The sequence below is a fragment of the Oryctolagus cuniculus genome, chromosome 4, assembly GCF_051225735.1.
Source record: "Oryctolagus cuniculus isolate XC-2025 breed Fujian yellow rabbit chromosome 4, ASM5122573v1, whole genome shotgun sequence".
NCBI lineage: Eukaryota > Metazoa > Chordata > Mammalia > Lagomorpha > Leporidae > Oryctolagus > Oryctolagus cuniculus.
The window spans coordinates 76,915,963-76,976,910 of record NC_142870.1 but is presented as its reverse complement, the minus strand read 5'-3'; the positions used below and the strand labels follow the sequence as shown (position 1 = coordinate 76,976,910).

The window sequence follows — 60,948 nt, the reverse complement described above, 5'->3', positions numbered from 1 at the left end:
GGTCCAGTCCTGGCCATTGGGGTATTTGGGATCTCTCTCTTTCTAACTTTCAAATAAATAAAATAATTTGCTGAAGGAAAAAAAATTTCAAACAAAACCCACATTCTGTTTGCTCATGATTCTGTGGGTCAGCACTTTGGGCTTGGTTTAGCTGGTGGTTCTTCTGCTAGTTTCACCTGGGACCACAAATGTGTCTGTAGGCATTGGCTAGATTGGTTAGTGTGGGGCTTGTGGGGCTGTCGCCTGCACCTGTGGACACTAAAAGAGTTCATTTGCCTGGTGATTTCAAGCTGCAAGTGGCAGACAAGTTCTGTGGCAGAAGTACTTTCCAAGCCTCAGTGGCATGTCTCTTAGCGTCATGTTTGCTGTTGGGTAAAGTAAGATTCAAAATGGTAAGAAAAATACTCCATCTCTTGAGAGGAGCAGGCAAGTCACATTGAAAAAGGGACACGTTAGGGACCGGCGCTATGGCGTAGCGGGGAAAGCCACTGCCTGCACTGCTGGCATCCCATATGGGATTCAAGTCCCAGCTGCTCCACTTCCAATCCAGCTCCCTACTAATGCGCCTGGGAAAGCAGCAAAAAATAGTCCAAGGCCTTGGGCCCCTGCACCCATGTGGGAGACCAGGAAGAAGCTCCTGGCTCCTGGCTTCAGATCGGCTCAGCTCTGGCCATTGCAGCCATCTGGGGAGTGAACCAGCAGATGGAAGATCTTTCTCTCTATTTCTCCCTCTATCTGTCTGTAACTCTACCTAATTAATTAATTAGTAATAAATACCCTGAATGGGACTTTTCAGGGGCTCAGAAAAAAAAAGACATATAAGGACAAGGGAATTTAGGCTTTTTTTTTTTTTTTTTTTGCACTTTACCACAGTTTGTTCCTCCTTCCATTCCTTCATACCCTCCCTCCTTTCTTCTTTATCCTGGTTGCCAACATTTAAATATTGGAGTTTTATCTAATCTTGAAAATGTACTTAGTGTGCTTTATTCATTTAAATTTCTTTCCTGATGTGTTTCATCCAAGTTTGTAACAGCGAAGCCTAGTTTTCTAAGATTGTTTTTGTGGAATTCAATGAGGTAATGTCTGTGGAAAAGTCTGGCACAAGTAGGCATTCAATATATGCTTTCCTCCTTCCTGAGTACCGCTCGCCACAAAGGCGCTACTTTGCAGCCTGGGGAGAGCAGTCAAGATGAAGGACAAGGGAGTCCTGGAGAAGGCAGCTGCAAAGCGATTCCTTGCGCTCAGGCACTGAGGAACGCCAAACATATCCTAAGACATTAAGAAGAGCCCCAGGAAACACCTCCTTCTACTTTAAGTGATCTGCTTCAAGCTCTGAAGGGTTCCCCAGTTCAGGCATGTGCGGGATGCCTACACAAGGCTGTCTGAGCCTGGTCCCTACTCCAGGCAGCTCTGGGTAAATACCTGGGCTGGACTTCATTTCTTCACTGCTCACCAGTGGGAGTGAGACTCTGCCCTGTTCCTTCCTTGCCTGAGTCAGAACTGAGCAGAGAATCTTCTGGACCACCCCGCAGGCACCAAGCAGCACCGTTCCTTTCCAGATTGCTGTAAATTCTCTGCCCTTGTGAGAAGCCTCCTCCTTTTAACTGGAACAAGTAATTGACTGGTCTTTACCTTAGCTTAAGATGGACCAGCCTTCTGCTAACTTCTAGAAACAGCCTGTGCTTAATGAAAAGCCAGAAGGAGTTGTGTAAGATGTTTGGAGATAAGCTTGCTGGACTTTCTCCCTAGTACCTCAGTGAGGCAATTCTGGCCACCAATGTGACCTGCTCACCAGTGAGGCACACTGAAGCGGTGGGGTGGTTTGTTGGAGAAACAGCGTTTCAGTTCCACAGCCTCTCTGGGCCTGGGTTTCCTTGAGTTCTCACACCCTCGACAGAAGGAAAATGGCGGAACTGAAGGTAAGAAACTATCTGGCAGGTTCTCTGGGGGGGTTTTCAGCCGAATTTGTGGAAGCTTCCGAGAACTCCAGAGTGTCAGATTTGGGAAGGACATAGAAGGACCATGGTCCAAACCTGTATGTTTCGAGGTTTCTGTTGTCTATGAGCATGACTCAAGTTGGCGGACAAGGGAGAAGTGATAAAGGAAAGTGATGACACTCTTATAGATCATCATTTGGCTTTTTTGGATTCAAATATTATCTTGGGAATGTGTAGCTATCCAAAGGGCTCCTCTCCACCGTGGACACACCCGTTTCTCAGTATGTCTGTTTCCCATCCCCTACTCCCGACATCATCCTGTTGCTGCAGCCTCCTGGACTGATCCCAGCCCACCAATTAGAGATGGTTAATCTCTTCAGTTAATTTGAGGTACAGAATCAGTCCTTAGCCAGTAGAACTTCCACTAGAAAATATCTCCTTTTTATTTAATGTGCAATTGAAAAGTATGTGTGGGTGATATATGTGCTATTTGGTGCTGGCATTTTAACAGTGAATTCACATTAAAAATATATCTGAGTTATAGACACTCTCAATTCTACTTAACAAACAATAAAAAGGAAAGCTCAAAGAAACTAAATGATTTGCCCAATATCACTGCTGAAAGGGGTTGTCTGAATCAGAAGTTCAAAAAGGAGCCTTTAGTGGCTCCTACTAGGCTGGTTCCTTAAGGCCACGCAAAAGGAGTGTGTCTCCACCATGCCTAATGTGTCTCTACACCATGCCTAATACCAAACTCTCATTTGCATCAGCACCTCACATATGCATGCAAAACAACAGAACGGCCCAGAACCTTGGTTCAAGCCAGGTGGGCCAGACCTCCAGGCTTTTTCCCAGATGCCCTTCAACTGGTGTCAAGTTTGAAGACTCAAACATCTCCTTGATTGATAGGAATCCTGTAAACACTCAATACTGGAGTAAAAGAGTTTGTTTCTGTGTCTTTAGGCCTGAGAATTATCTCTCATTCTTTCATTGAGAAAATACTCTGTGCTCAGCCCAGATGCCATAGATGGATGTAGGACAGGAACGGAGTCTGAGCTACATAGACACCAGAGCAGCTTTCAAGGAGGCTGCTCTTCAGCTGAGTCTTAAGCCGCGAATTGGTTAAATGAAGAAGGCTGGCACGAGAAGAAACAGCACGTACAAAGCAGAAGGTCCTGTGTGTTCTGGGACCCAGAATGTTTCAGGCAAATTTGAGTTGCTAGCAGGACAGCCCAGCCAGAGATCCCATCCCCAGGACATGGCTGGATGTATCTGGCTGTGTCCCCAGGTAGGGAAGGGTGGCAGGGGAGGAGACACAGGGTCATCATGTCCAGAACGGTAGCTGAAGTCGAGGCAGAGGGAGAGTACACAGGAACTTGTTTGCTAATGAAAATCCTATGAGGAAGTTCAGCAGGAATTGGAAACATTCCAACTGCTTATAAATAAATTATATCTAAAATCCTTATCCTGCTGTAATTTTTGAGCAAATTATTATGCAGAGCATCAGCTCACCAGTGTGTAAATTGCATGCTGGTCTTTGTTCTCAGTTTCAAAGACAGTCTTCCCAGGCTGCTGTTTAATCTCTGCAAGGAAAGGTTAGTTCTAGAGGTCACAAATCTAAACGCAGAAAGTCACAGTGCATCATACTCAATCTAGTCAATAAGCATTACATAATTTTTTTTAAAGTTTTTCACTTTTTATTTCTACATTTTATTGGATATATCAACACAAAGCCTCAAGCCTCAAATCATATTTACATAAAAGTATAACCATGGGAAGAAGATTTGAAAGATAAAATAACACAATTAAATTTTAAATAAACCACCCTATATTCTTGGGTAAGTTGTTTTGATTCTCCTCCGCTTGGTTTCCTCTTTTCTAAAATGAAGAGCTGTTTTTTTTTAAAAGATTTATTTTATTTATTTGAAAGACTTTCAGAGAGAGGGAGAAAGAGAGAGAGAGAGAGAGAGAGAGAGAGAGGTCTTCATCTGCTGGTTTACTCCCCAGATGGCCACAACAGCCAGGGATGGGCCAGGCTGAAGTCAGGAGCTCTTCCGGATCTTCCATGTGGGTGCAGGGGCCCAAGCACTTGGGCCATCTTCCACTGCTTTCCCAGGCCAGAGAGCTGGATCGCAGGTGGAACAGCCAGGACTCAAACCGGTGCCCATATGGGATGCTGGCACAGCAGGCCAGGGCTTTCACCCACTGTGCCACAGCACCAGCCCTAAGAGCTGGCCCCACCACCAACTACTTGACTTTGAGTCTATATTTAACTAGCTTCTGGAATGATTCCATTAAGCAGAAATAGGACCACTGTTTTACATAATTAGTTTCATGTTGGTACTGTAACAAATTGCCACATATTTAGTGGCTTAAAACAAAGCAGATTTATACTCTATTGTTTCTAGAGCTCAGAAATCTGAAATCAAGCCGGCGCCGCAGCTCAATAGGCTAATCCTCTGCCTGCGGCGCCGGCACACCGGGTTCTAGTCCCAGTCGGGGCGCCAGATTCTGTCCCGGTTGCCCCTCTTCCAAGCCAGCTCTCTGCTGTGGCCCGGGGATGCAATGGAGGATGGCCCAAGTGCTTGGGACCTGCACCCCATGGGAGACCAGGAGAAGCACCTGGCTCCTGGCTTCAGATCAATGCGGTGCGCCAGCTGCAGCGCACCGGCCGTGGCAGCCATTGGAGGGTGAACCAACGGAAAATGAAGACCTTTCTCTCTGTCTCTCTCTCACACTGTCCACTCTGCCTGTCAAAAAAAGAAGAAGAAGAAAAAAAAAAAAAAAGGAAATCTGAAATCAAGGAGTAGGCATTTAGCCCAGTAGTTAGGCTACCCACATCACACCAATCAGAGCACCCAAGTTCAATTCCTGGTTCTGGTTCCTGACTCTAGCTTCCTGCCAGTGCAGGCCCTGAAAGATAGTAGTAATGGCTCAAGCAATTGTCTCCCCACTGTGGAGAGCAACTCGGACTAGACTGTTACTGGAATTAAGACTTATTCTATGCATCTGCTCTCCCACAATATGGCGCTGAGAAGGGAGTAACAACTTCTTGTTTTTGTTGTTGTGTTTTTTTTGTTGTTGTTGTTTTTGTTTTGTTTTGTTTTGTTTTTACAGGCAGAGTGGACAGTGAGAGAGAGAGAGAGAGAAAGAGGTCTTCCTTTGCCTTTGGTTCACCCTCCAATGGCCACCGCAGCCGGCGCGCTGCGCTGATCCAATGGCAGGAGCCAGGTACTTATCCTGGTCTCCCACGGGGTGCAGGGCCCAAGCACTTGAGCCATCCTCTACTGCACTCTCTGGCCAGGGAGTAACAACTTCTATGCAGCTGCCTCTCGCCAATTTGATTGACTGAGCTGCAGGAGCTGATCTTGCTCTTGATTGGAGGAGAGCAGCGTACTCGGCGTGTGGGTAGCAGAGTTGGGATTGGTGGAAGAGGACTATAAAGGAGGAGAGAGACAACATGCACCAGGAACATCTATCTGAAGGAATACCTGTGCAGCCCCCGAGAGAGCTGGCCGGCGGTGTGCCGCTCCCCCGCGGAAGTGGGGAAAGTGGCAGGGGGAACCGCCCTTCCACGGAGGTGGAAGGGTCGGTAGCCAACCCGGGAAGAACCAGCAGCAGACCCGGGAAGGGCCGAGCAGACAAAAGAACAGCGCAGGGTCCTGTGTTGCTCCTCCATGAAGAGGGGGAGCGACACCCCACCACCTGTGTAGGAGAGATAGATGGAGTTCCCAGCTCTGAGCTTCTGCCTAGCCCTGTCCCAACCATTGTGGGCAATTCAGGCATGAACTGGCGAATAGGAGTGCTCTCTCTCCTCTCTCTCTCTCTCTCTCTCTCTCTCTCTCTCTCTCCTCTCCCCCCTCCCCCATTCGTTGCCTCTGAAATAATTTTTTAAAAATCTGAAATCAGTTTTGCTGGGCTAATGACAAGAGTTCAGCATGGCTGGTTATTTCTGAAAACTCAGTGGGAAAATCTGTGTCCCTGGCTTCTAGAGCAGACACCCATTTTCCTTGCTGGAGGCCCCTTCCTTCATCTTCAGGATATCGTTCAAATCTGTTTTGTAATGGAACATCAGCGATTCCTGTTTTGTAATCAGCTCTCCCACCACTTCTGCCTTAAAAGGCCACTTGTATATATGCTGAGAGGGCGCCTGAGTAATCTGGATATCTCTCCCCATCCCAAGACTCTTAATTTAATCACACCTGCAAAAGTCTCCTTTGTTCTCAGGTGACAGAGATTCCAGGGATTAAAGCATAGATTTTTCTTACAGCCATTATGCAGCCTACTGTAATAACCTTCAAGCTCCCCTAACTCTGTATTTTAGGTTTTCATCACTGTTAACTAGAAATACTGGATTCTTTCCACAAGCAAAAAAAGATAGAAATGGATCCATCTCTACCCCGACTTCTCTCTCTTTGCTTCACACTCAGTAAGAGAAAGTAGGTATGCCATCTGCCCGCCCCATCAGGTGTTACCCAGAATCAGGCAGGAGAAAGCACCTCATAACACTACTCTGACAAGTGAATGATATCCCAGGGACCATGTGAGAATGAAAAAGCTGTGTCCTGGTGAGCTGCCAAAGAACCGACAGTACTGAAGTCCTAGGGAGCTCGGGAATGTATTCTTTCATTTAAAAGAATGCATATAATTCTCTTGGAAAAATGAAATGTTTTTGTTGGATCAAATTATTCATAAATGTGAACTGCAGAAAACATATACACTTGCTTAACGTTAGATCTTTCTTTGATTTTATTTCTGTATAAGGCATATTTTTTACATAATCACCAAACCAGCTGGAGTTGAGTGCTTGGATTTTCATAGCTGAGGAAAGCAGAGTTCAGACCCTGTCCTTGAGCTCAAAGCCTCCAGAAAGCAGTAGCCGAATCCCGCTTCCCCAGTGCCTTCGCCCCCGGCGGTGAGGGACATAGCGATTCAAAGCTCTGATAAGCTCATCTGTAATTTTTCCCTCGGAGTTAGAAAAACAAAATGATCTGAGAGTGACTCGGCATTTTCCAGCCCGTCCTCTGCAGCCGCGCTCTGCAGCTAAGATGGAGAAACGGATCCAGAACCCACACCTTCGCGGCGCTTGAGTGGCTCCCTTCCAAATCGCCAGCTGTTCCTTCTCCTTTCTTGTCTATTTTTTAAAGCACAGTCTGAATCAAATGCTTCAGAATCACGTATATGAACTCTCTTTTCCCTTGTTCCAAACACAAATATAACCCTGACCTTTGTTCTGAGGCCAGCACCTGCAAAGAAAAGGGAAGGTTAATGAGTAAATCCTCCTGCGCCTGCCAGAGGGCTCAGCTGCACCGGGCAGCACTCAAACCTTCCTTCCTCTCGCAGAGACAAACAGTGCAGCACTGGAACAAAGGCAGGCACTGTGATACGGAGCAGCTTCAGTCAGAGGCTCGGCTAAAATTGCATTTCACAGAAAGAAGATAATTTGAGGTCATTACGAATTCTCAGCAGCTCAAACTCAATCCTGTTGATGGCAAGCATGAGGTTCAATTTGAGAGAAGAAAATTGTATTCAGTGAAGAATCGAAAGGCTGAATGGCCTCTGTCATTCCCAAAAGAAATCTTTGCAAACTGCATGCTGCTGCTGTGAACAAATGTGTATCACAGAACTCAGTGATTGGGTTGTGATCAGTTTTAAAATATACAATAAATTCTGTCTGAAGGCAAAAAGAATCATTTCACTTCCATTGCTTTCTAGGTCATAATATTTCACATTTGATATTCCTTCTAAGTGTAGGCGCTGTCTGCCTGATCATCGCTTGCATACCGGCGTGGTGCATTGAGCTCACTCTTCTGTGTGCTGTCCAGAATCTTGGGGGGCTGAGCTCCGCCCCCTGCCATGCTTCTCTCTCAGATGGAGAAAAGCTCAGATGGGGCCCTATGCTCACTGAGCCAGGTTGCACTGTGCTCTTCCTGGGCTAAAATCAATTGGTATTCAAGTTAAAGCAAAAAGGGTCCTAACTCCATTTATAGTAGTAAATAGCACTCACATTAGAATTGGCTCTTGAAGGGGCTGGTGTTTTAACTCAAGGGGTTAAGCCTCCACCTGTGACACCAGCATCTCATATGAGTGCCAGTTGGAGCCCCAGATGTTCCACTTCCAGTCCAGCTCCCTGCTCATGCACCTGGAAGATGGACTGAGTACCTGGGCCCCTCCCACCCATGTGGGAGACATGGATGGAGTTCCAGGCTCCTGGCTTCAGCCTGCCCTGCCTGGCCCTGCCCTGGCAATTGCATCCATTTGTGGAATGAACCAATGGATGGAAGATCTCTCTCTCTCTTTCTCTCTCTCTCTCTCTCCCTCCCTCCCTCCCTCCTCTCTACCTAACTCTGCCTTTCAAATAAAGTAAATAAATCCTATAATAATAATAATAATAAAGAATTGGCTATTGGGGCCAGAATTGTAACTCAAAAAGTTAAGTGGGGGTTTGCCACACCAGCATCACTCATCAGAGTGCCAGTTTGAGTCCCAGTTGCTCCACTTCAGATCCAGCTTCCTATGAATGACCCTGAGAAAGCAGTGGATGATGGCCCAATAATTGGGCTGTTGCCACCCATGTGGGAAACCAGGTTGGAGTCTCAGGCTCCTGGCTTTGGCCTGGCTCAGCCTTGGTTTTACAGCCATTTGGGGAGTGAACCAGTGGATGGAAGGTTCTGTGTGTGTGTGAGTTGCTCTGCCTTTCAAATAGATAACTGAATCTTAAAACAACAACAACAACTGTGAATGAAAAACTAAATCATCAGAAATCTCTCAAGCACCTTGTATGGGCCAAAGCATGGGGGTATACAGAAATAAAACTGCCATAGTCCCAACCCTCATGGAGCGTATATGCCAGGAAAGAAGCCAAACAGTGAACAAGGACTCCCAGGTGTGTTCCACAGTATAAGAGTAAATTTAAGGGGTTCCTCAGAATTTACTTTGCTGAAAAATCCCTTCCTTCTAGTTGCAAAGTTAAGAGGTCCCCATTAGAATAGTCCCCACTGTGCCACTGTGGGAAGATTCTGGGCTGACACTTCTGTCGAAGGCCACATATTGCTTTAAGCTTCATTTCCATGCATCCGCACAGATACAAATCTATGTACATGTGTGCCAGATAGGAGCTGGCTAATGTTGACTTTTACTTGCAGCAAGACTAGTTTCTCTCAACAGTTCTGCCATCAGGTTTGATCTAAACTCCTCTTCCCAGGTGCTTTTTTTTTCCTTCAGGAAATGGAGAGGAAATTGATGTCCAAGCTCAAGTAGTCTGTGATCTTGATCCAGTAAGACCCTAGTAACCTGGAGTTAGGGTGAATCCTGAGCCATCTCCCCACTCAGGAACTCCCAGATGGAACTAGAATTCAAGAACCCATTTTTGGAATAGGATACTTAACAAGTCCATAAATCAGCCAAGTACAACTTAGAGTGGGGATGTCTATGCTCTTTCTAGCACTACTGTTCTGATTATTTGGAAGTCTTTAAAACCCACATAAAACATCCAGCCTTTCCTTTTCCCATGCCAAGACATAGCAGAGATGTGTAGAACATCACACACAAACACAAGTCCCTGCAGAAATTCTTACCTCTGTAGACTTTCAATGTTGTGAGATGCTCTGTAAATCCCATCAATGGTGGCATTTGTGTCTTTGTCCCTTGCAGTATATTTCTGGATTTGGGAACGAGTGTGCTTCAGAGGACCCTCGCTGCCCTGGTTCCTTGCCAGAAGGACAGGTATGAATGCATAGAATGTTTAGCGAGCCCGGATGACTAGTCCTCAGGCCAAAATGCCTCCACCCACCATGGCTCTTCCTAAGTTCACTTGTGAACAGTCTAGAAGTTTTACAGGTCTTCAGGACAACTAGGATACAGAGGAATGTCAATACAAAGATAAAAATTGGGTTGGTGGCTATCTATGTCAAAGCCCCCAACCCAAACTGGAGGACTTCCAGGAGGATCCATCCTCAAAGACCAGAGCTAAGGTGACTTCCTCATGGTTTTCTTGAGCAGCATAAGCTATGACAATATAGAAAACAGCAAAGTATTTAAAGGGGCAGGCATTTGGCATAGTGGTTAGGATGCCATGTGGGAGGCTCACAGTCTGTGTTGGAGGTGCCTGGATTTGTGTGCTGGATCTGCTTCCGATTCTAGCCTCCTAATGATGTTCACCCGAGGAGGCAGCAGGTGAAGGGTGACTCAAGTACCCACATGGGAGACCTGAACTGAGCTCTGGACTCCTGGGCAGGTCATTGTGGACAATTAGGGAGTGAATCAATGGATGTGTGCCTTTCCAATAAATAAAAGTTTTTAAATAAACAAAAATGTATGCAGAAAGATGTTCACATAAGTGTTATGATAGCAAAACATGGTAAATATTTTTTAAAGACTTTTTAAACTTTTGTTTATTTATTTTCATTTTATTTGAAAAAAAAAAAGAGGAACACAGAGATCTTCAGTAGTTTGTTTCCCAGATGCTCATAAAGAACCAGAGCTGGGCCAATGCAAAGCCATGAGTATGGAACTCAAGCCAGGTCTCCCACGTGGCTGTCAATGACCCAGCTACCTCAGCCATTACCTGCTTCCACCCAGGGTGGGAATTAGCAAGAAGCTGGAATTGTGAGCAGAGCCAAGATTCAAACCCAGACACTCTGATAATAGGATGCAGGCATCTTAAGTGGCTTCTTAATTGCTGCATCAGATGCTTGCCTTTCACAACTTTTTGAAGACTATTTCTTGGCATTGAAAGTGTTTATTATATAGTATTTTCTTAGAAAGAGAGTGAGGAAAGCTGGAAGGGAAAGAGGGAGAGAGGAAGGTAAGAGAAAGAGGAGAGAGAGAGAAGGAAGTGCCTGATTATTATAAGAGTACATGAATCATGAGAGCCTTATTTGGAGGATAAGAATAGAAATAAATATACTAACATGTCAGCGTTGGGTTACATCCAGTTGGGGAGATAATGGTAGATACCAAATATTTTACAATTTCCTACAATGAGCATGTATTACATTTGGCATTATGGGGAAGAGTTACATAAAAAGTTTTCCAAGATATATATATTGGTTGGGGATGGTTATGTGCAGTAGCCTATATCATCGCCATCCATCACTGAAATTGTTGGGAAGGCAAGATATTTTTTGGATTGGAATGATTTTTTTATTGCTTCCTTTGTTTCAGAATAACCCCCAGGTCTGCCCTTACAATCTGTATGCTGAGCAGCTCTCAGGATCAGCTTTCACTTGTCCACGGAGCACCAATAAGAGAAGGTACACGATTAGGTTAATTTTGACCTGCAAACTGTTAGAACTATGACCTAGGACCCTGTGCTGCCTCTTGTACCTAGAACATGACTAGGCAAGTCTGCATCCAGGTCCTTCCCATAGCCTATGTTCTGAGTCATAGTAGGGGAAGATGGACCTTATCCCCAGCTAAAATCACATGCAATGCCCAGAGGAAGAAGGGGAAAAGAATAGTTGCACAGAACCTGCGAAACTCGCACATCCACTTCCATGGACAAATTCTCACCAGCACACACAAGAAAATGTTTTAAGCAGTCTGGCCTTTCTCTAAGGACTGGCCAGTGAAGCTTTGGATTTGAATTTACTTGTTGTGTTTTTTATATAATGATTTAGTCACAATAATTCCAGAAGACTCAGAACAATATCTTCAGCTGACTAGAGCATTATGTCCTTGGCATGAACATGTTGGATAACCCAAGGTCATGTATTATGGCCCCTTGAGGTTTGAATTAATAAGGTTTTTACTCTTTGGAATTTGCTTTTTCTGGAAACCAGCACATTTGTTTGCACGGTATGGCATGTCCCATATTTGCTCTAATCCTATAGACCAGGTCAATGAGCATGCTCCCTTGATTAATCCCTAGGAGGTAGCTTGGATGTAGCACCTGCTGCAGTTCCAGGAGATGGTAAATGTCATGATTTAAGTAAGTAGTATCTATCTCATTTTGGAATTTCAGCCCAAGGCATCTGTGAGGAGGGTTGTTGCTACTCCTAAGGCCTTAGGGAGGAGGGAAGACTGTCTTGTACTGCTTAGTATGGGGGGCAGGGATTGTCTCCACAGGGCCTCCTGAGGATCAGACGAGCACATGAGTGCAAAAGCACACTACCCACACAAATGATGAAATTGTGTCCCTTAGTGACTAATCATGCCCACTGGGCATTCAGGCCATCAAGTTTAATGCTGGCTTCTTCTTTTCCAGCTGTGTGACCCTATCTAGATCTTCATATGTAAGATAGAGATACTGACAGTGCATATTTCATCATTGTAGTGGAAAGAAAGGGAAGAGTGTTTGTAAAGTGGCTAGCACATTGGCCCATGGTCAGTGTTCAGTTCATCATGTTGTTATCATCACCATCATCATCATCACCATCACCATCACCATCACCATCATCATCATCATCATCACCATCAATGCCGCCATAGCAGTTTCTTCCTCAATTCCAGGGTATCTGTAGGAGGTTGTCAGGGAGCTGAGTAGGATCTAGGGCAGGTGCTATACAATGTCATTGTCAATATTGCTTTTCTTTTGATAGACATGTCTATGTAGCGGGGTGGGGGGGGGAGAGAAACTTTCCAATATGTATCCAAAATCAGGGGTTAATTATGGTGATATTTGATTGTCTCTCTCTTTGTAAACCCAAAGAGACAAGGTAAGAAAAGCACACAGACAGTTCCCGTCCCTTCTAATTTATGACAGCCTGGCCCCCATGACTCTGCTCTTGACTTTATGGCCCATCCACTAACAGGCCACCTGGTCTCCGGATTCTGCCGCCTGCCCCCATTATTCAGCAATATCTGCAGCCAGCAGGAGCTGAGCTCTGTTCCAGGAGGCTGAAAAGGAGCTGTTGGCATTTCATTAAGAATCTGGCACCGTTCCCTGAATCAGAATTAAATCTCTGTCCAGGGCGATGTAGTGCTGCCTGGGGAGTTTTATAAACTCAGCTTAAAAAAAAAATAAGGGACACTAGGCATGGCTCACCCATCTGTTTAGAACTTTCCAAAGGTATCCAGAAAAAATTTGTGAAAATGCTCAAAATTCCCTATAGGAAGATAAGGCCAACCCCTCCTATTGCCTGAAACTCTTAGTGACTACTCATTTAAACCATAAAGTATAGGGCCACCACTAAACTATTAGAGGTTCTGTTATCTATCCATCTATGTATCTATGGTCTATCATCTATCATTTATCTATCTGTCAGGGATTGATTTTTGTTATAGTAGCTAGCTGAGAAGGTCAAAGTCAGGACAGAGAATGTGGAAAATTTAGACAATGATAAAATTCCATGACTAAGGGAGACAATTCAACAAATAGCAAATAAGTGAACAATTACTGTGTATTTTAGGTACATGAGCTCTTTGAGTTCTCACAACAATCCTAAGTGATAAGAATGAAGACCAGGATGACTCAGGGAATTTAATAACTTGCCCAGGATCACACAGCAGGTTCTAAGATACATGCTCTCAACCTTGTATACAATTGGCAGTTGCAGGGGCTTAGTTTATTACTTGGCTTGAAGTTCAAGGTCTGAGGCCACATTATAAAGAGCTGGAAGAATCAAGTGGAAATTGAACAAATCTATCCTGTTATCCCCAAGTTGGCTCAATGTTGGGCCAGGCAACCTCCACTCCCTGAGGTACATGCTCCTTAATCTTAAAAGGCCAGAGCCTAGTCTGGTCTTCTTTGGTCAGAAGTAGGGTCCTTCTACCTTCTGTACCTTGTCAGGATAATGGTCTCTGGAAGGGCTGGAGTCCATCTTAGTGAGTCTCAGTATCCCCCAGCTTCTGAAGGGATCTCCCTATGGTCTCCTTCATGGGATTCTTCCCTGTCTGAAGCCCCTGATTTGATCCTGGCAGAGGGCCCTCTGGTCAAGCCTTGACACACACAGAAAGCAAAACATAAGAAAGAGAGAAAAAACAAAGCTGAAAATAAACTATAACAAAATGTGGACATATATCTTATAATTTTGGAACACAGAATTGTTCATTTCCTAAACCTCTCACAAATTAATGTCAAATAACCTGTGGGGAGCAACCCGGACTAGACTAAGTTACTGGAATTAAGACTTATTCTATGCATCTGCTCTCCACAATATGGCGCTGGGAGAGGAGAAAACAGCTTCTACGCAGCTGCCTCTTGCCAACTTGAGTGATGACCTCCAGGAGCTGATCCTGCTCCTGATTGGAGGAGAGCAGCGTACTCGGCGTGTGGGTAGCAGAGTTGGGATTGGCGGAAGAGGACTATAAAGGAGGAGAGAGACAACATGCACCAGGAACATCTAAGGGGAACATCTATCTGAAGGAACACCTGTGCAGCCCCTGAGAGAGCCGGCCGGCGGTGTGCCACTCCCCTGCGGAAGTGGGGAAAGTGGCCAGGGGGAACCGCCCTTCCATGGAGGTGGAAGGGACGGTAGCCAACCCGGGAAGAACCAGCAGCAAACCCGGGGAGGGCCGAGCAGACAAAAGAACAGCGCAGGGTCCTGTGTCGTTCCTCCACGAAGACGGGGAGTGACATAATGGTGCCGTGACTCGGATAGGAAGCCTAGGAGCAACATAATGGTGCTGTGACTCGGATATGAAGCCTAGGCAGGGTTTAGTGTCGTTCCTCCACGAAGAGGGGGAACGACAATAACCCAGCTGAAAACATTATAGGAATTGTATAAATAGTTCATGGAAAAATTATAAAAAGCCAATACACAGTGAACAGATTTTCAACCTTGTTCCTAATAAAGAAAACATAAAATAAGATACTGTTTTTCACCCACAAGACTAAAATTATCAATAACATTCATGTTTGGGGAAATGTGGGTGATCAGACATTCTCCCACATTGTCGGTAAAAGAGTAAAGTGGTACAATGGCTTGAAGAAATTGGAGGAGAAGGAGTCATTTACCTTTCAGAACTTTTTAAAAAGATTTATTTATTTATTTATTTATTTGAGATGCAGAGTTTCAGATCGAGAGAAGAAAAGACAGAGAGAGAGGTCTTCCATCTGCTGGTTCACTCCCCAAATAGCCCAACAACTAGCGCTGGACCAGGTCAAAGCCAGGAGCCAGGAGCTTCCTCCAGGTCTCCCATATGGGTGCAGGGGCTCAAGCACTTGGACCATCTTCCACTGCTTTCCCAGGTGCATTAGCAGGGAGCTGGATCAGAAGTAGAGCAGCTGGGACTTGAGCCAGCACCCATATGTGATGCTGGTTCTGCCAGAGGAGACTTAACCTACTATGCCACAGCACCAGCCCACTTTTTAGAACTTTTTAAAATTACTTGAATTATTTTTACCCTTGGCATGTGATAGAGCTCATAAGAATTTTGGATTTCAAAATTTTTTACAACCAAGATAAGCTTTTAATTCCATTAACTGCAAACTTGTTGAAGTTTCCTCATATTACTCTTAAATTTTTTAAGGAGAAAACTGATTTATATTTCAAAACTAACAAAGAAGCCAATTAAATGGATTTTCCTGCACTGGTATTCCTCGAGGTACCTTTCCTTCTTTTATAGCCATGGGGAAAGACAGTTCATTTTTTGGCAGCATGGGAATAACCAAGAGCTGGAAACTCAATCTAAAAGGTGGTAGATAGAGAAGATAGAAGACCCAGGACTCTAGGCAGCAAATAGCCAGTAAGAAGTGATGCTTGGGGTAGGCATATGCCCTAGAGGTTAAGATGCCAGTGAGGATGGTCACATCTCATACCTGTGTACCTGAATTCAATTCCCAGCTGCAACTCCCGACTACAGCTTCCTGCTAGTGCACACCCTGGAAGGCAGTGGTGATGGCTTAAGTAACTGCATTCCTGCCACCCACAAGGAAGACCTGGATTGAATTCCCAGCTCCTGGCTTTGATCTGGCTCAACCCCAGCCATTGCAGGCATTTTGGACATGAACTTGCAGACAGGAGCAATCTCTCTCTATCTCTATCTCAAATAAATAAATGTGTCATTGCTTGTCATTGCTTCTCACATTAAAGCCCACAGACTGTTGCTGACTTGAGTATCTTTCTGTTGGTACTTCCTGAACCACTCTGTGTATTACTCAGAATGTTACCCTAAGGCTGTGTGTTCTTGTCTCCCCACAGCTGGCTGTATAGGATTCTGCCTTCCGTTTCTCACAAGCCCTTTGAATCTATTGACCAAGGCCATATCACTCACAACTGGGATGAAGTTGATCCTGACCCTAACCAGGTGAAAGGAACACACCATGAATCCAAAGCTTTGAAAAGAAATTTTTAAATCATGCTAGAATCTTTGAAAAATTGGTGAGCTTTTTAAAATGGATGCTCAAGTATCTGGTGTTTTGCTCAAACCTGGGTAGAAATTATGAAATTAGATTGTGTGTGTGTGTATGTATGTAAGCCTGTGTCTGTTTTGCCTAATGGTATGTAGACAAGCACAGGGATAGTCCAGAGTGGTGTGAGTACTGAGGTGAATTGGATGGATGGAAATTATATAAGCTGGTCAGAATATATTTGTGCACATAGGGTTTGTTGGGGGGAGGTGTATTTTAAACTTATCACAGAATCTAGAGAACACATTCAATACTGGCATCTCTGAAAAGAGGTTTGCATTCCTGCTCTTCTATTTACTGTGTCCTTGAGCCATGGCATTTCATCTGTAAAATAGCAAGATAACATCTGCCTTCAGTGATATGGTGAAGATCACGTGAGACAATACAGGGGAAGGTGCTTTGCATTGTGTAGTACAAAACAACCATGACTCTGCTTCAGCCATCTTGGTGTATTTGCTTAAGGACAATGGTCATTGTAAGTCTCAGAATTTATTTTCAGGTAAATTTTTTTTTCATTCCATATCAATTTTTATTCTGAGATCTCCATCTGTGCCCCTCTCCCCTGCTCCACCACCTATCTCCCCCCTATAGCTTCCCCTTTGTTTTTCTAAGGCATTTTGTCTATACTAACAAATCTCTGCAAATATTCCCCTAAATACTTAGACTTTTTGTAAAAAAAAGCCAAAAGAATTCATAAATACATTTGGTTTCCTAACCTATTCCATCTCTTCCCTTAATTATGAAAATCTTGGAGAACTAAGTACCAGTCTGAATGCCACCTACCCTTCTCCAATATGGACTGGTAAGTTGGCACCCAGGGTGGAAAGAAAATGTGAATTAGCATCTTAAAATATTGCCTGCATCACAGCCATTTCAGAATTGGGATACCCTCTCTAGATAACGGATCTTTGAACTTGTGTGAAGTTTAACGTGTGAAGGAGGCATCCTCCCTAGCTGCCTACTGGCTCCCATATTGCCTTTGAACACAGTAGAAAAAGGTAGTCCCTGCTACAACCTCCAAGTCCACAGATTCAGTCCCCAGACAAGGACACACAAGGCCAGATTTCCAGTCCCTACTCCCTTTCCTTTGGGCCAAACAGAGCGCCTGTGTAGGGCACAATTTGAACAGCCAACCTGGGGACCCCGGCTTTACCTTGTCCTTGGGCTTCACCTGGGCTCCTAACTATTTCACTTACCACCGTGGGGTGAGGAATACGTCTGGCAAACCGTGCCCTTTAGCTGTTTACCTCCTCACTCATCTCTTAGAGGGCCTCAGTCCCCTGCCCTTTGTCTAAGCATCTGCTTGACTCCTAATTGTGTTAACTAGAGGTGAATTCCATTCACCCTGCAATAACTGACAATAGACAGATTAATCAGAGAAAAGGCATGCAAATGTATTATTACTGTGCATCAGCCCAGGGAAATGACAGGAGAGTGATTACCCAACAACCCAGTGAGGTCCAAGTGCCTCTATGCCCTTGTTCCTAGAGGTAAGGAAATAGGGAACACAAGGACAAGTTGCCTGACGGCAGAACTTCAGCAGATTAGGTCTCCCAGGTCATCCCTTACAGCTGCCTGTAGCAGATTACATGAGAAGCCTGTCTGGGGGGGTGGAGACCATTTTGCATCCTTTCTTCTCCTGTGGTTGGTTAACCTTTCCTAGTTATTGGAAGAGATTCCTAGGGAGGGAGTTTAAAACGGTCGCACTGCTTTTGGAAGAAGTTTTCTCACTCAGATAAAGGAACTTCTGGGAGAGAATCTCCCTCTGCTTAAGGGAGGCACAGGAAGAGATGAGAGGGCTCCTGAGAGCAGTCTCAGGACTGCTTTCCTGAAGCTCCAGGGTCAAAACACCGCATTTTGAGATTTTTGGTTTTTTGAGCCCCACCTATTACATCTCAAATGCTCTAATGTCTCTCAATGGTCATACCAATTGTTCTTATTAATAAAGACACAGCTGCTTAATTACCAGACTCCATATTCCATTAGAAAATATAAAAGATGGATACCTGGGATTTCATAGAATTCCTGGTCAGATGAAACACCAGCTAAACCTTTATTACACGCTAAGTTTGGGAGGGTGAGAGGTTATTTGGCCCCGATATGTTTTCTAATTATTTTCTTCAGATGACACAGGGAATCTTCGATTACATTTCTGACAGTTCTCTTGAGTAGACCCAAGCTCACATCAGATAAGGGGAAAATGGTTAGCAGATTAGATGAAAATTAAACACAAATGAAATTTTCTATGAAAATCCCTTAAGTCATCCATAAAATATAGGATACATGGTTTTCTGTGTTCTGCCTTGAATGTTAATTCTTAGGTATACTACATTTGAGAAACATTGGCTAGACTAAAAGATATATTACAGGAAAAGTCCATTGGCAGACTTCAGGTTTAAATCATACAGCCTTTTTTTTTTAAGATTTATTTATTTATTTGAAAATCACAGTTACACAGAGAGAAGGAGAGACAGAGAGAGAGAGAGAGAGGTCTTCCATCTGCTGGTTCACTCCCCAACTGGCTGCAATGGCCAGAGCTGCGCCGATCCGAAGCCAGGAGCCAGGAGCTTCTTCCGGGTTTCCCACACGAGTACAGGGGCCCAAGCACCTGCGCCATTTTCTGCTGCTTTCCCAGGCTCATTAGCAGGGAACTGAATGGGAAGTGGAGCAGCCGGAATTCAAACCAGCACCCACAGGATGCCAGTATTACAGGTAGCACCGTTACTCACTATGCAACAGCACCTACCCCTAATTCATCATTTCATAAATAGTTACCATCATTTTGTCAGAGAAGACTGAGGAAGCTTCATTATAAAGCTTGAGCTAAAAGAGAGACACCTACTTGCTTTTTAGAAGACCTTCAATCCATGTTGGTTTCTCTCTCCCTCTTCATGTGCTTGCCATTCTAGCCTTGCTATGCATTTGTCCTTGAACTTGTTAGTTCTCTCCTGTTTTGAATTCCTTCAACATTTTCTATATTATGACCACCAAATAAGTTTTTCCTTTCCCTCCAGTATCTCCCCTGTTTACTTGTGACCTTGTGTTCACACACACTGGAAGATGTATGCCTCACAAACATCTTCATGAACACCAGGTCCATCAAGGTAATGGCTTGTCGTCCTCCTAACTTGTGGCCTGTGTCACCTGCCATCTGCTTCTCTTGCCCTGATGCACACACCCTCACTGTTCTTGCAAAATCTATCCTTTTGTCATCATTTACACCTTCTTGACAAGTCAATATCTCTTTCCAATTTTATGCTTCATTAATTAGCCATAACATTCTGCATTCATCACTTTCCTCCTCTTAACCTCGTTCAAACATGTGCTCCAGACTCTCACCAAGCAAGTGTGAGAAAGTTAGATTTAGATACCTCTCTGACAGTTGTTTCCAACTGCAGCCTGTATGAGAAGCATGTCTTCACCTGTCACAGAGCAGACCCAATACATCACCAGCTTCACCAGCTACCCACATTAGTCACCTCTGGGAATGTGAAGACCTGAGCCTTGCCTGGTGTTTCCTCCAGTCTGACATTGGGCGATAGTGAGCATCACTGGGTATGCTATCGTCACTGTCATCCTTGGTACGCTCCCAGGAAGACAGGGGACTAGTCCCCCAAAAGCTTTTATTGCCCTTAGTCAATCACCCAGAAATCAAAGCAAACTTTCAATGTACTAAAATTCAGCCTGTGGCTATCCTAAGTCCAGTCCATCACTGTCTCACATAAGACACATGCCTAACTGTGTTTATCATGTGTCTTCCTCTAATTCCTGAAATCTCAGAATGTAATGAACAAATGTGCATCCAATTTAATTATGATTCCACAGATCTCAATCAGCATCCCTGAACAGCACCCCTCTTTAGAGGGCAGCGACCTTTAGAGCGTATTTTCCTTATTACTTCATCCCTAACCTCTTGATTGTTGGAAAGTCAGACCCTTGACCAGTTAAGCCTCAGCTGAGGAAGTTGCCTCTCAGTTCTCACCCAGCATAATATGGACCAAGTGAAAAATACCTCAAAGCTAATTAAAGATACCATAAAATATCATGAAAGTCCTTCTGTCTCTTCTAAATGTAAACTGGTGAAAATGTTTCAAAGCAATGCATTCTGACAGGACACTTGATGTCTAGTTTGTTGAACTGTTCAGTTCTTGCCATCCTAAAAGCTCCTTCCTTCCGGTCTTAGATTCACTGATGTCTGTAAGCTTTTGCTCAAGTCTCTTCCATTCATAGCCAGGCTTCATAAAAGTCACCTAAACCTACTTTCTCATCCCTGGGTTGTTTTTGAAGATTTATTTTATTAATTTGAAAGGCAGTTACAGAAAGAGAGAGAGAGAATATCTTTCATCTGCTGGTTCACTCCTCAAATGACTGTAATGCCCAGGGCTGGTCCAGGTCTGAATCCAGGAGCCTGGCACTCCATCCTGGTCTCCCGTGAGGGGAACACATGGACCTAAGCACCTAGACCTTCATCTCCTTCCTCCCAGGCACTTTAGCAGAGAGCTGGATCAGAAATGGGGGCACGCAGGTGCTTTGGAGTAGCCCATAAAGCTGCCTCCTGGGATGCTGGAATCCCATATGGGTCCAATTCAAGTCCCAACCACTCCACTTTCCATTCAGCTCCCTGCTAATGCATCTGGGAAGGAAACAGAAGATGGCCCAAGTGCTTGGACCCCTGAACCCACATGGGAGACCGGAAGAAGCTCCTGGCTTCTGGTTCCCACCATAGCAGCCATTTGGGGAGTGGACCAGTGGAGGGCAGATCTCTCTCTGTCTCTGTCTCTCTCTGTCTCTGTCTCTGTCTCTCTCTGTAACTCTTCCTTTCAAGTAAATAAATAAATACAAGAAGAAAAAGAGAGGAGCAGGAGCAGTGGGACTTGAATTGGTGGTAATATGGAATGCCTGATTGGTGTTGTGGGGTAGCTTAACCAGCTGTGCCACAATGCTGCCCCCTCCACTTCTTAAGCTTACACAACTCAGTCTATCCAGGCCGCTGTATTGAAAATATTCGTGCTATTTTTGCCCTCTTAAAACAACAATGCTCCTGCCAATTACTACAGGTTTTTTTTTTTAACTTTTATTTAATTAATATAGATTTCCAAAGTACAGCTTATGGATTACATTGGCTTCCCCACCCCCCCACCCCCGGTGACTTCCCTCCCACCTGCAACCCTCCCCTTTCCCGCTCTCTCTCCCCTTCCATTCATATCAAGATTCATTTTCAATTTTCTATATATACAGAAGATCAGTTTAGTATACATTAAGTAAAGATTTCAACAGTTTGCACCCACATAGAAACACAAAGTGAAAAATACTGTTTGAGTACTCGTTATAGCATTAAATTTCAATGTACAGCACATTAAGGACAGAGATCCTACATGAGGAGTAAGTGCACAGTGACTCCTATTGTTGACTTTACAAATTGACACTCCTATTACTACAGGTTTTTAATCAAAACTTACATAAAAGGGTCAATACTCCCAAATTCCACTAATGCAGATTAAATACTTCTAATGTTTTGGTTTCTTTCTTTCTAGTCTTTTCATTGTACATGTATGTATATAAACAATCCTAGGGTCCCATGCAGCCAGTAACCAAATGTGACATGACTAAAATCATGCCAATCTCTGCTTTTACCAAGAGTGTGCAATGTAAAACCCACAACACTTTTTAAAATCCTCAATTTTCCCCAGATTCCAACCCTCTCACCTCTAAGTCCTCCATTACCTCACCTTCACCTTCCCTGATCTTTTCTTTTCTTTTTTGATTTTATTTATTCATTTGAGAGGTAGAGTTATAGACAGTGAGAGGTAGAGTCAGAAAGAAAGGTATTCCTTCCATTGGTTCACTCCCCAAATGGCTGCAATGGCCAGAGCTGCGTCGATCCAAAGCCAGGAGCCAGGTGCTTCTTCCCAGTCTCCCACGCGGTTGCAGGGGTTCAAGGACTTGGGCCACCATTCCCTGATCTTTTCCTGCCTTGTCACCACAGGTTCTCGGCTGTTCTCTCCCTGTCTTCTGCCTATGGCACTTGTGATGTATGTCTCCCCATCCCCTTTCCCTACAACACACCCCCACCCACGGTATTGATCTCCCTTGTGAGACTGGAGTTCAATAGACTCCAAGAAGAATGAGAAAATCAGAATTTTCTGTCAAGAGTAGAGAAGGGAAGAAGAAGGGGCTGTGAATACTTTTATATTAATGCTTTTTTTAAAAAGTCACATATATTCACTCTTAATAAACTCATACTATAATACAGTTTTATATTTTATTTTTAATTAGACATTTTGTTCATTTTCCAAGTCTTTTGAAACTTCTTAAATGTAGATGATTTTTAGTGCTGTATTATAATCCAATATATGCTAATACTTTTAAATTGTCAAATATATAGGTTCTTTCCATTTTTACCATTATAAATTATCCACAGCTAAGTGCTATATGGTCTTGTTCTCTGAAACATTGCAAATTATGGAACAGCTGACTTCCCTCTTTACTTCCTGAGTCTCTGTCCTTTTCTGGGTTTTGTGGCCTGCATGACTCCTAAACCTGCACAATAAGTGTTCTCCATGGTCCTGAACTAGACTCTTACCACCCTGTCTCCTTCTCCCTCCAGGAAAGGCCATGTGCTCATCACTGTCCCCTGCTTCTCTCCTCCTCTTCCTTATTATCTTTCTTAGCCTCCTCTTTTATTCTGCTTATTGCCCCCATGTTCCCCTTTCCCTTTGCAATAGTTTGCTAGGGCTTGCATAACAAAAAATAGACCACATAGCTTAAACAACAAACATTTATTTTCTCAAGGTCTGGATTCTGAAACTAAGGTGTCAGCAGGATTGAGTTTTCTGAACTTTGGCTTACAGATGGTTGTCCTCTCCTTGAACCTTCACATCCTCTTCCTTCTGTATCTGACTCCAAACTTCCTTTTCTTATGAGGACCCTAATCCTATTGGATGAAGCCTACTCTAAGGACTCATTTTAATTTAGGTACTTCTATAAAAAGTCTGTCTCCAAGTGCAGTCACATGCTGAGGCACTGGATTTTAGGACCTTAACATATTCATTCTGGAGGGGGAACACAATCCAACCCATAACATTCTACTCCCCTTCCCTTCTCAATATTAGGTATCAGTGACTCCCACTTTTGTTGGATTCTATTTGTCTTAGAGATGAAGATTTATTTGTTTTTAAGAAATATTCAGGTGGTATTAAGTAGGAGGAGAAACTTCTTAAATAACAGGATTTTTCCAGCCTGCTTTGATTCCCACTTCCTTCTATCTCCCCCATACTACCCCCAACACAACATATACACACAGTGTAGCAGGTAGGATTGTGGAGACTTAACTTTACCTCTGACATCACTGCAGCCTGATGCCTGGTATAACCTTGTAGATCACATTGCAAGGAGTCAGTCCCTCTGCTCTTGGAAGCCTTGCTAAATCAGCCTTCAATGTATATTCTTCAATATATACTCTGTCATCCACTTTATGGCCCTCTTGCCATCTTCCACACCTCCCTTTACTTTTTAAAAAACATTTCATTCATCCTGGTGACATTAACTATTGCCTCTCAGTAATGTTTTACAAATCCCTCCCTCATCTTCAAAACCCACGTTGGACACTTCCACGTGGATGTTACAGCTTAACAGGTTCTGTGTTGAAGCTGCCATAGTCTCATCCAAACGAACTTCTTTCCCTGGATTTTCTAGGCCTCTTACTGACACAATAATTCTCTTTTTTAAAGATTTATTTATTTATTTGAGAGTCATAGTTACAGACAGAGAAAAAGAGAGACACAGAGAGAGGGTCTTCCATCCACTGGTTCACTCCCCAGATGGCCACGATGGCCAGGGCTGGGCCAGTCTGAAGTCAGGAGCCAGGAGCTTCTTTCAGGTTTCCCATATGGGTTCTGGGGTCCAAGCACTTGAAACATCCTTCACTGCTTTCCCAGGCCATTAGCAGAGAACTTGATGGGAAGTGGAGCAGCCAAGACTCGGACCAGTGCCTATATGGGATGCTGGCGCTGCAGGCAGAGGTGTAACCTACTACACCATGGTGCCAGCCCCCCACAATAATTCTTTCACACAACCATGTTTGAGTCCTTAGAGTCATCTTCAAGAATGTCTTGACTTCTCCTTCTACATGAAATTAGGTTCCAAGTACATAGTATGTTGACTCCTTAAGTATACATAAAAGTTATTAGGGGGACTTGTTGAAAATGTAGAATTCCAGCCTCATCCCCCAGAGATTCTAATTCAGCGAGTCTGTGGTGTTACCCGGGAGTCACTCCAGATGAGTCTTATGCAGTGTGGTACTAGATGGGTGCCACTTGAAGAAATACTGCTCTAGATTTTGCTTCCAGGATGCCTCTGATTCCTTCCTTACTCTTCTTAATTCCATCTGATTCACAGCACCTTTCCCCTTACATGGAATGTTATAATGGCCTGCTAAATGATCTGTATGTCTTCCCTATGCTATCCCACACACCACAGTCAGATTCACCTTGCTAAGTCATCTCAAAAATCTTTAAATTCCAACATCACCCCTCCCCTCCACTGGCCAGTCAATCAAGTGCAGGCTCCAAAGATGGCAGATTGAACCCTCTGCTTCCTTTCATGTCCCCTACCCAGCAGGCACACTAGAAGCATCAGCATCCCAAGCCATTACCTGAAGCTGCCCTACGATGACGCTTCATGCTCTCTCATCTTTCTGAATTTCCTCTTCTTCCTGCACAAATACCCATCCAAATCCTGTCCATAACCTAAGACTTATTTTAAACACGACTTTCATCATTGAACCCTTTTGATATCTATTAGGGTATTTGAGACTAGAGTTTGTGTTTTCATCACCTTCGTTTAATCTTCAGCATTAAGCACACACCTTCTTTCAGATAGTGGAATTGAAAAATATTTGTTGAATGTACTTCCTGATAGCTCAGGTCCTGTCATCCTATAAATAGAATAGACTGTGTTTCTCTAAATGCATTCACTAGTATTTGCCAACATTGCAGTGTGCGTTGCCCTGTTCAGCCCTTTTGGACAGCTTGCTAGCTCTTTTTACAGTGCCTCTCCATCAACTTACATTTTGTTCCTTGAAAAGATATTGGAGCTGTCTGCAAACCAGACAATTTTGTTGCCTGTATCTCTTATTTTCCATGTATAAGAATGTTAAAAAGGCCCCTTGCCCCGACCAATTCCTGAGGGAAGATTCCTATTTACATTTCTCTTCCAAAGTCATATCCACTTACCCATCTTGTTATCCTATCAGGAAGTATCCACACTTCAGGGTCTTCTGTAATGGGTTTCCTGAGGGCATGTTCACCTCCAGCACCTAACATAAAATCTGGCACTCAGAGAGGCTCAATAAATGTTGTTTGAATTTCAGAAGAGTGGATAAGAATGCCTGCCCCGAAGCATCTTAGCAAGGTTGCATCCCTGGAGTCAGACTGGGCCAGAGCAACTCTAAACTGGAAGGGCAGTAAATGAGGGTCAGACTAAAAGATTAAGACTATTACAAGGATGCAAAACTTGGTTCAAGAGCCAGGGAGACCAGGAATAGGGAAGCAGATCAAACTTAAACTGAGATCAAAGGGCTTGGGGTGTAGGTTAATAAGAGGGACTGAGAGAATACTGGCATCAATTAAAAAAAAAAAGATTCATTTATTTATTTACTTGAAAGTCAAGGAGAGAGAGAGAGAGAGAGAGAGAGAGAGAGAGAGATCTTCCATTCACTGGTTCACTCCCCAATTAGCCTCAATGGGCAGAGCTGTGCTGATCTGAAGCCAGGAGCCAGAAGTTTCCTTTGGGTCTTCCCACGCGGGTGCAGGGGCCCAAGGACTTGGGCCATCTTCCACTGCTTTCCCAGGCCATAGAAGATAACTGGATCAGAAGTGGAGCTGCCAGGACTCGAACTGGCACCTATCTGGGATGCCAGCACCGCAGGCAGTGGCTTTACCTGCTATACCATAGTGCCGGCCCCACGCAGCAATTCTTAGTAGAGAATATTTAATTGCTTATAACCATCAGTTTTCTCACTTCTAAAATAGAGATGATGGTGGTCATGTGAGCCTCATAGAGATGTTGTGAGAACTAAATGTCATCCAAGAATCATTTACTGAGTGACTGTGATGCTCCATGCTCCATGCTAGGTGCTAGGTCATGAATATAACACAGCACTTAGTCTCACATTCAAGGGCAAGGTTAAATAGGAATCTAGTTTTCTAGCGATGATGCTCATCTCTTTTGTGGCCTTGTGAAAGACTTCTGAAAGTCTCAATAAGTCACAGTGACTTGGATTCTCCTTGCCTGGGATCTTGCCTATAACCTCAAGGAACACCAATGAATCAATGAAAGCCTAATTTCTCTCCACATAAATCATGCTGTCTTTTTTCCTCAGATTGTTAGATTTGCTGAAGAATTCTGAGACACCATTGACGTCACCCCTACTTTTGATACCGGGACTGAAACTCACTGGCACCAATTAGTTGCACTGCTCCCAATCACAGCTGCTGCCAGCAGTTGCCCAAGTGTACATTATGATCATTATTTCACCTACGAGTTATTTGAAGAATCTTGGATAGATGGCGCTGACTTTTAATGATATGACTCCCTCTAGCCAGCCAGTGTTCTTAAGAGCATCCAAATCATCTGATCTCGTTGTATCCATGGCAGTGTTGCAGGGAATCTCAGTAAATCAGAGTATCTCGGTGATGAGAGGGATTCTCAGAGCATCCAGCCCAGCCCTCCGGTCTTCTGACTGTGGAAGTGCCAAGGCCAATTGTCTGATATTTTCTTTTCTCTGAGCATGAATTTTAAATCTTAATCATTAAAAGTTGTTGCCAGCCGGCGCCGCAGCTCACTAGGCTAATCCTCCGCCTTGCGGCGCCGGCACACTGGGTTCTAGTCCCGGTCGGGGCTCTGGATTCTGTCCCGGTTGCCCCTCTTCCAGGCCAGCTCTCTGCTGTGGATAGGGAGTGCAGTGGAGGATGGCCCAAGTGCTTGGGCCCTGCACCCCATGGGAGACCAGGAGAAGCACCTGGCTCCTGCCTTTGGATCAGCCCGGTGCGCCAGCCGCAGCGGCCATTGGAGGGTGAACCAAAGGCAAAGGAAGACCTTTCTCTCTGTCTTTCTCTCTCACTGTCCACTCTGCCTGTCAAAAAGGAAAAAAAGAAAAAAGAAAAAAAAAGTTGTTGCCAATCATCTATGTTCCTCTTTTGGTAATCTTAAAGAATTTTTTATTATAATCTTGGCTGCTCTTGAACATGCTTTTTAAATTATTTTTGACCACCTCATTTCTAGAAAGTGAGTTTATTTTACAATGTAGTTTGAATACTGCAGCTGCAAAAATCTGTGTAGTAGTGATAGAATTTAGAGGATAGGGGCTGGCGCTGTGGCACAGCGGGTTAAAGCCCCAGCCTACAGCGCTGGCATCCCATATGGGCACTGGTTTAAATCTCAGATGCTCCTCTTTCGATCAAGCTCTCTGCTATTGCCTGGGAAAGCAGTAGAGGATGGTCCAAGTCCTTGGGCCCCTGCATGTTCGTGGGAGACCCGGAAGAAGCTCCTGGCTCCTGGCTTCAGATCAGCTCAGCTCTAGCTGTTGTTGTCATTTGGGGTGTGAACTAGCAGATGGAAGACCTCTCTCTCTGACTCTACCTCTCTATAACTCTTTCAAATAAAATAAAATAAATCTGTAAAAAAATAATATAGAGGATAAATAGACAACTCTACAATTATAGTCAGAGACTTCAGCACCCCTCTCTCAATAGTTGATAGAACAACTGTACCAAAAAATTGGAGGGGATATAGAAGCGACGATTCTATATATGAATCATCATATATGAAGAATCAACATATATGAAGAATCAACTTACACATATATGAAGAATCAACTTACATACTGGAAATAATATTTGAACTTTTAGAAACATTGCTTAATTTTTGAGCTATTGCTGAATGTCATTCTGACTTTGAAAAATCTCACAAAATTGCTTTAGTCTTGTTTTTTTAAATTCATATAAGCAATATTCTCAGAGCCTTATATTTATTCTTTCACTGAATCAGCCAATAAATATTTACTGGTGCCTGCTACAGTCAAGACATAGCAATGAGCGTCATAATTGATGCCACTGCTTTTGAAATGCTTAATAATTAAATTCTGAATAGGAGAGTTCTCCTATTTAACATTATATAGTATATTGTAGGACTGTATTAATTTGATCAGGCTGACATAACGAAATATGAAAGACTGGGTGACGTAAAGGACTGACCCATATTTGGGGACAGTTTTGGAGATTGGAAGCTCCAGTTCAAGGTGCCAGTAGAGTGGGTATCTCCTAAGGGGTTTTCCCTTTGGTTTGCAGAGAGCCCCCTGCTCACTGCACCCTCATGTGGCCTTGCCTACAAGTGCATTTGGGGGACAGGATCCTCCTCTTGTAAGACACCAATTCTACTGGCTCCAGTTTTATGACCTCAGTAACCTTAATTACCTCCTAAAGGTCCCATCCCCAAATGCAGTCACACTGGAGGTTAGGGCTTTAACAGATGACTAGGACCTAGGATACAATTCAGTTGGTAGCAAGTACCAAATCAGTTAACAAGCACCTTTTAGCTCCTTTATAAGCTCTTCCCTGAAGAATTATGGAATTACGGTTGTCAACAGCAACTCATTGTTACAGGTAACAAGAAAGCATGGTCCCAAGAGAGAAAATGCTTTGCCTGGGATCACAGAGTGAATAGGGACAGAGGCTAGTAGCAAAAATCAAGTCTGGCTCAGTCACCACACTGCGCTCTTGATATGGCCTTGATCAGAGTCACTGCTCCACAGCGTATGTGTAAGCTGAGCATCTGGCTTGAGTAGGAGTCCCTGCATCCCCTGGACTTTTCCTACTCATCTTCAGGGCTCCTGATCTAAATCTCTTGCCTGAAGACCCAAAGCTGGCTTCTTCTTCTGAGTCCTGGGTTATCAGAACTTTGGGGTTTTGTGATATAGGCCTTATGCAATCTGAATATACATTCTGTATAATCTGATGCCATCAGCTCCAACAGAATATTACTGCTCTCCCTATAACATCCCTCTCATTTTAAGGGAATATTTTTTTTCTTTTGCATTAAAGGCCAGTGCTTCACTCGGGATTCAGGCTCTATTGAAAGCATGCTCCCTGCATCATCATAGCTGCCTTTCTGTCTACCACCAATACTCTTTCTTTTTGCCTTGAGGACTGATGTGCTATAGAAGATCTTACAAATTTGACCAGCAGCCTGGTCAACTCATCAACTTCTCTGGTTCAATCTTTCCCACTCACAGAAGAAGAACCTCTTCTCTGGGGGCCAGAACTTTATTTCTGCCAAAAACCAGGTAGTTTAAATTCAAGTATGTAGACTAAGGTGTTGTCCCAGTATAACGAACCAGGCAATAATTTCCTTGCTACTGGAATCTCTCTCTCTCTTCCCCCCTCTATCTCTTTTGTTTTCTTTCCTTTTTTTTCTTTATCTCTTCTTAGACTTGTATAATTTATATGTACTTTCTACTTCGTATCTGGCCAAGGATGTCACAATTTAGCTGACTGATTGGTGGGTTGGTTGGTTGGTTGACTGGGTGGACGTTTCTGACCATAATGCTTGCTTCAGCAATACAGGAATCAGAATCTCAGACTTGGAGTGCTGCCTTTTGAACCGTAGCTTTACAGTGAAAGAATTTTTACAAAATCCTGAAACCTGGAAGCCACCTTCACAGTTTCTGATTTAATTTGGTCTTTGTCTCAAAGGCTTTGCAGGTGATTCTCATGGGTAGCCAGGGTTGAAAATCTTTGGATGGAGTTAAAAAGTTGCCCAGGCAACCGTGGATCTGATGATACTTAAATCTCTTCCACTAGAAAATCTAGAATGATGACTCTTCAAAAGTAAGATTCTAGGTAGTCATATCTTCCAGTGTTCCTGGATATACAAACTGCACTGCTACTATAGAGGCAAGCAGCAGATAGTGGGGGTAGTAACCAGAACCTGCTCCATGAAACCCCAGCTGTGACCCCTCCTGTTGTCTGAGAAATACTCTCCCGGGGGCCAGTGGTTCACAACCAGGGGAAATTTTCCCCCAAGGACAAGGTCTGGAGATGCCTTTGATTGTTAAGACTTGGGGGAGTGCTCTGGGTATCTAGTAGGCAGAAGTCAGGCATGTGCTAAACATCTCGCCATGCAGACAAAGAATTATCCTGCACAAAATATCAATTGTGCTGAAGTTGAGAAACACTTTCCTGGATCCTCACTCTCTGGTCCTCCCTTTTTTCCTCCCAGGGGATAGCATTCCTAATGGAGTTCATTCTAAAGCATGTCCTCTTTCTGAAGCATGAGTGCAACAGTGCTTTTCAAATCAACACTCTGCACCCTGTTTAAGTACTCAGAAGGTCATTGTCCTGCTTTGCTTTTAAGAAACGAAGGCTGCCACCTGTGTGTATGTAAGAGAGGCAGAATAGTCACAGCACCACCTTTTCCACTGGCTGCTCCTCTTTCCTTCTGATCGCCTTTCTGAAATACAGAATGAGCTCATGCCCCTTGACCTGACCACTTGATCCAGCACCACAGTCAAAGGAGCCAGCCCTCGAGTGCGGGTCACTCCCTGAGACAAGCCTGGGGCTGATGAAGTTGCGGGCACCAGTCTGACTGGGTCAGGCCTGCTGCCAGTTTGATTAATAAGGGCTGGGCTGACACTTCGAGCAGGGCCTGAACCTGCTGGTTTTTCTCCTCACCTCCTTAGATCATTTCATTATTAAATTAAAGATTTTTGTGATTTAAAGTGAGCCGTCAGGCAGCCTGGGGACTTGGTGAAGAAACTTAACCCAGTACAGCATTTACCAAATCTGATCTCAGTGGGGTGCTTTTTCTTTCTCTTAAAGAAATAACTCAAAACTCCCAGAGCTGGAAGCAGAAGCAGAACCTTCCCCTGCAGTGTCAGGAGCCCACACAAAGAGGCTGGTATGCCAGGAAACAGAGCTGATTATAAATAGCAGGAAAAGCAGCATCAGTCAAAACTCACTGATGTGCCTGAGCAAAATGTTAAAAGAAACAAATAGCTTCTAAAACAGGAAGCAGTGACTCTCCCCACCCCCAGCCTTTTTTTTTCTATAATTTAAAGTGCTAAGGAACAAAGAGTTTATAGCCATACAGGTTTAAACACACACACACACACACACACACACACACACACTTTTACCAACAGAACCCCTTTAAGGAAATAATAGATCATCATTCATTTAAAAACAATGAAATCTCAAGAAGTCAGAGCCTCACAGAGAGAAGCCGCCTTGTTCCGCTGTGCAGTGCTTGCTATTTATTTAGAAGGTCTAAGCTTTCCCTGGTGAAATAATTTTCCTGTGTGCATATTTTTTTCCAGCTTAGATGGAAACCATTTGAGATTCCAAAAGCATCTCAGAAGAAAATGGACTTTGTGAGTGTAAGTCAGCACCCTCCCCATCTTCCCACCGCACTCTGCTCGACTGCAGGGAGTGTGCATGATCCAGCCAATTGCAGGCTGAATGCAGGAAGCAGCCTTATCGGAGGCAGCAGAGCCAAAGCCACCGGCACGTGCCCTGGGGTCTGGCCAAGGGATGTCTCACTTATGGTACCAGATGGCCTTGACAGCAAAGGGCACTTGTGAACTGTTTGCATCTCAGAAAGGCCAGTGGAAATTGAACATCTTCCTAGTTCAAGCTGTTTTGCTTTTTTGTAGAACAGGGGCTTTTTTTTTTTTTTTGCTTGATGGACCCCTTTGAAGGTCTGGTGAAGTCTGTTTTTAAATGCATAAAATATTACATAAAATTATCAAAAAGCCAATTATACTAATGAACAATGATAAAAGTATTTTAAAACAAACTTGGTTTGTAGTTATATATATCATAAGATCCATGGGAAAATCCAAAACCATGGCTATTAGAAACATGAGCGTAAATGGCATCTTGAGATATCTATAGCAACTATAACGTGATATAAGAATATCCATGATTTCTATCATTGACAAGGTTATGGGCACTTCTAATACTGCTGTGGTGTGTTACCTGCATTCAAATTAATGGAAGAAAATGACAAATTCCATCAGAGATTAGTGAAAATATATAGATATATATAATTTTTTCCCATGCAAGTTCATGGCTCCCCTGAAACGGATGCTGGGTTAGAAGGGTGGCAACTCTAGTTAGTGAATAGCAAAGTTGCTTGGTGCTTACAAGTGCAAGGTGCACTGGAATACCTGTGCCCAGAGCAGAGTGCATGTTGGGGAGGACAAGGGGGCTCTAAGGAAGTGAAGTTCAAGAGGCCAATGGAGGGCTCTGTTGACCAACGCTCCTCACACCTGACCTAGAGACAGTGTAGGTACCCAGCCACAGACCTAATTGTCTGGATCATCTTGAAGTCTTTGTCCTTATTCAGTGCTCCAAACCCTGTGTGGACTCACTCAAGTAAACCCTAAATTTGCACATTGAGTTAAAGTACAAAATACAGAATTCACCCTGCAAGTAACAGGTCTCTGGAGGAGCCCTGCCCCTCCTTTTGGGCTCTGCATCAGCAGGAGTGGGGCTGACGGATGTTTGGAAAAGGCCCGTGTGTTAAAACTCTTGGAACTGTGCCTGATCTGCTTACGCGGCAGAGAGAGCTTCGGTTGGTCAGAGTGTGTTCCTCTGCGCTGTTCTGATGAGATTGGGCTGACTCTGTTCTTTTTTTTTTTTTTTTTTCCAAAGATTTCTTTATTTGAAAGGCAGAGTTACAGAGAGGCAGAGGCAGAAAGACAAAAAGACAGAGAGAGATCTTCCATCCGTTGGTTCTCTCCCCAAATGGCCACAACAGCCAGAGCTGTGCCAATCCAAAGCCAAGAGCCAAGAGCCCAGAGCTTCCTCTGGGTCTCCCACGTGGGTGTAGGGGCTCAAGCACTTGGGCCATCTTCTACTGCTTTCCCAGGCCATAGCAGAGAGCTAGATCGGAAGTGGAGCAGCCAGGACTCGAACTGGTGCCCATATGGGATGCCAGCACTGCAGGCAGTGGCTTTACCTTCTATGCCACAGCACTGGCCCCTGACTCTGTTCTTAAGCAGAGGACTTCTCACATGGTGCAAGATACCTGGAGGGCTCTAACTGGTCCCCAATGTTGCAACCTTCTTCCTTAAGCCTCCAAATGCCTGATACTGCATCCAAAAAGTTGATAGTAAGAATCAGACTCTGGCTGGCGCCACAGCTCACTTGGCTAATCCTCTGCCTGTGGCACCAGCACCCCAGGTTCTAGTCCAGGTCGGGGTGCTGGATTCTGTCCTGATTGCTCCTTTTCCAGTCCAGCTCTCTGCTGTGGCTCAGGAAGGGCCAAGTGCTTGGGCCCTGCACCTGCATGGGAGACCAGGAGGAGGCACCTGGCTCCTGGCTTCGGATCGGGCAGTGCGTTGGCTTTAGCGGCCATTTGGGGGGTGAACTAACGGAAGGAAGACCTTTCTGTCTCTCTCTCTCACTGTCTAACTCTGCCTGTCAAAAAAAAAAAAAAGAAGAAGAATCAGACTCAAGAAAAAAGAGAAAGAAAAAAAAAAAAGAATCAGACTCTTCAGATGTCAAGTAATGAATTGATGTTCTGTAAATTCATCTGATAGAGCCATGAAGACAATCCAGATTTAGGCCATGGCTGTCAATTAAAGTGAGCCACAGCCCACCAAACATAAGTTGGTCAACTTCAGGCTCCCCAAAAGCATACTGGATCCCAAATGTCACACTGGTCCCAAAGAGAAGACCCTGGTAGAACCTTGCTTCACAGCTCTCAGAGAACCACAGATGGGCCTCTTGGGCACCATTCAGACTCACCGTCCCCTCTCCCTTGTGTCTCTCCCAGGGCCTGCACACCTTGTGTGGAGCTGGAGACATCAGGTCAAACAATGGGCTTGCTATCCACATTTTCCTTTGCAACACCTCCATGGAGAACAGGTGAGCGGCTCAGGCTGGGGCAGGACATCCTCATTCCCCATCACTACTGGCAGAGGCTAAAGGCCAGGCTGTGCTCATAAAGTCACAGATGCACATCTATTGTGGTTTTTGTAGAGCTTTTTGTTCCTCAGAGCAATTTTGATAAATATTTATTACTAGTGATACTAAAGTGACCCTCAGGACATAAACTACGTCACATAAGAGTGCAAACAGAAAAGGGAGAAAAGGACCCTGGAATACAGGTGTAGTTTGAGGCATTTTGACTTTAAGCAGGTTGAGGCCAGGATACCCTTACCCTCTAAGGTTCTCCAGGGCTATTCCTGAGCCAAAACCACACTGCATGAGCAGCCATTGGAGCCACTTGTTGGTGGCAAGTGAAGATGAGGGACTTTAGCTTCAGCTAATAGTTTTGCGTAAGTTCAGAGTTCCAGAATAGACAAGCTTATATACCATACTTCAGTAATAATTTTTTGAAACTTGGAAGTGGCATTCCTACCTTTCCCGTGGGAAGCAGAGTATTGTAGTGGTTTTGCACACTACCTCATGAACCAAAGCATTATGTCCAAAGCCCCATCCTGCTCTTGCTAGCTGAGCAGTTTTCTGCAAACTGCTTAACTTCTCTGACCCATGAATCAGGGCCAAGATCACAGCCCTGTGACTGGGCACTGGAGACCTCCCTTTGGGTTCAACCTCATCTCAGGCCCCCTCGCTCTCTGATCAAGCCTGCAGCCTTCATTCTCTTCTTTTACTTTGCCATGTGCCTCCTGCCCCAGAGTCTTGGCCTCTGCTGTCCTTTCTGCTGTAATGTCCTCCCACCTCCCCAGACTCCCTCCTCAGATCTCAGGTCTGATGTGCCCTTCTGCAAGGAAGCCTTTGCTGCCTCCCCAGACTGGCTCAAGTCCTTGTTGTTTCTTTCCCCCTGCACTTGATTTTCAGAGTCCCATTGCTGTTTGTAGTGGTATGGTGCAGTAATTATTTGATCACTGTCTGACTCCTTACCAGACTTTACGGTCCTTTGAGGGCAGAGATTGGGTCATTTTGCTCAATGTTTTATATCCATCACCGAGGCTGGTATAGGATAGGCACTAAACGATAATGTGTGGAAGGAGGTAATTTGTCTAGACGGTGCTAAAACTGAACATCACAGGACTTACTCTCCGTGTTTCAGATGCTTCTACAATTCAGATGGGGACTTCTTGATTGGTGAGTTCTGAGGATTTCAGACTGCTTCACGGGTACTTGATCCCTAGCCCCAAGCCGATTTTTAATTTTATACATATTCTTTCCCTTCATTCCTACAATCTGTCCTATTTCATGTGTACCATCCATAAAGGGAGGTCTAGAGGCAACTGGTAGCCCGGGAAAGAGTCCTACTGTACATCAATGTCCTATTTCTGAGTCTTTCTTTGCTTGTTTCTTCTGAGCCTTTCTGATGTGTGATATCCAAGAAGTTGAAGAGAAATGAGGAATAATGCCAACATCAATTAATGTATTAAGATAACTCTAGGGGCTAGCATTGTGACGTAGCTGGTAAATCTGCCACCTGCAAAGCTGGTATCCCGTGTGGGTGCCAGTGCATATCCCAGCTGCTCCACTTCTCATCCAGCTCCCTGCTAACGACCTGGGAAAAGCAGCAGAGATGGCTGAGGTGTCTGGGACCCTGCCACCCACATGGAAGATCCAGATGCTCCTGGCTTCAGCTTGGCTGAAAACATTTTTTTAAAAGATGTGTTTATTTATTTATTTGAAAGGCAGAGTTACAGAGAGAGAGGGAGAGAGAAAGAGAGCCATCTTCTGTTTGCTAGTTCACTCCCTAAATGGCCAAAACAATTAGGGTTAGGCCAGGCCAAAGCTAGGAGCTAGGAGCTTCACCCAAGTCTCCCATGTGGATGGCAGGGGCTCAAGCCCTTAGTCCATCTTCTACTGCTTTCCCAGGTGCATTAGCAGAGAGCTGGATCAGAAGTAAAGCAGCCAGGACTTGAATCATATGGGATATCAATGTTGCAGGTCATGACTTTACCCACTACACCACAACACAGGCTCCAAATAAATAAATATTAAAAAAAGGAAAAATATATATATATAAAACTCGGGGCCAGCGCTGTGGTACAGTGGGTTAACGCCCTGGCCTGAAGCGCCAGCATCCCATATGGGCACCAGTTCTAGTCCCAATTGCTCCTCTTCTGATCCAGCTCCCTGCTATGGCTGGGATAGCAGTAGAAGATGGCCTAAGTTGTTGGGCCCCTACACCCACGTGGGAGACCCTGAAGAAGCTCCTGGCTCCTGGCTTCAGATGGGCTCAGCTCCGGCTGTTGCAGCCATCTGGGGAATGCACTAGTGGATGGAAGACCTCTCTCTCTGTTTCTACCTCTCTTTGTAACTCTGTCTTTCAAATAAAATAAATCTTTAAAAAAAAAAACTCAATTTTCCTTTTGCCCAAGAAAAGATCATCTGTCATAGATAGCTGCAGTTTAAATAAAAATTCTCATGGGCCCATATAAAACATAAAGTCTAACAGAGGTTTTTCTGATCTGATCTGCGCATCTTATTTGGCTATTTTCATGTCCAGATTTTGGAGTCAGTATTTTGGTGTGGACACCTGATATGCCAATGCTGGCATCGCACAGGAACTCTCTCTCTCTTATTTATTGTGCCCTTTTCGGTCTGTTCACAAAATTTTGCATATAAAAGTTTCTTTCCTGACAACCCAAAAAAGATGGGGTCATTTTCTTATTCACATTCTTATAGATAGCAGAATAGGTCACCTGAATCATCACAATATATATTTTCCCCCAAGAGACTCAATAAAGCTGTTTTCATTTGGAATGAAAAAGGAGATGTAACCCTTATGCCTTTTATTCTTCATAAAATGTTCTCAATTGAAAAGAGTTACTCATCACTGCCCTGTCTCTCTTTGTCAGTTCCTCAGAAAGGGAAGCTTCTCATTTACACTGAGTTTGGCAAGATGCTTGTGCAGCCCAACGAGATCTGCGTCATTCAGGTTGGTGATGTGTCTCCTTCTCCTCCCTGCCTCCCCCTAATTTGGGAGCAATCTGATGTTTCATCTGCTATTTACAATTCTAAAATTTCTCTGTCATTTCTGGGCTATGGGAGGGAGTTTGAGTTATGGAGGATGCTCCGTGTGCAGAAGGGTAAGCAGGCGTGGGTGCCTGCTTTGTTTTAATATAGCACAAAAATCACAAAGCAAAGCGCATCATCAGTTCACATTCTGAAGCATTCGTATGCACTCCGGATAAAGCCCAGCTCCCATAGATGTAGGTAGGAGGCAGTGAGGGTGATATTTTACAAGTTGGATAACTTGGGGCTATTATCTCTGGAACCAAGGGGAAATTAGACTAGAATTGGCTGGGGTCACTGATGTTATTAGGGGTTAAGGTTTTCTTTCTAATTTGTCTTTGATCTGATCACCTCCTCAAAGGTAGGTCAACAGCTGTAGCTCTGCTTTTGCCTGTGGGACTGGCTGTGGCTCTGGCATAGCTTCTTATTACTCAGATGTGAATTGGGAGGACACTCAAGTGTTTGCTTCCCATTCCAGAGAGGAATGCGCTTCAGCATAGATGTCTTCGAGGAGACCAGGGGCTACGTCCTGGAGGTCTACGGCGTCCACTTTGAGTTGCCTGATCTGGGACCCATTGGTAAATCTCCACTATGAGGCTCGAAGCCTCATTTGAGATATGCAACACAGTTAATTAAACAAAATCTGACATTCTTCTCCCCTAACCACATCACTCAAACCTCAACTTTCCTCTTTAGACAACTTCTTTTCTAGGCCAAGTGTTTTTCGTTAAATATATGCATAACAGAAAATGACCCATACATTCTAAATTTCTCCCAAGAATAGCATATAGACCATTGAAGATAAAGACAACATATTATAAACTTCTAATTATAGAGTGTACACTACAAGGAATGCAGATATTTGAGTTACTGTGGCTTGTGTTGCCAGCCTCACAGACAAAATGAAATTTGACTACTTCTTGATGAAAATTTGGGAAGAGGGAAAGAAGAAAGGGAACCACTTAAGCAAAAGCAGACAAGTGGGAATGAGCTTTGGGAATAAGAAGGAGATGGTTCTCTTAAGTTAGTGGGCTATGTGAAAGCCATAAAAATGGCCATGACTCTATTTCTACAGAAAGGGAGAACAGACTGAGTGACACATGATCTATGAGTCTCACATTCTTACCAAGCACATACCACAAAATCTACACACCTCACAGTAAAAACAGGTAAATCAGGGGTAGGTATTTGGCCTTGTGGTTAAGACACCAGTTAGGACAATTTCCCACATCGAAGTGCCTGGGTTCAAGTCCTAGCTCTGGCTCCGAAGTCCATCTTTTGGCAAATGTGGACCCCAGGAGGCTGCGGTATTGGATCAAGTAATTGGATCCCTGCCACCCACATGGAAGACCTGGATTGAGTTCTGGCTCTTGACTTTAGTCTTCCAGACATTGCAGGCATTTAAGGAATGAACCAGTGGATGGGAGACCTAGCTGTCTCTCTCTCTCTATCTCTCCCTCTTTGCCTTTCATATAAACTTAAAAGAAAAAGAAATTAATGGTCCATCACTCAGTGTCATGAAGGAGTGGAAACCAAAGCTCCCATGAGATGGGTTAACTCTCTCAAAACTGCACAGAAGTCCCTTCAACCCCTTTCTCTGGCACACTGGAGGCAGGTGATACAGAAGGTAAAGTGCAGGTTGTCCTCCAAAGGTGTCTTGGGCTGAATGGAGTAGCTGGGAAAATTGGCCCATGGTTTCATCTTTGGCCACACTTCCCAGTTCTGCCTCCCTTGTCAACAGCTTTTAGAGCAAAACAAGGACAGGCCAGCGTGTGCCTTCTGGTCACTCCCCTGGGGATGCAAATATTCAGAGGAAGGTGGGAGGCAGCAGAGAGGCAGCTGGAGCCGTGGTGGGCCGTCTGGCATCCTGCTCACCACCCACTCTTCTCACTTTGGTCTGGCTTCCTGCTGCTGTACAGTCAGCATAGCCACCAGGTTCCATGGAACATGTGCCCTCTGGAAAATATATATAATTTACTAACCAGCTGGGGGCTTATTTTTTTTTAACCCCAGGAGCTGGAAATGATAAAACACTCCCCAGGTCTCTCCTTTCAGAGTTAAATTATGTTTTTGCACTTACGCTTTTCATTTTTGGCCTTTTGATTTATTTGCTTTTTCTAAAGGGAACACTTCCCCACTAAGCAAAGGTAAGCAGGAAAGTCCTGAGTCCTTTCTCTCTGAGTGGCAGAGTTCCCAGGCCAGGGAGCAGTTTTACATGCTTGAATTCCGAGTTCTGTCTAAGGAGCAGAGGCAGGCCTGGGACAACCGTATGTAGCCCTTCCTAACTGAGACCAAGGACAGAAGATGAGCTCTGGAGTCATCAGAGTTCCCTGGAACAAAGAGATCTAGAATTCTGTCCGATCTTCCCTCTTCCTCTTTTCTAGGCTTTTCCTCTCCTCCCATTCCCTCACCTCTAAGATAATGTGTATAAAATGGTTTTGTTAACCACAGTCACTCTGCACCTGTAGGAAGTGAAGCTGGTGATAATGATGATTTCTGTGAATTTTTCTCCAACCAAATCCCTTGGATCCTCCTGAAAATATACCAGACTAGGAATCCAGGGAGTCTGAGCAATGAAAGAAATTTGTGGCATGGCTCTTGACGTAAAAGAAAGCCCTACTCTTTCTGTAGCCGTGGGTATCATTCCTATGGGATTTCGGAAGTGTCTGATTGAGTTTTGTGTTATCATCTTCTAGGAGCTAATGGCTTAGCCAATCCTCGTGATTTCTTGATTCCTGTTGCATGGTATGAAGATCGCCAAGTGCCGGGTGGCTACACAGTGATTAATAAATACCAGGGCAAGCTGTTTGCTGCTAAACAGGTAAAGCTAGAGAATTGGGAATGAACAGTTATTGAGCACCAACTGATTGTTAAGCCCAGTGTTAGGTACTTCGCATATATCCTTTCGTCCTTACTACACCATAACATACTACAAACAACGTACTATTTGCATTCCTTGTAGTCAGGCCAGTCTGGTGATAAATAATTTCCCAATGTCACAATAGGTGGCAGATTTGAACCCATATCTATCTGATTCCAAAGTTGTGCTCTTTTCACTCTCCAAGAAATGAAAATCCTGGCAATATGTAAGTCTCTTTAAATGGTATGGAAAACATCCTATACTCGTACAGCCAGCACAGTATGTTCTAAGGAAGCAAATGAGATAACAAGCAGATCAGCCAAGATTTATATTCTCTAATTGCCACCATATTTCAAGTATAGGCAATTATTGATACAAAACAAGGAGAACTAAGTTAATTAGCTTGGCTTAGTTTATACCATCAGACTAGTGAAGTCAAGACATAGCGAAGGCACAGATCATATTAATAATAAATTAGTATAATTTAAAATATATTGCTACATATTATTTTTACACTGAATATATTAGAATAAAATAGTCATATAATAAAAATAACCCACAGCTCTCTTCTTCTGAACCATTATTCATTTGCTTTGTCTATTCAAACTATATCTTTTTTTTAAGATTTATTTATTTTATTTGAAAGTCAGATACACACAGAGAGAGGAGAGGCAAAGGGAGAGAGAGAGAGGTCTTCCATCCGATGGCTCACTCCCCAATTGGCCGCAATGGCCGGAGCCGCACCGATCTGAAGCCAGAAGCCAGGAGCTTCTTCTGGGTCTCCTACATGGGTGCAGGGGCCCAAGGACTTGGGCCATCTTCTACTGCTTTCCCAGGCCATAGCAGAGAGCTTGATGGGAAGTGGAGCTGCCGGGTCTTGAACTGGTGCCCATATGGGATGCCGGCGCTTCATGCCAGGGCGTTAACCCACTGCGCCACAGTGCAGACCCCTATTCAACCTATTTATTATCTGAAGAGATCTTCAGAAAGTTTATGGAAAATGTGTATTATGAAAAAGTTATATCTAGATTTAAAATCTTTTGCATCAACATAAACTTTTTAAAATTTCGTTTTCTACATACTTTTTGAAGACCCCTCATAGTTGCAAGACATGTTATTTTCCTTGGACAGCATATGGAGAGCATATCAACCAGCAGAGATCAACTAGTTTGACAGAAATAAGCTGAGTGCTCACTTTGGCAGGACATACCCTAAAATTGGAATAATACAGAGATTAGCATACCCTGCACAAAGACAACATGAAAATTCATGAAACAGTCCATATTTCTCATGCTACAGGTGGTATAATAATAGCTATTCTAAAATTACTTTTTGAAAAATTAACCCTGGAGGCAGACACATTGTCACCCTCATTTCCTCTGAGTCACCAGGTTTCTCAACATGTGGTTCAGGGATCATTTGCATTAGAAGCCCTAGGGAGGCTTGTTTAAAATGCAGATCCTTAGATACTCCAGCAGCAAAAGTGATAACTTCTGGGGGATGTAAAAATCTACGTGCATTTTAAGCATGTTCCCCAGATTATTTTTCCATACAGTCGCTAGAGAACCACCATTCTAAAAACAACCAGTAGCTGCTCTAGAAAGGGTTCTGCTTTTCAAGTAGACCCTGTATTTCTTATTCTCTGATCCAGTCTGCCTTGTCTACCATGATTTATACCCTGGGAGACTGACATCTAGCACCTGAGCTCCCTAGCTTCTGGCTGGGTTCAATCCACAAGAAATTACAGGGCAGGAGGCAAGATCAGTTGGAGTATTTCTTTCCCTGCTTCCTCCTCATTTGGGACTGTGTTATGGTAGTAACTACTCCTCCATGGTCTCAGCTACTGTCGGCAGCCCCAGGGGTATGCCGGAGCCACTTCCTTTTAAATAACAGGAACTGATATGTGCACCTTTTCCCAACTCTGCATTCAGTGAGGTAGCTTGAAAATGATCATGTGAGAGTATTTATACCCCAGAAATCTGTAAATGTTATAACTCAGGGCTTTTTGTTTTTTCCTGAGAGTGAATGTTTAAATGTTTACCCTCATGCAACTGGGAAGCCCCTTCTTCATAGTCCTAGCTCTTGCTGGAGTCCTATAACAAAATTTCCCTCCCTTACCCACATGCCCAGGAATGACAATGTCTTCCCGCTATCATCAGGCTCAGATACCTCAACATCATTCCTCTTCCTCCTAACCCCACCTCTGCGCCCGTAGCCTGCTCATTAAAGGATTCAGAACATTCTCAGTTGAATGCTTTTTCCCAAATAGACCCACAGCTGTAGTGGGGACCACCTTCCTAATAGCAGGACACTGATTTCCTCTTACCTCAGGCCAGAACCAAGAAGTAGCACCTTGGAGTCACTCTGAAATCTCAAACCCTTGGGGCGGGATCTCTTCGAGGACTGCTCCCCTCTCCTCTCCTTCTTCACCCACCCAAGAACTGTCTTTTGGAAGCTCCTTTAGGTTGAAAAAACCTGGAGAACCATCACCGTGCCCTTTGCACCAGAAAACAGAGGGTAGCCCAGATTTTTCAAGAATTGCTGGCATCCACAGATTCCCATAGTTAAAAACTGTTGAAATACACTACTTGGAGACTGTGCCATGCTTCTGTTGCACAAGTGATCAGAAAGCAGCTGGAGCTTATGAACTGGAAAAATAGGGTTAGTGGCTAAGTGAAATCTGCCAGAGTATGTGAAGCAACTCGAGAATGCATGAGAGTTACACTTCTCCCAAAGGAGCACATAATTAAATTGAGAACGAAATCAAATTAGGGAGAGTGTTATGCCCAGTACATATTGTGGGATCACAACTACAGACATGTTAGGTGCTAAGATCATCCTTTCCTGCTTTTTGTGATTAGGATGTCTCCCCATTCAATGTCGTGGCCTGGCATGGGAACTATACACCCTACAAGTACAACCTGGAGAACTTCATGGTCATCAACTCGGTGGCCTTTGATCACGCAGTAAGTCTGGACCACATAGGGACACTGGAGATGGTGTGTGTGTGTACATCTGTGTGTGTGGAGACAGGCACAGAGAGAGAGAGAGAGACAGAGAGAGAGAGAGAGAGATTGTCCTTTGGTAAAGGATTAAATAACATAGCTAGTAAGGAAGCCAGGCCAGATACACAACCCTCACCCATGAACACAGCTTAGTACTCAACAGAGTTTTTACCGTAACCCTCATAGATGAGTGAAAACTTAGTATTCTGGGGGGAAACTAATTAAAAAAAAAAAAAAAAAAAACAACTGCTGACATCAGTGATGGGGTAAGGAGAAAAGAACATTTCTGGATTTGGAGAAGTCTCAGTCCTTCTCACAAATCTCAAGGGTCTGCCCTACTTGTCCGACTGCCCACCCTGGTGCCTCCATCCCTGGCTGTTTGGGGCAGTGATGGAGCAGACAGTCCCCTTCTGAAGTTGCTCACAATGCTCCTTGCTTGATTTAAACCAAAGACATTCTAATGTATGAACTTGGCCATATTTTTTCAGCCAATTAGGGGGCCACAAATAGGTCCCTGGTCTACGTGCAGGCCCCCATGGCCCCACTTTGTTGATAAAGTGCTGGTTTTGAGATCCTGGGGGAAAGTTCATTTTGCAGCCTAGTTCGTAATAGATGAACTTAACGCACACACTAGAGAGATAATTAGAGCAGAAGCCAGAGAGCCAGAGACAGAAGGATTACTCTGAGCCAGTTCAGCTTATCTCTGGTGGGGACCAGGCTACCTTTCTGAACAACAGCAACTCTTAATAAAACCAAACAGCATGAAAAAGAATCCTGAGACACTGATAAAGCTTGATGTGAGCCTCCTACCTTCACTCTGATCGTTGCAGACCATTTCCCATGACAGATGAAGAAATGTGAACTCACAGCAATAAGGATTGGATTTTTTAAAATCGAATTTGCACAGGTTCAGTATTCTCTGTACTGATCTATGGTTATTTTCTCAAAACTCAGTTCTGATTTTTCCATCACTGCATTAGAGAACCTTTGAAGGCCCCCGTGGTGTAGGATTCAGTCTGAGCTGAATCCTTGGGTTTTAGCCTTCTCTTCCCTTAACAAAATCGCTCTGTGGTTTGATGTATTTTCTGTTTTCTGAGATAAAATGCCTTCCCTCTCTCTCCCTCCCTCCCAGCATCTCTGCTCTCTATCTCCCCCTTTCCTGCCCTCTGTCTTTCTTTCATTCATTCTCCAAGGCCGGCTCCAATGTCATTCTTTCTTCGAGGGATTTTCTGATCCTTTCAAGTAGGAGTGGCTACCCTTCTCCTCCCCAATTATCTTTGAATACCAGACCCTGGCATGGTGCATCAAAAATGAAGATGATTGTTGTTGATTTCAAATAAATTGAATCTTGGTCTTTCCGCTGAAGGATCCAGAAGTTCTTTGAAAACATAATATTGTCCTTCAACTTATTCGCCTCTTGTTGCTACCACCAAGGCTAATGATCTAAATTGTGTCTTTTAGACCTGAGCAACAAAGGCAAGAAAACAACAAACCTACATCTACAACAAAACTTAAATAGTGCTCATTTCTAGTTCCACCTTACTCTGAACCTCCCTCGTTCCAGGAACTCTGCACTGCACATCCCACCAGTGCTCACCCTGACTTGAGGTTGGGAGGCAGGCACCACTTGTTTTCAGATTCATGGAGTAGTAGGTTGGATGTGATGTAGGCTCAGCAGGGTGAAAGAGCAACTCGGAATTCTCATAGCTGGTATTAATTCATTTTGCTTCAAGCACAGCAAGACAGGAAAGTCTGATGAATGTCTATTGCACTTCAACAACAAGCCCAGACTATTTGGCTTGCCCTATGTTGTTTGATCAGAAATTAGGCTGTTGCTTGAAAACACCTCCATGTATGGTGGCTGTGTCAGTCAGTGTCCAGTCACTTCCCTTGCATGAGTTCAGCCTCTCCTTGTGCATTCTCAGGACCCGTCCATTTTCACAGTGTTGACTGCCAAGTCTGTCCGGCCCGGAGTGGCCATTGCTGACTTTGTCATCTTCCCGCCTCGGTGGGGGGTTGCTGATAAGACCTTCAGGCCTCCTTATTACCACAGTAAGTCTCTCCTTTTTTATTTTTTTAAGTGTTATTTAAGGTATACAATCATATATACAGATTTAGGAACATAGTGATACCTCGCCCCACCATCCCTCCCACCCACGTATGTCTTCCTTCTCCCATTTCCACTGTTAATTTTTACAAAGATCTACTTTCAGCTTACTTTTTTATCATAAAGTTAACCTTACACTAAGTAAAAGCGTTTAACAAATAGTATGAAGAAAAAAAGCACTGTTCCTCAACAGAAGAGACAAGGGCTGTAAACAATCATCGAATCTCTTTTACCGAACCACATTTGGAGATCCAACAGAAGCCAAGCAGTGAGCACTCCCCACTGGGAATAATTCCTGGGTTGTTTCTGTACACCTGCCCCGGCTTGAGTTTAGTACCCTGCCTCCCCAGGCCCAGTGCTGTGCTCCCAGACTTTAAACTGTTTAAATGCCACCACCTGGGCAGGGATGGCAGTGATACGATGACCCTGAACCTGGGTCTTAGTTTCTGTAGCCCTGAAGACTGACAAAAGGTGAAACAAGATGTTTCTTTATGTTTCGGTCATCTGTGTTGGGGCCTGGGGAATGATGGAGATCCTGTCTGTTTGTTGGAGTTGGAAAGTTCATTACCTGTACCTGGTTCAAGAGCCTGTGAAATGTGCCTTCTCAAATCATTTTGGCCAAACAAAGCAGATGGCAGTCTACACAAGGGGCTGGACTCTGTCTGTCCTGGAAGGAGTTTCTGCAGAGGATTCGTTTCTTAGAACAAAACCTAACAAATCTACCATTTTTGTTGTATTAACAGTATTGTTACTAATAGCTAACAATTATTGGCCAGTTTGTATGGCCCTGTTATGAGTTCTTTATTTAATTCTTATAACAGCTGTAAGAGAAAGGTAATATCATTAGCCCTCATTTTGTTTTCAGAAGATGAAACTGACACAAGAGGGATTAAATAAGACTCTCAAGGCTTCACAGCTAATTAAGTGGTAGAGTCAGGATTTAATTGCAAGCTGTCTGATGCCGGAGAACATGACCATGAACTGATATGGCTAGCATAATGCCTGATATATAATATGCGCCTAATAAATATTTATTTAATAATAATACATCACAGTAGACTTTATGGCTATTTTTAATGAGGTTGACATTTTTAACTGTGCACTAGCCAGCTGAAAATCAAACCTAAAAACATCAATATACAATTCTACTTCCTGGAAATTACATTATTTGTACACAGAGCTCCAGAAAGACTAAGATGCATTTCCTCCTATGAATGCACTCCCTAGGAGGTGATAGCTCAAGTAATTGGGTTCCTGCCACTCACATGGGAGACCTTGATGGAGTTTCCAGTTCCTGGCTTTGGCCTGGCCTAGCCCCAGCTGTTGTAGACATTTGAGGAGTGAACCAGAGAAAGGGAGATTTCTTTGTGTCTCTCTCCCTGTCTCTAAAATAAAATAAAATAAAAATTGATTACAGGGCTTTTCACCTGGAATATTCTAGAAAAGAAGCTATTTTCCTGAGTTAGCCCCAGGATCTTGTTTATATAATGTTGCTCCTTGTATATTGTCAGCTCCCAGGCACTAGGACTCAACAGTATGTAACAGTATCTCTGCTGGACAGTATTAGGCACAGAAGTGGGGAACAAAGGCCCTCAGAATATAAGAAGGCCACTTCATGGTCAAAAGCCAGCATCTCCCTCTTCACCATCATGGAGGAGAAACGAAGCAATTAATTACACTGCAAAGACACCAGCTGCTTTGTAAATGCAGTCATAGTGACCTGTGTCTTTTCTGAAGAGTATCAAGCCCATTTAAAGTCCCTAACTATTCTCCTCCTGGAAGTTAGTGCCCTCGAGGGCCTGTTGTCAAGGAGAGAGAATTGCTCTGGCTTACAGCCTGTGACTCACAGCCTCTTCCTGGCTAATTCACTATTGCACTTTGCCAGCCTATTGAGGTGATTCTGTGCTTTCTGTGCTCCCAGGGTAGTGGTCCTTAAATTTTAGCAGGTGTCAGAGTCACCTGAAGGGCTTGTTAAAGCATCAATTATTGGACCCCACCCTCGAAGTTTCTGCCTCTATAGATCCAGGGAAGAGCCTAAGAATTTGCACTGTTAACCAGTTCCCAAGTAATGCCGATGCTACTGCTCCAGAGCCTCTGACAATAGTAGAGGATATAAAACCACTTAGAATGCCTTCTTTAAGAAATGTATTCCTAAAGCCGACTCCCAGAAAGTTTAGTTGGTTTTGTGGTGGAACCTCAGAATCTACGTTTTTAGCTAACAGCTCAAGGGATTCTGATGCTCTCATCTTGAGAAACATTGGCCAAGGAAGGGTCCATCTCCCCACCCAGGTAAAGGGGTGATACAGTAGTCTGATTTGGAAAATCTTGCTACTGTGCTATAGGCTCTCAGCCCACTCCTTAATTTTAACTTGTGGTTCTGACTTCCTAAAGAAAATTGCCTTGTGAAATGCCCCCCTACAATTTTTTTAATGGTCTCAAAGTAAACTTGGCCCCAGTATAGATCTCATAAAGGCATGGTTGCCCTCAGACAGTTGGAGAAAACCACAGAGCCCCTAGTGAGAAATTAGTTCTACCAGGACTATAAAAAAATATGGCTTTGGCAACACTCAAAATCTTTGCTACGTTGATGCAACTTAAGGAAGAGGTGGGGAATTATTTCTGTAGAAATACTGCCTGCACTCATCTTAATGCGCCTTAGTCAACTAGATTCAGCTTTAATCATACAGGCAAGGTCTACCCTCCCACTATCCTTTGAAATATAGAAAGTGATGTAGAAATGTCATCACTAAACTCATTGCTTCCCAAATTCATATTCAGATCAAAGCTGAATTCTGTCTTGCTGTCTTCTCAAAATTAAACTCAGAAGGTGACCCCGAGGACATACACTAGAGTGAAGAGCATGACAGGAAATTTGAGTCATGAGCAGAACTGCTTGCAAAATAGAGTTTAGGCTTCCATTTGCTGCCTTTCCTCTATATCTGCTTCATGGAAAAACAAGTATAGCTCTGATCTGGGCTTTACCTTTTCTGCAGGATCTATCACATTCTGCTCACTCTGTCGGGGCTTGTAGCAGCTCTGTGTTTTCTGGGCAGGGTAGGTGGGGCTGCTTATTCGATCACAGAGGTGTTTGGGCATGTGGTTATACTTTATACATTAGAAAGAAGGGCAGAACATTGATCAACTCAAGTGTTTGGCTTTGCAAGGTTGCTACTGCTGTAGCTGTTTATTCCATCCATGGTTAGCAGGCTCGGCCCTCTTACAAGACAGTTTATGAGCAGCTGTAAGCAAGCTGTTTCTTATTCATCTCTGTATCACAGTGCTGAGTACAGTATCCAATCAAATATATGAAGTGGATGGATGGGCAGATGGTGGTGTGAGAAAAGGACAGGTGAATGGATAGATAGGTGGATGAGCAGAGGAAGATGGAAAGGTGTTATATTTCTTCAATTCTTGTTCTAAATGTGCTTCTACTATAATAAAGAGCTTTATTTCACAAGAAACATCAGATTGGAAGAGTTAAAGAATGGTGATTTTTGTCAAATTTTGTGTGACTCCAGAAAGCACGACTAGAACCAATGAATTTAAATTACATGAAGGAAATTTTCTATTGAAGAAAGAACTAACAACCAGAGCTCTTAAGTAATATGATAGGTTGTTTTAGAGAGAGTTTTCATTGTACAAAGCATGCAGCCAGAGCCCAGGAAGTACTATGTCAGGAATGACAAAGAATTCTTCTGTATTGACTAGAAGTGGGGCTCCTTCCCATCTTAAGATTCAGGAGTATATGAATAGAGTGTCAATGGAAATAGGAAGAAACAAATGAATCTTAGAAGCATTCTGAAGAGGTGGAAAGGCACTTAAACATACACAAGTGTTATATTTCTTTATCCTTGCTCTGAAAGTGCAACTATTCTTTGTAAGTTTGATTTTCTAAATAGAAAGAAAAGAAGGAAACTTAGAGGCATTTTGATGAGAGAAGAATGAGATTATGTAAGATTCAGATTAGACAATATTTATTATAAGTAGCATTTATGGTTTGTGTTTCTCAGATAACAATATTTTTAAAAGAAAATTTATTCAAGAGGCAGTTACAGAGAGAGGGAGAAACAGAGAGAAAGAGAGAGACAGAGAGAGAGACAGAGGTCTTCCATCCACTGCTTCACTAACAAATAGCTGCAATGGCTGGTACTGGGCCAATCCGAAGCCAGGAGTCAGGAGCTTCTTCCAGGTCTTCCAAGTGAGTGCAGGGGTCCAAGCACTTGGGCCATCTTCTGCTGCTTTCCCAGGCACGTTAACAAGAAGTTGGATCAGAAGCAGAGCAGCTAGGACTTGAATCAGCATCCATATTGGATGCTGGCACTACAGGCAGAGGCTTAGCCTACTACACCACAGTGCTGGCCCCAACAATATTCTTTTCCAAAGATTATTATTTGATAACAGACTTTAAGTCCAGGATTCTTCCCATGACATCATCTTCCATTATCACACACACACACACACCATTGCAGCTTTCTAGATTGGAAAGTCAAAATATGGTGATGCGACATACTAGACTGGAGCTATTTGGAAAGGGGTTTTGATGTGGGAGAGAAAATAACTTTGATATGACACTTACAAATTTAGATGATGGAGTACATCCACTCCTTATTATGATTTGCATTTCAGTTATTATGTCTTGTCTGGGCCCTGATTTTCTTTCAATATATCCTAATTCCTTTTGGACAGTGGAACTCAAGACCTCTCATAATCCACCTGGCCATCAAGCTGAGCTTTACCTACCAAGAATTCTACACTAATGAATGCTTATTGATTGTTCTTCTGTTGATCCATATTCTCTATTAATCTCAAAAAATGTATCAGATTCTCCTGTCTTCTTGGCAATGTGTGAGGGGTTTTGATAAATGTACTGGTCTTGCCTCAGCTGGGAAAAATAATACTGCTTCCACTTTCCCAGGGAACTGCATGAGTGAATTCATGGGGCTCATCAAAGGTCACTATGAGGCAAAGCAAGGCGGGTTCCTGCCGGGTGGAGGCAGCCTGCACAGTACCATGACCCCTCACGGCCCTGATGCAGACTGCTTCGAGAAGGCCAGCAAGGTCAAGCTGGCACCGGAGAGGGTTGCTGACGGCACCATGGTAAGCGACTTAACCACCAGTCTCTGATGACCTTGTTCAGAGGAATGGTTCATTTTACTTCTCCAAAGTCACAGAGAGGGAGCCAGGGGAGGATAATTGTGTGTCTGTATGCGTGTGTTTACATGTGTGTATATACACAGCCTTGTGTACCTACTCGACTCCTGGTTCAGTGGTGAAGGAAGAGCTTTGAACTTGGAGTCAGACCTGGATTCTCATCTTAGTTCCTAGTTCCTAAGTGACCTTGAACCACCAACTTCTCTATGCTTCATTCTCCATGTCTATGAAATGGGTGTGGTACCCAACCCTGCAGATGACCGTGAGTTAGCCTTGTAGACAACACTGTTCAGATGTCAGGGACCATTATGAACACTGTGGGAAGGGCCTTCCTAAATCCACAGGCAGCCCTATCCAGATGGCCTTTCTCAGAGTATTCTGCTTTGGGAAGTAATCTGCTAGGGCCACAATAGCAGAGGAGGCAGGATGTCACCATCAGCTGTTTCCCAAGCCAAGGAGGGTCAGGATATCTTGGCCTCACTATAGTCAGGGCTTGTGAGCAGCAATTCTCAGCTGCTTTATCATTTTCCTTTGCTCTACTTTGGCATGGTATGAAACTGATGGGATTTCAAACCTGTTTTGTATTCCTTCTGTGTCATGCTGTAAACACTGAGGCTGAACACAATTGCTGTTGGCTGCGGTACTTGATTTTATTTTATTTTTGCATTCTTGGTGGTAGAGTTTATGGACCACAAGGAGTAATTTTATGCTAAATCATATGCAAATTTGGTTTACATTTTTAAACAAATGCTTTCCGTGCTATATGGTTTAAAATCTTTAGGACAGACCTGTGTGACTCCATGCCCAACTTGGAAAATACCTAAGCAGCGAGCATTATCTGTCCATCTGTCCAATACAGTTGCTTTTAGCTCCAGCTTGGGTTCAGAACTGGGAAGCTGCTCTGAATGAGAGGGGGGCACAGAATCCTTCCCATCTGCTCAACGTCAGCTCTAGTCCCCTTTGCAAGGACTTCTGCAGACTTTACATAGAACCCTTGCATCTCTACGAGGTGTAGTTTGACAAGCTCAGTTAAGGTGTTGCCTCCAAAGACTTCCAGAGGAGCACAGGCTACCCTAGAGTTGCCACTCAATAACCTTTGGTGACTCAAATTGGAGACCCAGGCAACAGTGATCTTCAACATGGAGGCACAGAACAGCACTGTTTGTATGAGGAGCAAGACTTTGGGTAATGTCTAGGGCCTGAAAAGCTAGCGAGAAGGGGCTTCCCTCTGCAGAGATTAGGAGAATGGGACACTCTGGGTATCTGGAAACCCAGAATATCTGGTGAGGGAGGTTCCAACACTTTCCCTAGACCTAACTTTGGGTCTTATATAATTCATACCCAGGTCCATCTACCTGCCTTATCCTTATTCTAGTTTGGAATGATTAACTTGATACAAGTCACAGCTCAGCTAAGAAGGGGCTTTTGGTATTGCAGCTAGATAGTGAGGTTCCCTAAGTAGCAATCAGCCAGGAGACAATCATAATAATGGCCTTTATATCTTAACAGTGATTTATAACATATACAGCATTTCTATGCTCAATATGATCACTTCTATATAATCTCACCCTGTCTTTACATCTTTCTTCCAGTCTTAGGAAGTCTGGCAGGGATGCTCACCTTCATTGTTTCAGACAAAAATGAATTAATATTTGTTAGACCTCCTAAACACTCATGTGAGTGTTCTGAGTTGTAGCACAATAGAATTCTCTGATTTCTTTTTCTGTCTACATTTTAAAAATTCCAAATGTGAGCATATAAGCATTGTAGCATATTGGTTTTTGCTTTCGCTTTGTTTCTTTGAAAGCCACAGTAGGTAGAAAACTCAGCACCTGATAGAGCTGTAATGTCTAAGATCCTTGGAACATTTGAGTATTCATTCTGTCGCAGACTAAAACCTCCTGAAGCCAGTGCAACATCCACCATTCAGACCTTTCTGGGACGCGGCTTTTTAAAGTGCTGCAGCCATTTCTACCATTTCCTTCCCACTCCCCCTGTTCCTCCTTTTCCTTTTCACTGTCCATCTCAGTCTGAATCTGAAAAGCTGGCTCAAATCACACCTTAGACAAGTCATTTGCCAGCTCTGAGCCTTAGTTTCTTTATTTGCAAAATGGGCAGTATGCCTTCCCTCACAGGGACATGGCCACAGTAAAGGACGGCTCCTGAGAAGAGGAATATTCCCAGGGTTCCCCCACTTCTGCCCTGGCATCTAGCAAAGTCAGCTCCATAACGCTACAAGGACGACTCGAGGCTTCAGTGCCCAACTTCATGCCCAGGATGAAACGTGAGGCCCTGGGAGGTTAAGAGTCTTACACAACACCTCACCAGCACGTAAGTGGCAGGACCGGAGCCAGAACCTAGGGCTCAAGCCTGCTCTCTTCACCATGCTAGCACATGGTTCATTTTTCAAAGACTTTGCCAACCTGCATCTTCTCCTGACATTTAATCAAATGTGCTTTCTAAAACCAACCTCACTTTTATCTTCTCATCCCCATCCTCATTTCCTGCAGGCATTTATGTTCGAGTCTTCTCTAAGTCTGGCTGTCACCAAGTGGGGACTCAAGGCCTCCAACTGTTTGGACGAGAACTACTACAAGTGCTGGGCGCCTCTCAAGAGCCGCTTTACTCCGAATGCCAGGGACCCGGCAGGACTGAATTGAGGCTGGAGTGTTGCTACCATAATTGGGAGTGGATTTGTGCAGTTTCCTTGAGAATCTCATGCCCTCTGGCAGTTTTTAGGGGAGGGAGTTGGTTAAAATGAGAACTCACTTTTCATGGTCAAGTAACTCAGAACATTTGTGGAAATGTATTTGGAAAGTTCTATGGGTCGTTAGCTTACTTACTGAATAAATACATGCTGGTGTTCTGTGGCAATGGCAATTGATCAAAATCAAGTCTTGATGAGACAGGTGGCCTGGCAGGCCAGGTAAGCCCTTGAGACTGGGCCAAGGCCAAGGTCCCTTACCACGTATTTATTCTAAGGGCCTTCATTCTAGGAGCAAAGTCCAGACATCTAGCAGAGACCACAATACCAGGCTAGAAGGAAGGCTAGGCTGAGCATTCCGGACCTGAGCTGAGGCTGAAGCCACAGCCAAACTCCTAGGAGTCAGTCCAAGCATGGGGAAATTCAGGGGCTCCACAGAGCTCCAAACATCCAGCTGTCAGATAGGCCAGCAGTTTCTCCAATCTTGGTAGTCATAGCAGCCAATGATGACATTGGACAAGGACTAAAGCCACCAAGTAGTGAGGATCATTCAGTCACTTAGGGTGCCCAGCTGTCCCAGTTGGCCCAAGACTGCCCTGACCGTTGCACTGAAAGCCCCACATCCCAGAAAACCTTTCAGTCCTGGTCAAATTAGGGCAGTTAATCACTGCACTATTCACTTGGCTTTGTTTGTTTGTTTTGTTTTTTAAGATTTATTTATTTGAGGCTGGTGCCACGGCTCAATAGGCTAATCCTCCGCCTTGCGGCGCCGGCACACCGGGTTCTAGTCCCGGTCGGGGCGCTGGATTCTGTCCCGGTTGCCCCTCTTCCAGGCCAGCTCTCTGCTGTGGCCAGGGAGTGCAGTGGAGGATGGCCCAAGTGCTTGGGCCCTGCACCCCATGGGAGACCAGGAGAAGAACCTGGCTCCTGCCATCGGATCAGCACGGTGCGCCAGCCGCAGCGCGCCGGCCACGGCGGCCATTGGAGGGTGAACCAACGGCAAAGGAAGACCTTTCTCTCTGTCTCTCTCTCTCTCACTGTCCACTCTGCCTGTCAAAAAAAAAAAAAAAAAGATTTATTTATTTGAAAGAGTTACCTAGAGAGAAGGAGAGACAGAAAGAGAGATCTTCCATCTGTTGGTTCACTCCCCAGATGACTACAACAGCCAGGCAAAATCCAGGAGCCAGAAGCTTCTTCTGGGTCTCCCGTGTGGGTGGCAGGGGCCCAAGCACTTGAGCCATCTTCCACTGCTTTTCCCAGGTGTATTAGCAGGGAGCTGGATCAGAAGTGGAGCAGCCAGGACTCAAACCAGTGTCCATATGGGATGCGGTGTCATAGGCGGCAGTTTTACCCGCTACATCACAGCGGCACCTACTCATTTATGTCAGCCCATTCAGTAACCATGGGTTGAATCAACTCTCAGCTGCAGAGTGATAGACTGGGAATGAATGGTTGAAAAGAAAGAAGCAGTTTCTCTCCTTTGAGAGCTCTCAGTCTGGGAAGATCAGGACCAGAGATCAAGGCCCAGACACTGGATCACAGCCAAAATGAGGTGTACTATGTGTGGAAAGCTGTACCTAACAGTTCCCTTCCTCTTGTCAGCATCCTTCCCAGCATACTGGACCTCCCAAGGCTGTGCGTGTGAGTTAATTAGACTCCCCTGGTGTGAGAAGTCATGCAAATGAGAACAGAAATATGATAAAAAGCAATGTTTATCATTGCTTCAGTTCTGTAAGTTTTCTCCACTTTGTTGCCACAGGAGTAATTCTGATATGATGCTACCAGGTTCTCATTCAGTAATAGGTAAGTGACAGCCAGCTATGTGTCAGGGCCCAGGACTAAGACTGCCAGTTAAACTGCAAGAGGCTCCGTGAAATCTGACTCGGCATTCTGTGTTTGTATTTGCAAAATCTGGCAACCATCCTAGGGACAGAGTGGTCAAGGATTTAGACTTGTTCCTTGTCTCTGCAGAGGTTGCCCTATGTTCTAGAGAGGGAGGCTGATGATATAACAAAATCATTACAAACCGTGGGACATGCTGAGAAGAAGTAAACAGGGGGTGAGATGAAGTGACAGGTGGATGGGCGGGGGGAGATCTTTGTTTAGAGAGGAAGGTCTTCAATGAAGCTGTGGCATTTAACCAGACCTAAAGGTTAAGAAAGGGCTCTTGGTTGGAAGAGTGAGGCTGGGGCAGGGTTGAATGAGAAGGAGGCGTGTTCCAGGAAGCTATGGTAATAGTCCAAGCCAAAAAGGGCCTTGTCCTGAATTAGCAAGGTAGCAGCAGAGACAGAAGGATCTAACTTCCATGGTGTTTGGGTGTAGAAATGAAAGGGCTTGTTGATGCACTGGATGTAAGGGATGAAAGAAAGAGGAATGGCGAACAGGCCTGGGGTGGCTGCTGGGTTTCTGGCAGCGGTATTTCATGTTCTCAAAAAATAAGGTGAGGGTATCTTTGCAGGTGACAGAGGTTGGCGTGCCTCCCCACTGTTTCTAGGATAGATGAATTTTTTTAAAGGTCTACTAAACATTAAACATTGTTCAATAGCAAAGCAGTAAATATCTTTAAATGAGCTTTAAAATTGACCACTGTAGCAGAAGCTGCCAGTGGCCCACTTGTACCCCATCAGCCAGGGTCAACTGCTTTCTTTTTTTATTTATTTTTATTTATTTATTTTTTTGACAGGCAGAGTGGACAGTGAGAGAGAGAGACAGAGAGAAAGGTCTTCCTTTGCCGTTGGTTCACCCTCCAATGGCTGCCGCGGCCAGCGCACTGCGCTGATCTGATGGCAGGAGCCAGGTACTTCTCCTGGTCTCCCATGGGGTGCAGGGCCCAAGCACTTGGGCCATCCTCCACTGCACTCCCTGGCCACAGCAGAGAGCTGGCCTGGAAGAGGGGCAACCGGGACAGAATCCAGCACCCCGACCGGGACTAGAACCCGGTGTGCCGGCGCCGCAAGGCAGAGGATTAGCCTAGTAAGCCGCGGCGCCAGCTTCAACTGCTTTCAATTGCCAGCACTGAGGGGCCAGCACTGTAGCGTAGTAGGTTAAGCCTCCACCTGCAGCGCCTGCATCCCATATGGGTGCTAATTCAAGTCCCGGATTGTCTATTTCTGATCCAGCTCCCTGCTTACAGCCTGGGAACGCAATAGAAGATGGCCCCAGTGTTTGGGCCCCTGCACCCACATAGGAGACCCAGAAGCTCCTGGCTCCTGGCTTCAGATCAAACCAGCTTTGGCCACTGCAGCCATTTGGGGAGTGAACTAGCAAAGGGAAGTTCTCTCTCTGTCTCTCCCTCTCTTTGCCTAAGGCCTAAATCAGAACTCAGCAAAAATGCAGAGGAACAAATGGCCCTGGACATAGCCCTCAACCAGTGACACACAAGAATTAATGTACAAAAACAGCAGCTCACAGAGCCAGTGTTGTGGCATAGCAGGCTAAGCTGCCACCCGGAATGCCAGCATCCCATGTGGGCAACAGTTAGAGACCCAGCTGCTCCACTTCTGATCCAGCTCCCTACTGATGTGCTTGGGAAAGCACTGGAAGAGGACCTAAGTGCTTGGGCCCTTGCCGCCCAGATGGAGCTCCGTGCTCCTGGGCTTCAGCCTGGCCCAGCCCTAACCATTGTGGCCATTTTGAGAGTGAATCAGCAGATGGAAGATCTCTTTGTCTCTCTATCTCTCCCCCCACCCTTTCTCTTTGTCACTCTGCCTTTCAAGTAAATAAAAAATAAATCTTCAGAAAAAAAAAAAAAAAGCTGTCTCACCCCCTAGTCTGAGGCTTGTGTTCTGCTGTGTCTCCCTGCAGCTCCCAGAGGGATTATGCACCAGTGTCCATGATGGCAATGTCTTTAAAATGCACACATGCATGCGTGCACACACACACATACACACCCTGTTATTTCGTTCTTTTCCTCCTCCCTCAATTCCCCACTCGCCTCTGCTGCTTACTGTACTCCTCCCTAACCCCAAACCAAGACAACCACTACATTATTTTATTCACAACCCCAAACTTTCCTTTCTGAGCTAATTCTAACCTTATTCTTATGCACTTAGCACTGAACACTCACCCTTTGGGCTCTCTCTATCATCAGCTGGGTGGCAAAGCCTTCCTAGGGCTGATGCAACATTCTGGGTTCCCACCACTGAGCACCCAAGCCTTTGTACTTTATCTCCCCGCTCTTGGCAGCAAGTCCTAAGCAAGCCAGCGAGCTAGTGACAATATTTCACTTAGGCCATGCTGTTCATGCTAATTAAAAAAAGATTTAGTTTCCTTCTGTTGTGCCTCAGATCAGCTAGAAAGATTTGTATCATTTCCTTCCTTCCCTGCTAAGATGCTGCCTTCTGCCACACTCCCCCATCATCATACCATCTCTTCCCTTCCAAACGGAGAACCTTAAAGAACAAACAGCATCCCAGTTAGGGGACCCCCTCCAAGGACAGGAGAATTTTCCCCCAGTCCCCTGGCATCTTTCTTTCTTTTAGAATTTACTTATTCAAAAGGCAGAATGACAGAGGGAGACAGAGATCCATCCACTAGTTCACTCTCCAAATGACTACAGCGGCCACAGCTGTCAGTCAGAAGCTAGAAGCCAGGAGCTTCTTCCCGGTCTCCCACATTGAGTGCAGGGGCCCAAGCACTTGGGCCATCTTCCACTGCTTTCCAGGGCCCATTAGCAGGGAGCTGGATCAGAAGTGGAGCAACTGAGTTCATATGGGATGCTGGTGCCCCAGGCGGCAGGTTTACCCGCTACACCACAGTGCCAGCCCCTTGGCATCTTTGCTTACTTTGCGGTTACAGAAAGGTGCAACAGCAGCCGCTCTGCTTGCTCTTTCTTTCCAGGAGATTGCGCTCATGGCCCAGGCTACTAGCAATGGCTCCGGGCCAATGGTTCTCAACAGGGGTGCGTGTGCCTCCTCCCCCTAAGACATCCGGCAAAGTTTAAAGAGATTTTTGATGGTCACAGCTGGAACAGGTGCTACTGGCATCCAGTCTGAAGGGCTCAGGAAACTGATAAACATTCCACAGTGCATGGGACAGTGTCCCAGTCCCTCCCCCACCCACCCACCCCAGCCAAGCACTAGCAGGCTGTACCCAGGTGAGAACCACTGCTTCAGAGACCCACAGCACTTCCCAGCACCAGCTGTCCATCCAGTCTCCTGACTGCCTCCCCAACGCCTGCTGCAGGGCCTGCCGCCCAGCAACTAAATTAGAAGCACCTGGGGTTGAACTCAGGCTTGAGAATTTTGTTTTGAAACTCCTCAGGGGATTCCAATGCACAGGTGAGGCTGAGGACCACTGTCTTGGAAATTTAAAACCAGTGGCAGAAATAGCCTGAGTTTCCAACATCAGATCCTACTCCAAATGAGAGTTTTCCTAAGGTCTTCAGAAAAGGCTTAAAAAAAATCCCTGTAGCTCCCAACTTTCCAGAAAACATGGGATGGGATGGGGTGGGGTGAAGAGAGAAGGATTACCCAGGGGAGAATCAGGCTACAGAGCAGTGGTGGAGAAGGACACTGACTCCCAACAGAAAGCACACTGGTTAAGAGCGCTTGGTTGGGGGCGGGGGGGGGGGGGGCGGCGCTGTGGCGGCGGGGGGCGGGGAGCTGCCTACGGTGTGGCATCCCATGTCGGTGCTGGTTTGGGTCCAGGCGGCTCCACTTCCGATCCAGCTCTCTGCTATGACCTGGGAAAACAGTAGAGGATGGCCCAAGTCCTTGGGCCCCTGCACCCACGTGGGAGACCCAGAGGAAGCTCCTGGCTCCTGGCTTCGGGTCTGCACAGTTCCGGCCGTTGCTGCCATCTGGGGAGGCCAGCGGATGGAAAACCTCTCTCTCTCTCTCTCTCTCTCTCTCTCTCTCTCTGCCTCTCTGTTGCTCTGCCTTTCAAATAAATAAATAAATCTTTAAAAAAAAGAGAGAGCGAGGGAGCGAGCACTGGGGACGCCTGTGTCCTACACTGAAGTGACGGTGTTCAGGCTCCAGCTCTACTTCTTGCAAATGTGCAGGCTGGGAACCAGCAGTTAGGTCCCTGCCACACACGTGGGAGATCCAGATTGAGCTCCGTGTACCTGGCTTCGGCCTGGCCAAAGTCTCAGCTGTTATGGGCATCTGAGGAGTGAACCAGAACATGGAAGATCTCTCTCTTTCCAGCTCTCTTTCTCTCTACACCTTTCAGAGGCCCTGATGAGTGCATAGTTACGAGCACAGATGCTAGAGCCATACCGCCTGGGTTCAAATCCAGGGTTCGAATCCAATACTATGACTTGTTGGTTGTGTGACTCTGAGCTTCCGCTCCCTTAGTTGTGAATTGGTAGTGATATTACCTACATCATAGTGTGAGTGAGGGTGCTAAGCGAGTTAAGGTAGGTAAAAATAGTCCCTATTCTATTTGCTTAAAATGGCACCTATCACATTATAGGCACTGGCATTCTGGTAGCTGTCATGCAGGGTGGGATTTGGGGGGTATTTTAATCTTGATACATTAGTTTTTATTATAATGATTAGAATGTATAGCAGACATTATACAGGAATTTCCGATTCTGGAATGAATAGTAATTAGGAATACAGGCTGTGGATTCCCAACTGTACTTTTATAGATGAATAAGCTTATGGAAGAGTCTTAAGCTTTCTTTGCCTTTCTTTCTTCTTCTTCTGAAAGAAGGATATGATGCCATCGAAGGTACCCACGTAGTTTTCAGCACACAGTGAGCAGAAGCAGACATTAGCTATTGTCATTCTTATTTTTGGTTACCCAGTGAACAATTCTTGATTCCTGCCTCAGGAAAGTTACTGTACCACGTACTGTGGGAGTTACCAGAATGAGTATGATGAGGTCTTCATCCCTAAATAAATTAGTGTCTAGCTGAAGAGGAAGGTGTGTGCTCTCCTAATGCAATAAATAACAGGTATCTGGAGCATAGAAAATGTAGAGGTGTTTCCTCTTTTTTTTATTGTTGTTAGGTCTGAGAGCAAGAATACCATATTGAAGTTTCATTTGAGATCTCAACAATGTACATTACCACATTAATTAAGGTAAAAATTAACACAGACTCCAAAGTGCCTTTGATAAAAGCTGTTTCCATGCAACCATCCACAGAGCTTTCCTGAAGGAATCTTGCCTAATCATAGTGGCCCTGGAGACTCTAATTAGCCTAATCTAGGCTTTTAAAATCTAAAATTATATCAGAAGCTTCACCACAACCCACTCTAGTGTTATTAACAGGGACACCTTGCAAAAATCAAGTGTATGCCATTCTATACAATCCCTGACCAAGAAATAATGGGATAGTTTTGTTCATGAATGAGAGCAAAAGTTTATTTTGAATTCCATGAATAATATTAAAATCTGAAGGACAAATAGATTTTATGTTATCACTTTTTTTAATAAAAGGATGGGTGTCGATTAACAGTATATTCACGGGCCAGCGCTGTGGCGTAGCGGGTAAAGATGCCACCTGCAGTGCTGGCATCCCATATGGGCACCGGTTCCAGTCCAGGCTGCTCCTCATCTGCTCCAGCTCACTGCTATGGCCTGGGAAAGCAGTGGAAGATGGCCCAAGTCCTTGCGCCCCTGCACCAGCGTGGGAGACCCAGAAGAGGCTCCTGGCTCCCAGCTTCGGATCAACCCAGCTCCGGCAGTTATAGCCATTTGGGGAATGAACCAGGGAATGGAAGACTTCTCTTTCTCTGCCTCTGCCTCTCTGTGTCTCTGCCTTTCAAATAAATAAATAAATAAATAAATATTTTTTTAAAAAAAGTGTATTTATCTCTAAGCCTCCAAAAATCTAGTATGAGCTTAAGAACTAGGGCTTTTAACTCATAAAAGAAGTCTGCGATTGGCAGTTCAGGATGGCAAAAATGGAAACATGAAGTTGTCCTGGATCC

The 60,948-nt window shown here is 44.5% G+C and overlaps 1 protein-coding gene and 1 non-coding gene across 6 annotated transcripts; both read left to right on the top strand.

The window, feature by feature from the left end:
• The first annotated feature begins 1,793 nt into the window (after positions 1-1,793).
• Positions 1,794-53,235, top strand: HGD (homogentisate 1,2-dioxygenase). Of its 5 annotated transcripts, XR_016233131.1 has the most exons (15): positions 1,794-1,919; positions 9,591-9,662; positions 11,103-11,191; positions 16,022-16,127; positions 31,604-31,663; positions 34,069-34,160; positions 35,329-35,363; positions 37,082-37,161; positions 37,717-37,816; positions 39,935-40,059; positions 42,960-43,064; positions 43,934-44,010; positions 45,029-45,155; positions 50,126-50,307; positions 52,872-53,235. XR_016233131.1 is itself a non-coding variant. In XM_002716820.6 (14 exons), exons 1-14 carry the CDS (start codon positions 1,905-1,907, stop codon positions 53,019-53,021), a joined length of 1,338 nt encoding a protein of 445 aa, XP_002716866.1. In that variant the 5' UTR covers positions 1,794-1,904; the 3' UTR covers positions 53,022-53,235. The 5 variants fall into 5 exon arrangements, 4 of the variants coding, with proteins under 4 accessions (XP_002716866.1, XP_089187886.1, XP_008265086.1 ...); XM_002716820.6 differs by lacking the exon at positions 43,934-44,010; XM_089331760.1 differs by lacking the exon at positions 43,934-44,010 and having other exon boundaries at positions 16,022-16,201.
• LOC127483053 (U6 spliceosomal RNA) lies at positions 41,286-41,387 on the top strand. Its single transcript, XR_007909024.1, has one exon. It is a non-coding gene; the product is annotated as a U6 spliceosomal RNA (small nuclear RNA).
• Positions 53,236-60,948: the final 7,713 nt, after the last annotated feature.

Bases quoted from the DNA above. Each gene is read 5' to 3' on its own strand.
- HGD (XM_002716820.6), top strand. The intron at 34,161-35,328 runs GTGAGCGGCTCA...TCCGTGTTTCAG, and splicing joins AACACCTCCATGGAGAACAG to ATGCTTCTACAATTCAGATG. The intron at 43,065-45,028 runs GTAAGTCTGGAC...GTGCATTCTCAG, and splicing joins CGGTGGCCTTTGATCACGCA to GACCCGTCCATTTTCACAGT.